Source organism: Impatiens glandulifera, chromosome 1, assembly GCF_907164915.1.
Source record: "Impatiens glandulifera chromosome 1, dImpGla2.1, whole genome shotgun sequence".
NCBI lineage: Eukaryota > Viridiplantae > Streptophyta > Magnoliopsida > Ericales > Balsaminaceae > Impatiens > Impatiens glandulifera.
The window spans coordinates 15,237,202-15,295,528 of record NC_061862.1 but is presented as its reverse complement, the minus strand read 5'-3'; the positions used below and the strand labels follow the sequence as shown (position 1 = coordinate 15,295,528).

At 35.1% G+C, this 58,327-nt stretch overlaps 3 protein-coding genes and 1 pseudogene across 3 annotated transcripts; 2 read left to right on the top strand and 2 right to left on the bottom strand.

Annotated features, from left to right (window-relative positions):
- Positions 1 to 15,786: 15,786 nt before the first annotated feature.
- On the bottom strand, positions 15,787 to 16,802 carry LOC124919005 (annotated as a pseudogene).
- Positions 16,803 to 32,029: 15,227 nt separating this feature from the next.
- Positions 32,030 to 33,676, top strand: LOC124920809 (protein unc-13 homolog). Its single transcript, XM_047461371.1, has 2 exons — positions 32,030 to 32,666; positions 32,731 to 33,676. The coding sequence occupies exons 1-2, from the start codon at positions 32,067 to 32,069 to the stop codon at positions 33,643 to 33,645; spliced, it is 1,515 nt and encodes a 504-aa protein (XP_047317327.1). The 5' UTR covers positions 32,030 to 32,066; the 3' UTR covers positions 33,646 to 33,676.
- LOC124918995 (protein unc-13 homolog) lies at positions 33,675 to 35,285 on the top strand. Its single transcript, XM_047459092.1, has 2 exons — positions 33,675 to 34,290; positions 34,366 to 35,285. Exons 1-2 carry the CDS (start codon positions 33,675 to 33,677, stop codon positions 35,283 to 35,285), a joined length of 1,536 nt encoding a protein of 511 aa, XP_047315048.1.
- A 26-nt stretch (positions 35,286 to 35,311) lies between these two features.
- LOC124920808 (protein NRT1/ PTR FAMILY 5.2-like) lies at positions 35,312 to 38,609 on the bottom strand. The gene is made up of 3 exons (XM_047461370.1): positions 38,343 to 38,609; positions 37,841 to 38,058; positions 35,312 to 36,916 (listed from the first exon to the last, which is right to left on the bottom strand). The coding sequence occupies exons 1-3, from the start codon at positions 38,476 to 38,478 to the stop codon at positions 35,453 to 35,455; spliced, it is 1,818 nt and encodes a 605-aa protein (XP_047317326.1). The 5' UTR covers positions 38,479 to 38,609; the 3' UTR covers positions 35,312 to 35,452.
- Positions 38,610 to 58,327: the final 19,718 nt, after the last annotated feature.

The following is a 58,327-nucleotide window of genomic DNA, read 5'->3' as shown; positions in this document are numbered from 1 at the left end:
AATCAGATGCTGCTCTCCTGATCGAATTCGAGACTTTATCTGCCGAAGAAAGACGTATTCAAGATCACCCCGTTCAAGAGCTTCCCAATGTAGTCGAAGCAATGGTGAATGTTCAAGAGCCTGAACAAGCTCCTGTAACAAATGTTGAAGTAGTAATCTTGGAAGATATAGTTGAGGAGGCTTCGATAGCTCCTACTGAAGAAGACGTGATCATAACCCCTGTTGTGAGAACAAAGGGTGTTCAAGAAATAATGGCTGAGGCCACTCAGCCTGAAACTGCAAGAACTGAGGGGGAACCCTCTAAAGAAAAAGATGTTGAAGAAGAAAGTTCCTCGTTTGAGGAGGAACATGATGAGAAACCCAAATTTATTAAGATCGACTTATTTCCCAAAGGTGCTTTGGGAAGTATTCATGAAAATATAACCAATTCCCGTCACTATTCTGGAAGCCTGCTTGAAAGATTCGAAAGGACACAAAACGAGATTGACGAGAAAGAGGCACAAGAGAAAGCTGCCAAGGAAGCTGAAGTTCATCAGCCAGAGAAATCACTGCAGGTTCATACAAACTTTGAGCCTATTCAAAGTTTGGCTGCAGAATCTGAAGAAGTGTCATCCCATGAGGGTCCATCTGATGGAAGAAATAAAATGCTGAAATCCATGAGGTCTATGCTTTCGACTATGTAGAAGACAATGTGTCAATCAATGATTTCCAGGGAAGAGGAGAGAGAGCAAATTTTGATAAAATGTTCAAAATCCTATCTGAGTTGGATAAGACCCTGAAGCTGAACACCTATGAGACCCATGTCTCTAATGTGAAGTTTGGAAAGTTTGAGCAAGAATGATTCAGCCGTCAATCTGAACTATTCGACATTGAGAGGCACATCAATGACGAACGCCACAAAGAAACCTTAGATGAATTCGCTTTGGTGAAGAATCATCTGGTGGAAATGCAGGGTTGTATGAACCGAAACGATAATGAACGACAAGCCTTTGCAGAGAACCTTGCCAAGAAATTTCAAGCCAAGGAGGATGCCTTACGTAATGATGAAAGTGCTCAACCTCAACTAGTTCAGGCAGAATCTAGCAGGAGGAACGATGGCGTTGCAACCAGAACAAGATACAGGTGGGCTATCAATTCTGACGACAATCATAGGCCAACCAAGAGAGGCGGTGGCCGAAGCGGTTTTGAACGCGGTGGAAGAAATGGTGGCGGCCGGAGTAGGCTGTCTGATATTGATCAAGGTGGACGTGGCATTGTTGTTGAGCGTGGAGGTAGATCGAATGCAGGAGGTCGTGGTGGTCGCGGCTATCCTCACTTTATGAACATGCTTCCCGGGCAAGAGATGAGTCCAACCGATCCTCGAGTAAAAAGGGAAGAACAATGATCTCTCTTCTTTTACTATGTTTAAATTATATTGAACATGGTTTTCATAAGTCCTTTGAATACTGGTTTTTGTGAATGATTGGTGTAAGCGAACAAGGTGTTTGTTTGTTATTTATCGGATGAATGCATGTTGTGTTATATGTATGCAGGTTTGCAATTTCTTCATCAAAAAGGGGGAAATTGTTGGGTCAAATTATTTTGACTAAGTGTTGAAATAATTTACCCACTGATATTTTGATGATGAAATAATTTATGTGTTTTGATACAGGTGTATTAAGACAACATATCTTTAGACGTGGATCTAATGAGGTTCATTAGACCGATTTTGATCTCCATTCGCATTAAGTTAGACGCAAGTCTAATGAAATTAGAAGCTTAGTCTAACTCAACGGAGTTAGACGAAGCAGTCTAATAGACGCATGAATTAGACGTGAGTCTAATAGAATTAGACGGGCAGTCTACCTCATCGGAGTTAGACGTGTAAGTCTAATAGACATGTAAAGAATTATACGGGTAGTCTAATGAATACACGGAATTAGACGTGAGTCTAATAGAATTAGACGAATAGTCTAACTCATCGGAGTTAGACATGTAAGTCTAATAGACGTGTAAAGAATTAGACAGATAGTCTAATGAATACACGGAATTAGACGGACAATCTAACTCATCGGAGTTAGACGTGTAAGTCTAATAGACGTAAAGAATTAGACGGGTTGTCTAATTATTGAAAGTTAGACGTGGTTCTAACTCCTTCAGACAAGTCTGAGGTAGAACCGGAATTAGACTTGGTAGTCTAACTCAGTGGAGTTAGACGTACCGGTCTAATGGTTATTAGAATTAGACGGGTTGTCTAATTATTGAAAGTTAGACGTGGGTCTAACTCCTTCAGACAAGTCTGAGGTAGAACTGGAATTAGACGTGGTAGTCTAACTCAGTGGAGTTAGACGTACCGGTCTAATGGTTATTAGAATTAGACGAGTTGTCTAATTATTAAAAGTTAGACGTGGGTCTAACTCCTTCAGATAAGTCTGAGGTAGAACCAGAATTAGACGTGGTAGTCTAACTCATTGGAGTTAGACGTACCGGTCTAATGGTTTTTAGAATTAGACGGGTTGTCTAATTATTGAAAGTTAGACGTGGGTCTAACTCCTTCAGACAAGTCTGAGGTAGAACCGGAATTAGACGTGGTAGTCTAACTCAGTGGAGTTAGACGTACCGGTTTAATGGTTATTAGAATTAGACGGGTTGTCTAATTATTGAAAGTTAGACGTGGGTCTAACTCCTTCAGATAAGTCTGAGGTAGATCCGGAATTAGACGTGGTAGTCTAACTCAGTGGAGTTAGATGTACCCATCTAATGGTTATTTGTATTAGACGCGAGTCTAAGTACATTAGACTAGGTGGTCTAATAGACGTTTTTCATCAGAAGGAGTTGACTTATTTCATTAGACTGATCCGTCTAACTGAAATACGTCTAATGCTCTGATTCAAGCAGTACGCTTGAATCTAGCATTTCTCCTACCCACGTACTATAGCTGTACCCTATTTCTGCTCCACTTTCTTGTGAAGATTAGTACAACAGCTATATGCATCCAATGAAGGAATGACACGTAAGAGAATTTTCCTCATATTACCCGTTTTGCAGGTACATCCCTGATGGAATATTCGGCGCACTACCAGTTTGGTACGGCCACAATCGTTGTGCTCAGAGTCTGCTGTGTACAATGGAGACTTTCCAATGGAAGAGTGCCACGTTTCATTCTTGAAGATTCGACCGTTAGCTTCTGATCAGTATTTAACCAATCCTTAGAGCAACGGACGAAGCACGTTCTTACACTGGTTTTTCCGAACTAATTGAACAAGCATTCTGATTTTGCAGAGAGAGACTACTCAATCATCTTGCTTACTGAACTCATTCTTGAAGCTTGTTTCTGATTGTACTGTGTGTGAATCGAGAGAGAGAGCTAGAATCAAAACACCATTAGCTGAGTGATATTCTTCATCTTCTTGTAATTGAACAGAAAGTGTTCTGTTCAATAGTGAGCTAAGTGTGTGTGCAAACTGTATTTGATTCTCATCATATAGTGAATCCTTCCGGTGGTTGAATTTCATTTGGATTAATTTCACTTTAATTCACATTTGAATTTCATGTGAATTTCATTTGGATTAATTTCACACTTAATTCACATTTAAATTTGGTGTGAATTTCATTAGCCCAAATATCATTTCCATTTAATTAATAGAACTAGTTTAATTTCAACTATTTATATATATATATATATTAGATTAATTTTGTGATATTATTTATTTATTATAAAATATGTAAAAAATTGGTCTCTAACCTCTCTGAGATCCTAAGTTCGAGCCCGTCAGACGACAAATTCTGCTCGTTTAGTTAGTTTGGTTGACTAAATTTGCGGGTTATGTGCTTGACCCGCGGGAATTAGTCGCACTCTAAAGTAGAAACATAACTAACATTCTAAAAAAGTTTAAAATAATATAGAACATAATAATTTATTGCAATAAAATTATTTTAGTAATATTGTTTTTGAATTTAAAAAAATTTATTATTTTAACTAAATAGATGTTTAAGTGGCATAAACTAGTTTTTAAATTACAAAAATTAACATTATTATTATTTTGTTTAAGCTAGTGGTAATTTATTTTTTAAATATAAGATACTAGTTTGTTCACGATCATGAATCTCATTATACATAATTCAACTGAATACGTTTGAAATGAGAATGGAACATATGATATTTGATTTTTTATAAATTACTCTCATTACTTGAGTTAACTTAGTGTTAATACTTTGAAATTTATATATATTATATAAGAGAAGTGATAATGGAGAGAAATTGAGAGAATAATGTGAAATCACAATAAAAAAAATAAAAAAAGTATAAAAAAAGAGTAAAGGGAAATTTTATTATATTTTCAACAATCAAATTGTGATTCATATGATATGCTTAGTAATTCTCTCTTCTAAATTTCTTACTCTAATCCTTCCTTATTATATTTATATAAATATATAATGAAGATTTATTTATTATTATTATTATTATTATTATTATTTTGTATGTATTTTTTATGAGGTTTATTTTTTATTGTTCCAATTTAAGATTTACTAGTCCTAATATATCAATTTATTTTCATATCAACTAAATGCACTCTACAAATAAATTAGTGCCTATTTTGATTAATGGAGAACTAATAGAAAATAATGTTGTCTTTTTTATATTTTGTATGATAAAATATTTAAATTTTACAACTTTATTTTAATTCATCTAATTTAAACAACCAAACTATCACAATATCATATTATATGTGATTTATTAATGTATCATAAACATGTTACATTTTTTTGTTTTTTTAATATGGGACAAATCCATAACTTGATTTTATTCTTTGAACTCATTTAATTTTATTATTAAATTCTAATTTTCATTATAATCATATACATAGTTCAAATTCCAACAATCCTCATATAAATGAAAATTGAAAAATTAACTCGATGAAATGTTCAATAGTTGAATTCTACCTATGATAGATATGAGTTACCCTTTGAACATTCGTTTATGAAAAAACATATAGTAGTTGATTAGTAGACTCCATGACATTGAACTAGTATGTCTTTTATGTAAATGATTATACACTTTCACATAAAATTCTTTCTGATACATTTCAATCTCTTATGATAGAACACGCGTCTGGTTCTGCGAGAGGGTCTAAAATTGAACCATTCAATTTTTTCGAAACGATCATATTTCTCCCTCACATAAGTGATATTTTTTCTCACAAAGAATCATTAAAAACAATATGCTTATACTTGTCAAAATATATATTTTTTCATTACATGATTAATTCCAAACAATAATTTTTTACATTGGTACAATTAGGTTATCTAATTGAACCTATTTCTTGGGATCCAGTTTGCACATGTTAATGTTGTGTTTTTCTTTATACCAACTTATAGTAAATTAATATCTTAAAAGAGTTTCAAATTAACTTTTTATTCAATAGTTTTATTAGTGAATTCACAATGTTATATTTTAATTATATAACTAAATTTGATCACTTTATTAAAAAGTATAATCTAATAACATTATTATGTTTAAGTTGTGTAGGTCTAGAATTGAGATTATTCTGTTTTAAATTACAATAATTAGAAACATTCGGTACTTACGTACTTAGATAACATAGTGATTTGTATAATCTTATTATTTAAATAAACTTTGTTATATAATTAAACACTAGCATTTAGCCCGTGCATTTGCACGAGTAATAATATAAAAAACCATGAAAAAAATTACGGATAACATTTTTAATTTTATTTTTAACCGTTTTAAGTTTATGGGTGGGTCAACCCACAATCCGACTCAAGTATCCATTTACTCAACATCATTATATATTAGTTAATTAAAAAGTTGAACTTATATTAATATTAAAACGTCCCGCGTTTATCAAATTTGGTGTTGAATTTAAAATAAAAAGTCTTTGTAGCCTAGTTGGTTAAAAAGTTGTACTTATTTTGTTAGGTTGAAGTTCGAAACATATCTCTAGCATTTTTAATTTTATTTTTAACCGTTTTAAATTTAAAAATGGGTCAACCCATAATCCGACCCAAGTATCCAAATTAACCACAGCTCTCGACCCGGCAATACGGACACTTTAAAAATTAAGCATCATTATATATATATATATATATAGATTACTCATCATTTTTAGTTTGTAAAAATATAAATTTAAATAATAAATTATTTTTAAAATTTTGATTAATAATTGGTCTATAATCAAATGTAGTCTCAATAAATGTTTGTAAAATAATTTGAACACTAATTAAACATCCTTTCATGTACTCTAATATATTATATCAGTCAAATATTTATTTAAAATATTAAATAGTTTTATTTTAAATAAATAAATTTATTTTATCATTATATATATATTAATACCATTTAAGTTTTTTTTTATCAAGAAAATATTCATATCTCATAATCACCCTTTTCAACATTTTTAAAATAACTCTAATTTATTTTAATAAACTCAAACTGAATTGGCTAATGTTTTTAAAATAACTCTAATTTATGTTAATAAACTCAAACTGAATTGGCTATATAGTTGTCTTATACATGATAAAAACTGTATGACCTAAAGATTGAAATGAAAGCTTATGAAATTATATGTTTGGGTGTATCAATTTTGAATGTACAAGTTGAATCTAAAATTGGTTGAATCTAAAATTGAATTAAACAATTATCCTAATTAAAAACGTTTAGGGTTGAACGAATAAATATTATTAATTTGTTAATATATACATAATTATAAAATATTTAAGAACATTATTAAACTTAATTAATACTTCAACAACATATTGTAAAAAAAATATAGTTTTAAGTAAATTAAATGTTTTTGTCCAAACTAAACTTGTCAAAACAATTAGGATCAATATGTTATATTATAAGTTTGGGATCAATTTTAACTAATTATAAATTATGTAAGGGCTTGTGTACAGTTCCAACCCTTAGATTTAGGCTGCCCCAGCCTATGATTAGAAAAAAAAGTCAGATGTTGCCCTCAGTCTAATTTAAAAAAATAGCTTTGAGTGAGATTTGAACTCATGATCAACTAACAAATTTAAATAATTGGCTTCCACCACTAAATTACAACACATTTTGTTTAAAATTATAACAAATTTAATAAAACATCTTATTAATTTAATAATTAGGCTGCCCTAAGAAGTGACTTGTCTTAGCCCAAAGGCTTACTAGAGGGCCGATCATACTTGTGTATTTTAATAAAATGGGACAGGAGGCTAAGAGAAACCCTAGTCTCAAATTAGTTTTCTTACCCACCGCCGCCTTTTACCCTATTCTTTCATCCCTCAGTATCTATAAAAACCATTCTCCATATCTACATGTTAAAACAACCTCAGACAAAAATGTTTCTGTACGGAAAGGAAATTCAAGGAGTGGTGGGAGGATTAAAAATCAATGTAAGAACGAGTGTTACAGTTTACGTCTATGATTGCTTATATAAATTCTCCAAAAAGGTACCCATCACTAATCAATATATATATTTTTCGTGAAGAACTTGAACATATTTTTGTAGTATTTTGGGTTTGAATTTTACCCATTAAATTTCATATTGTTTAAATTTTACTAATTTGATAACGTATTTCTTGAATTTTACTTTTGTAGTTGCATTACAATGAGGAGATGGAACAAACGTTTCATGTAGATATCACATTGGTCGATGAAGATGGAATGGAATATACAGCTAAATATCTCCCACCACAAACTTGTGGAGGGAGATATACTGGTATATCAGTTAATCCAACATCGGACTATGAAGGTAATAAACTTTTTCTTTCTATTGTCTATATGATTCTACTTAATTTTGTTTTGAATTTTTACTTTTAGGTGCATATCGTAAGAGTTCATGACGAATCTGATCTTCTGGATTTCACTTGCCAAGGTAAAACTTGTGTTTAAATTTGATTTTGTTTAGCATTGGAATTAAGTTTTGAAACAAAACATTTGTTCTTCAGGTAATAAGAAAAAGCATTGTGAAGGCAGTTACTCGGACTCGGACTCGGACTCGGACTCGGACTCGGACTCGGACTCGGACTCGGACTCGGACTCGGACTCGGACTCGGACTCGGACTCGGACTCGGACTCGGACTCGGACTCGGACTCGGACTCGGACTCGGACTCGGACTCGGACTCGGACTCGGACTCGGACTCGGACTCGGACTCGGACTCGGACTCGGACTCGGACTCGGACTCCATGTAGTAGTGTAGTAGTGTTGATGAGGTTGAAGTGTAAAACTTTTATTTAATTTTGTATGCAAATGATACATCTGTCTTTGGGTGTGTATCCCCAGAATTTAAAGTTGTCCTTGGACTTTTACATAATATTTCAAAGAATGAACCAATAATAGTTTTTTTAATTATTATTTTTAATATGATCCATGATAGAAATAAAAATGAAGATGTTTAAGTTCAACTTTAAAACACTGATTTATCCAAAGAAGAAACGCACAAAATAATAATAGTTAAAATGAAAACAAGACAAAGTTATATCATATAAAATTCACGTTGATCTTATAACAATCTCCACTCACATATAACATTATGTATGAATCAAATAGTTAGATGAGGTAATTATTAAAGTTTTTCAATTTGTTTTTTTGGTATAGAATTTAAACTCGTATAGTTTCTTTTACCTTAGTCACCTCATCTCTAATTTTAGAATATATGAAAAATCAAGTACGAGATGGTTTGGACAACTTGAAAGTTCTTAATCGGGAATGAGGTGTTGTGGGTGAGAAACGTCGAAACTGTTAAAATTACACAGGAAGTTAAGTCACTTATGGAAATCATTTCCACTAAAGCTACAATAAAAAATATGACTAGACAAACACTTAAACTATTAATCTCGTAAGAATGAAAAGACAGATTTCATCCTTAAGAATTTTAACATTAGTATTGATTTTAGCTCTTACGATATGTTTGTATTTTTTTTGTTTCCAACTTGATATTTGTTATATTTTTCTTATAGTTTTATTTTGTTAAACGTATGACAATTCATGTTACAAACTTAATTTGTAGTGATTATTTTTTTTTTGGTTCTTATGATCCTTAGTTAGACCTTATTTTTTTTAAACCATACTTCACCGTTCTCTTATACAAAAATTGTTCACTATTAAATTAACTGGACCTAAATATTACTTCATATATATCATTTCAATTACAATTTAAAATATTAAAATATCTTAATTTTATTAATTTATCAGCAAACAATTTTAATTAGGCCATACAAGTAAAATATTATTGAGACATATTTTGATCAATTTATTTATTTAAACAAAATACTCAATATAACCACAAATAAATTATTATATATGATTGTCATAAACATGTTCAAATCTATATATAAATGAGAATGCAATAAGTTTCACAAGTGATTAATTTTTTCTAATATATAATTAATATATTTAATATGTCATTTTTAAAATATTTCAAAAGGTCATGTAAAGCTTAATTGTTCGATAAAACTCATTTAACACGGTTAAGGATTATACAAATTATTTCAAATTTAATAGGCAAAATTACTATTTCATTAAAAAAAATTAATTGTTTTAATCATTTATGAGATTTTATATATGATGTACAAGATTATGAGATAGACACATGGATAAACATGCAATAAATTTAAGTAGGATTTGAGATTTTGATAATCTTCTTAAAATATGATGAGATATATACACATTAAGATAAATATGACATAATTGAGATTTTGATAATCTTTGCAAAATGAGATTTTAATAATATTATACAAAATATGAGATTTTGATAATCTTCTACAAAATTACACATGTGGTCAAAGTTCAAGATAGAAAATAAAGTTGTCTATAATAAATTTTTAGCTTTTTGGATATGGATATTTTATCATTATCACCAAATTTATATTATTTTTGGCAAATAAAGTTGTCTATAATAAATTTTTAGCTTTTTGGATATGGATATTTTATCATTATCACCAAATTTATATTATTTTTGAAATTTATTAATAAAGTAAAAGTTATTTTATTTTATTTGGTATGATATGAAAATTTTAATTAAAGTAGAATGAAACCAATAATATTTTATCATTATTTTTTCTATTTTTAATAATATTAAAATAATATAAGTTTAATTTTAAATTAATATAATTAATATCAAATATATATACTATTATGTTTTGTTTGTGTTGGTATGTTTAAATTATTTTATTATCTTTCATTTTCAATATATATATATATATATATATATTATAATAAGATATAGAGTTCTTTTATTATTAATAAAAAAATTTAAAAATATATTTTATTTAAAAATAAATTTAAATATTTAAAACTTTATCTCAATTATTAAAAAAATTTAATTAATTACATAATAATAAACATGACATCGAGATAGATGATATAAAACCACTAAATAATCTAATACACCATTCAAATATTTAGATTTTACTTATTTGTTATAAATGATATACAGTCTAATTTGTGTTTTTTTTCATATATTTTATATTATTAAAGAAAAAATGTGATCTTATTCAAGAACTAGCTAGGTTATTCGACACACAAATCGAAGTTAAAATTTCTCGAACCTTTAATTTTTCCGGGACAAGAAATTTTCGAAGGTTACGCATAAATTGACCTAATTTTATGTAAATAATATCGAGAAAAAATGACTTTAAAAATTAATATCTATCAAAAGTGGCCAGTTATTTGAATATTTTTTTATTCGTTATGTTGAATGGATAATCTAATTAAAGGAACCTACTATTTTTAATAAAAAATAATTATAATTGAAGTGGATAGTAGGATGATATTCCTAGTCTCTTACCAAAAACAATATTGATGCAAATAAAACCTGGAAGTACTCCTTTAAATTGTGTAAATGGTAAACCTTATAATTGAAGTGGACAATAAAATTATCAACTATTTTTTTTTATCAGCAATATAAGTATATATATTAACTTTATCTGTTTCCAAATCATCACAATTTGTTAGTGCTATGATTTTTAATTGGCTACTGATTTTCAAAGACATTAGTTAATTTTATTTTATTACAAGCATAAGTTATTGAAGGAGAAAGTACACTTGAGTCGGTAAACACATATATTTTACATCTTAATTTTAAAATTTAATCCTAAGTTAATTTAAATAAAACAAACAAATTAAATGAGTCTTAGATATACATTATCTATTTTAATTAATTATTTGAGAATTAGTTTAAAAAAAGAAAAGAATATGCCATATCAAACAGGACCCAGGCGCAGCAGGATACCCAGATCTCATTTTTTCTCCTTTCCTAATGCATATAGCAAGTTAACTAATTATGTCAATTGAAATAGTGTGTCATTGGTAAGATCCAATAAGAATACACCATATATATATCCAACAAATACCATAAAGAATATTATTACGCAAAATACAACAACTTTTATCGGAAACTAATAATTCAAATCCACTTAAAATTAAGACTGAAATAGATATAATATTCTTAACAAGTTTAGGAACAAAATAACAATTATCCAAATCCAAAACAAGACCACTAGGTAAACACAAAGAGTAAGTTTCCATAGCCAAGGCAACAACTTTTGTTCCATTCCAACTCGTAGGTCGATTTCTTCTTTCATTACTGGCCTCCTTTTTTAAGTTCATGCGTGTTAACACACAAATGTGAGCCACATCCAGCATCTAATACCCATACATTATTAAAAACAGACTTGTTCTCTTCATACGAGATTTATGAAAGAAAAAATCAGCATATGGACATGCCAAATCAAAAATGAAATGACATAGTCCTTAAAGAAAATACTAAGAACTAGAGGAGAGACATATTAGATGATGAAGTTCAGAATCGGTAATGAAAGAGGAATATTATTCTGGCACGATCCATGGCTAGAGAATAATCCCATAATTATTCGGGAGAAATTCTAATCCATCAGAGACATAATTAGAAGAAATTGTCTCTTGTACTTAGTTAGAGATATTCAAGAAAATACAAAGAAAAGTTCGTGGAGGAGATATTAGAAGAAATTGATAAGAGATATTCGGGAGGAAAATACAGCTCTATTCTAAAGAGTATTTTAGAAGGAGTCAGAATTCTAAATCTTATCAATAATATGTAATTCAATGGAAACACTAACACAAAGAGCTGAGATACGGTTATGAATGAAAAGTTCGTGGCAGGAAAAGTATGGGAGATCATTAGAACAAAGGAGGTGGTGGTCGATTGACATAAAGTAGTCTATTCTTTAAAGGTTATACATCGACATCATTCATCCTTTAGCTGACATTTAGGAAAAGATTGGCGACAAGAGACATAATTAAGAAGTATATGAATATTTCAAACGTCAATTTCTCAATCTACACAATAAAAGAGGAAAGCATTGACTACTTGTTTGGGGAGTGTATCCAAGTTGTGGATCAATTATTCTCGGAACATGAATATCATTAAATTTCTAGGTACATGAAACGAAAACATAGAACTTGTAAAGAAAAAGTGTAAGAGCGATAGCTTTTATGCGAATGTTTTCAAATGCTTCTTTGGAGCCATGATCTACAATACATGGAGAGAATGAAATACAAGAATCATAGCACAAATAAGATAACAGAAGGAAAAGTTTGGGATGATATTTTTTTGATGGAAATGCTCTCATACATACATGGAAATAAATTCCGATTAATGAAGACAGTTTGAAGCTCAGTCAAAGGTGGAATATCCCCTATAAAATCATTATAAGGAAAGGAATGTTCAAATATTTCTTGTTTGATGGCTTGTTTATAATTCAATTGTTTGTTGTTCTGTAATTCAGTTGTTTGAAACTCAGTTGGTGTTTTCAACAAAGTTAGGGTATGTATAGCTTTGTTTCTTGAAACTCATTTCCCTCTTTTAGGTTTTTTTAATCAAATAGCAATAAGTCGTTTTCCAAAAAAAAAAAACTGACTTGTTCTCAATACAAATATACCTGAGGAAGTACGAGCATCTAATGCTTTCTTCTTCTTTAGTGACTCCAAATAGACTTTACAGTTTCTCTTCCAGTGGCCATCTTTCCCACAATAGAAACAAGTCCCTTTATCATTCTTGAAGTTTTCCTTTTCCTTTGTCGTTTGAAGATGAGGCCTTCATAGATTTTTTTAACACTTTTGAAAACATTTTTCTTATCTTTATTAGAAGAAATTAAAACAACTTATTTCTTTTCTTTATTTATTGATGAATAACTACTTGGAAGTGTACCATCAATTTTTTTCCAACAAATTAAAATAACTTCTTTTTTTTCTTTATTTAAGATAACTTATCGCAACAAATTGATGAGTTCTGGAACTGTACCATCAATTTTGTTCAAATTGTAGTTAAACAGACTTGTGAATAACTACTTGGAAGTGAAAGTAGAATTATGTCAATACATAATTCTCTTTGCAATTCAAAACCAAGATTTTTCTAGCCTCTCAATGTATCGAAGCATCTTCAATGCATGAATAACCGTATATGATCCCTCTTATAGCTTAGAATTGAATACAACTGCGAGACTTCCAACATTTCCTCTCTCGCTTATTCAGAAAACAATTCATCAAGATGCTCATGTTGTTTTTGTAACTCTGAATTCATTGAAGAAAGCATTAATCCACTTACTACATCACTAGCATCTTTATGCTTGTTGAATTCAGTCAACTCTTCAGCAGTTGAATCATCAGTTAGTTCATCAAGAAATGGCATATCAAGTACATATCCAAGTTTCTAAATCTTTAGGACAAACCTAAGATTTCTGAGCCAATTCAAAAAATTAGTTCCAACTAACTTGTGCTCATTCATCAATGAACGTACGTTAATAGAGATAGACATTTCTGAAAAATCGTAAAATTCCTTTTATGCTAAATATATTAAAATGTAGATATTAGGACTTAAACATTTTAAGTATGGTTCCCACTATTTATTGTAAGTTATGGGCCCTTAAAATCCCTTAATGTAGGATTTAATATTACATATAATCCTAGTGAGATGATGTTCTTTCAAATTTATAATAACCCACAATTCAGGTTAACATGATTATCATAAGCTCAAAAGGCGGCAGAGTCATGATTTCAAATCTATCCGGTTCAAAAAATTATTTTACAAAAACTAATATAACATTATTGAAACATTAAAAGTATAAAAACGATTCACAGACACAAATTGTTATAAATTGTTATAGCACTACAAATACTATAAAATGACAAATAAAAACACAACCCTACAAATTATACAAACACTATGAGAGAATAATTTTGAATTTAGAAGCCGCATTAAAGAACTTTCTACTTTAGCATTAGGAGTTATAGGTATTTTTATATTAGAGGATGAATTTCAAAATTTTAAATTAGGGCACGCTATTAAGGTTATAGTTTGAATATTTTAAAGTTAGAAATAAATTATATAATTAAGAATAAATTATAGACTCTTTTATCGTTATATAATAAATATATAATTTTTATTGGTGGGCCAAGCTTTTTTATTGTATAATAAATTTTATAACCTCTTACTCTGTTTATATACACAAATCTTTAAATAAACCGGCACATCATGGAATGAGATTTCGATTCTTAATCAGGTGACACCCAGATTTGACTCTCTCAATAAAAAAATATTTCTTTATACTCTAACAAATCAAGCTAATCTAAGTTATATATGACAAGGGTTTATATAAGGGACCTCTGGGGTACAGCGAGGGGTACAGCCCAAGTAAAGCTGAATCGTGGCTCCGCCTTTGTCAAAAGATAATTATCGTACTATACTAATTGCACATCCCATGCAACCATCACTAATGCTATCAACTTCTTGATGTATGCACTCTAATGGATATTAATTTCTTTGATTCTATTGAGATCTCAATCTTCAAAATATATCCATTCACTCTCCTCGGGACTGACATACTAGAGTAATCTTAAAATTTAATCATTAATCATGCGATCATATTTCAATGGTTTGAATATGTTCCCTCTTTAAGCTGAGACATGACTCGGGTCATAACAATAACCTTAAGACATGAAAAAGAACTCTCTATTCTCGCCACATTAACACATTAACGGAAGACAATTAATTGCTTCAATATTTTCTTTGAGAATTTCTTTTTATATCATAATATAACTATCAGCATTATATTAATATATCATTATTACTTTTATATTATCATTTTGTAATTATATCAAAATATAATAATTACTATTATTTTAATATAACAATTAACTAAATCACAAATACTATGTCAGTTACATATATTAAATGTTCATCTAAACATTTAAATAACATAACATATAATTATTGTAATTCTAATAATGAGTTAATTAATTATAAATACAATTAGTGTAATTTTATATTAATATATATATATATATATATATTTATAATGATATATACATTCGTACATCAAATATTATTGTAAAATTATATTAAATATTTTAAGTCATAAATAATAAACATGTTGTAAGTTATACCCTTCATTATTCAATTCTATTAAATAAAGATTATTAACTTCGCTCTGATACGATTTTATTGGTTTTCTTAAGCTTATATCATATATATATATATATATATATATATATATATATAAATGATAAAATTGCAGAAATCGATAAAAAACCGTTTGCAAGAATACCTGATGATAATATAGAGTTTGTTGTAGATATAACACGTATATAAGTTTTTGAATTGAATCGCTGTTGACTATGATGATATAGGATAATGTGAGAATTTTGAAGTATATGATAGAACCTTGCATGTTATGGATTTATATTAGATTTGATATAAGATAATATGCGGTGACTGATCGTGCCCTTTTGTAAATCCTGGGTTCGGGGCATGACACTAGGCATCTACAGTTTCAATGCCGCCAGCATCAATTCCGGATGTATTTCTCCGACGACATTCAATTCATAGTCCAATGCGTTCGGAAGTCCCAGTGCCCTCAAAGCCAGATGAGCTGCTTTTTGCCCTGATATCATCATCGCCCCAAATGTAGGCCCCTGCAAATTCAACAACAAATTCATATCAAAAATCACAATCAAGACACCTCCATACCAGTCACATTTAAGTATAAAGTACCATTCTCGGAGCACCATCGATCTCAGCCACCTCCATACCAGACAATCATCCCAGGAACGATCTCCCTCGTCAGCTTAACAATAGCATCCTCAGCCGCATTCATATCCAACGCCTTCATTCCAGGTACACTATCAATCATTCCAATACTCTTCAACCTCTTCACACCAGTGGCACCAAATGGTCCATCATGCCCACAAGAACTCACCACCACTTTCGCCTCCATCACATTCGGATCCATACACGACTGTGTATCATGGTTAATTGAAACTAAATCCCAGTTCGTCACCACACCTCCAACTCTTCCTTGTTTCACGATCAAATCCTCCGCAGCCACCGCGTTGAATAGCTTCACATTCGGCCTCGCCAATAGCTTACTCATTATCGTGGAAGTAAACAAAGCCGCGTGCTTTATCACGACGTATTTGTCCTGCTCATCGTACTCAATTTCCAATTCATCCAGAAAATAATGCGCCGGCTTCCGAACGATCATGGCCGAGAACAGCTGTCCTCCCAGCTACGCACCTCCTCCAGGGCTGACGGATTGCTCCACTATGGCCACCTAACGATGACATCAATTTCAGAAACAATGATTGATTTTTAGGGAAGTTTGATGTATACCTGAATATTAGGGTTCTTGCTGAGTTCGTAGGCGCAAGAGACCGGCGGAGCCGGCGCCGACAATGACGACGTCGGTATGGGCGTGAATGATCATATCGGTCATGTATCGACGGGTCATCTCTCGGGAAACGATTGGTTCCTTGATGGGATTGAAGGTGAATGAAATCAATCATTACTCCTATCATCAATTTCTTCATCAACAATTCTTTCATTAAATAGCTCATATGTCGTATCTTCATCTTCACCATCTTGACAGTGACAATTGACTTGGTATAATTGATTCCAAATATAACATGTCAGTTTTTTGTCACAATCCAAAGGATCCAAAGGTTTCTAGTTGAAGAATCATATAGAGATGAATTTGTTTGTACTCATTCAACACTGAACATATTGATAATATGTACGTGTCCTCGTTGATTTCCATAAGTCACGCCAATAAACTAAGACTCGGTTCACAATAAAATAACTCAACATCCTCCATATTGTAGCCAAGCTTGGAATCAATGTCAGTTATTTTGAAATAGCTAAATGTATCCAAATATGTTACGTATGTAACAAATTTAGACACATTAATAACATATTTTGTTTTGTTGCTTCAAGACTCTTATGGAGTGTTCCACCATGATTTATAACTAATTTATAGTCATTCAAATTGAAAAAAACAATTAATATCTATTATTTTTCGTCTAAGTAATTATAGAAAATAGAAGATAAATTAAAGGATCGTATAAAATAAATGCACAAACCTTTAATTTTCATCCTCTATGAAGGCAAATTTAGAGTTATGCTGAGGCTGATAATAAATATAGAGTTGGTTATTTGCACCTGAAGTTTAACGTGTATGGTGAAGTTTTCAGCGGGCAAGCAGAATACAACTCTTCAAGTTTAGAAAGTTTCCAAAACTCCAAATGCAAAACCAAACAATTAGGATCATTATCAACAAATATCTACTCACTTTAGGGATAAATAATTATAATATTCTAGGACTGAATTTTAAATAAATTAAACATGATATATCATAAATACCATAAATTGCTTACCACTCTTCAATTTGTCAAACTGAATAAAGAGAGTGTGTTGCCTATCCTTCGTCTTCCTCCCATCTCTCAAACCAAATATTAGTGCACAAAAGATATAGTTTGGTAGATATATCATATAGAAAATAGAATATTGTTCATAAGTACCTAGAGATTATATTGTATTTAGTGAATGACCACCTGAAGAGAATATTCGATCCATTAATGTTGTTAACGCTGCATCCTGATATTATGAGAACTATACGTATACAATATGTAATCTAGGGTTGACAATACCTTAGTAACTGCCGATAAGATGAGAGATTAGAGGAGTTGAGAATGAGAATAATTGCAGATCTGCAATTGATAGGAAGAAGATTTTGAATTAGAATAAGAGACTGAATTAGAAGAAGAGATGCAAAATGAGAATAGGAAGAGTTAATCAGGGTTACCTGAAGAGTCAATTCATCAGTCATGGTTCAGCAAGTATTTAAGGCAGAATCATTCACCCCTTAACAGGACTCTCTAACTGCCTTTGCCAATTGGCAAGGCCAGCTGTTACTGTCCTCTGTTATAACTAATGCAGTTACTCAACTGCTACAAAACCTTTCATATGCTGTGTAACAGCTTATTCCAGACTAAAAAACCTGCTGTATGAATACAGCTTATTAACAACGAAATTACCGAACCTGCCGACTTCGTTAACAATCCGTCGACTTATTAAGGGTTAGAAAACCTAACCCTAAAATCCTCTCGTAACATTAGCCTTCCCATCAACACTTGTTCGCCCACGAACAAGTTGATTGAAAGAAGTTGTGTCTCCCACCGTCAACACAAATTGAGGATACTTTGTCATCAACCATGACTCTTCCTCCCAGCTAGCACCATCATCTGAAGCATTAGACCACCTGATCAGGAATTGTCCCATACTGACTCCATCCTTCCAAATAATTCTCTCATCTAGAATTGCCACTGGTTCCACAAGGTTGTCCTCTTGTAGGATAGGAATATGAGGATTGACTACTGCATTTCCCACCTTTTTCTTTAGCTGAGAAATGTGAATAACATTGTGCATTTTTGCTGTGGACGGAATGTCAATCTTGTAAGCCACCTTCCCCACATTTCCATTATTTGAAAGGGTCCATAGAACTTAGGGCTGAGTTTGTGCATTTTTCCTCTCACCGAAGATTGTCTGTATGGTTGTAGCTTAAAAAACACCCAATCCTTCACTTGGTAAACACAGTCGACTCTTCTCTTGTCTGATTGCTGCTTCATCCGATGTTGTGCCCGTTGGAGATGAAATTTCAAAAGTTTCAATGCCTCTTCCCTTGCCGACAAACTGCGGTCCACTGCCTCAATCCTTGAGTCCCCTGCTAAGTATGGATGATGAACTGGTGGAGGTTGACCATACACGATTTCATATGGTGAAGATAACGTTGCCGAGTGAATGTTTGTATTGTACCACCATTCAGCTAAAGGAAGCTACCTTACCCATGACTTAGGTTTTTGACCTGCCATACAACGCAAATAAGTTTCCAGGCTTCGATTAACTACTTCCGTCTGCCCATCGGTTTGTGGGTGATATGCTGATGACATGGCCTGCTCAATACCTTGCAATTTACACAATTCCTTCCAAAAAGTACTGACAAAGATTTTATCACTGTCACTTACAATGGTCAGCGACATTTCATGTAATCGAAATATATTATCCATGAACACTTGAGCAATATCACTAGCAGAAAAATGGTGTTTCAACCCAACAAAATGAGCCATCTTGGAGAGTCTGTCCACCACTACAAAAATAACAAAATACCCATTGGCTTTAGGCAGACCTTCAATGAAATCAATGGAAATATCACTCCAAATTGATGTAGGAATAGCCAAAGATTGCAACAACCCTTTATACCCTTGATTCTCCCATTTCTGTTGCTGACAAATAACACAGTTTCTCACAAATTCTCTAACATCTCGTTTCATTCCCCTCCAAAAATACGCTTGACGCAGTTTCTGATATGTGACCATTACTCCTGAATGCCCGCCCACTGCTGAATTATGCATTGCTGAAATAATATAAGTTCTCAGATCTCTATCACAACCCACCACCAAACGCCCTTCTTTACGCAGCTGACCTTTGATGAAGGAAAACCCTTTTACCCCTGACGGATCTGTCTCTAATGTTGAAATGATCTTCTTTAAGTTCAAATCTTGACTCCACGATTTCTCAATTTTTTTCAATAAAACTGATGAAAATTCTGATATTGCTGAGCAAAATCCCTCTTCTGAAATTCTCGATAATGCATCTGCTGCCACATTTTTTTCCCTTCTTATATTGAACTGAAAAATCGAATCCCACCAATTTGTATAACCACTTCTCCTGACTCGGGTGTTTAATTTTCTGTTCCAATAGATGTTTAAGCGATTCGTGATCCGTTTTAATCACGAATGGTTTAAACTGTAAGTAACTCCTCCATTTCTTAATCGCATGTAACACTGCCAACATTTCTCGTTCATATGTTGATGAGGCTTGAAGTCTTGGCCCTAACCCTTTGCTGATGAATGCAATAGGATGTCCTTGTTGTAATAAAACGGCCCCCACCCATGGTTTACTTGCATCCGTCTCAATAACGAATTATTCTTCGAAATTTGGCAACTTGAGCACCGATGGCCTCATCATTACCCCTTCATTACCCCTTTCAGCTCGTTAAAGGCCTTTGTTGCTGCCTCGTTCCACTCAAATTTTCCCTTTTTTAACAGAACTGTCAAGGGAACCACAATGGATCCATAATTTTTTATAAACCTTCGATAATAACCTGTGAGTCCCAAAAAACCCCTCAATTGTTTCAGATTACTCGGTTGTGGCCACGATTCAATTGCTGCGATTTTAGAAATGTCCACAGCCACCCCTTCTTGTGAAATCACATGGCCCAAATAGTCAATCTCTCGGCAAGCAAAAGCACATTTTGAATATTTCAAAACTAACCGTTGTTGTCTTAACAACTCAAAAACCAGCCTCAAATGCTTCACATGTTCATTCAAATTCATGTTGTATATTAAAATGTCATCAAAGAAGACCAAAACAAACTTCCTTAAGTGAGGTTTTAAAACTTCATTCATCATCCTTTGAAATGTCGAAGGGGCATTGGTTAACCCAAATGGCATTACTACAAATTCATAATGCCCCTCATGAGTTTTAAAAGCAGTTTTACAAATATCACCTTCATGCATCCTCACTTGATGATAACCCGAACGCAAATCCAGTTTTGAAAAAATACAGCTACCATGTAATTCATCCATCAACTCCTCAATTAAAGGAATTGGAAATTTATCTTTAATGGTTACCTCATTTAATCGTCGATAATCAATGCACAATCTCCAACTTTGATCCTTCTTCTTGACAAGTACCACCGGGGAAGAAAACGGGCTATAACTTTTTCTAATCACCCCTACCTCTAACATTTCATTGATCATGCATTCTATTTCGTCTTTTTGAAGAGTAGGATATCTATAAGGTCTCAAGCTAACAGTCTGCGCTCCCTCTTTCAAACAAATTCAGTGATCATAGCTTCTATTAGGAGGTAAACTGGTTGGCTCTTGGAACAAATCGTTAAACTCATAAAGAAGATCTCTTATCTGATTTTCTATATCCGTCTCGAGTAATGAAGCCAGGAATGAAAACAGTTCTGTATTATTATCTTCTTGATGTTTGATACTCAGCATAGCCACCTTTGCTCCCTTTCTGATTGTAGTCCCCAATGTTCGGCCTTCTAACATTTTCACTTCCTTGGTAGTATGACCGTGTAAATTCACCATTCTTCCTGATTGTTGAAAGGACATTATCAATCCATTAAAATCCCAGTTTAAATTACCCAAGGTTGACAGCCATTCGATCCCCAAAATGATATCATATTTTGGTATGGACATCAGTCTTGCATTAACAACAAAATCCTCACCATGGGAAGACCATTTCAGACCCCTGCATTCACTGTTGGTTATAAACTAGATGCCCGTTCGCCACTGTTACAGTTAACGGTCTTGTAGGAGATGTGACAAACTCAGTACCTCAAATTACCCTGGGATTCACAAAATTATGTGTGCTGCCTGAATCCACCAACACATATACAGTGTTCTTACCCACATTGCCTTTGATCTTCATTGTCTCAAATGTGGTAGCTCCTTCGAGGCTCACTGCCAATGCCTCTACTATTATTTCTTCTGTTTTTGTTCCGTCAATATCATCCACTTGACTTTCAGCTTCCATCACTTAAATACTCATAATTACAGGCTCAGACTTACATCTATGCCCATATTCCCACCTTTCTTCACAATAGAAACATTGATTCTTCTTTCTTCGTTCATCCAAAGTTTTCTGGTCGATATTAAACCTTCGAGAACTCTGATTAGTGACTGCTGGTTTCGACACTGCTCCATCATTAACAGCAATAATAGAAGTACTCGTACCTGATCGATTATAGCCTCCCAAGTAGTTGCTTCTGCTGCCAAATGCAGGTTGCTTAGGATTGGGCAGTAGAGGACTCCCTTTATTTGCTAGATAGCCCTGGCGTACCAATGAATCACACACTACCTCTTGCAATTTAATATTTGTTCTCTCTTGCAGTTTAGCCATTCCCATAGCCTCCGATAATGATCCTGGTTTTGAATTCTGATTGGATTTGCAATCTCCTCTTTCAATCCGTTTAAATAACCTTTAATTGAGTACTCTTCCGTAAGGTGTGGTAACTTGTAGATGACATCCAAGTAATTCTTACCAAATTCCTTAACCGAAGCTGACTATTTAAGATCTTTCCATTCGTCTAACGGTAGGGGTGAGCATAATATGGGTTTACCCAAACCCAACCCTAACCCAAACCCAAAATATTAATTTGGGTTGGTTAATATGGGTTGGGTTGAGTATGGGTTGGGTTGAGTATGGGTTGAGTTTAATTTGGGTTGGGTTAGGGTTACCCAAATTACCCAAATTATATAAATTTAGTTTAATTCTCTATTATTAATCCAATATAAACTAATCATCTTCCAACTTTAAGTCGAACACATTTTTAACATGTTTAACATATTTTTCATACGTTTAACACGTTTTGCACACATCTAACACGTTTTTAATATTTTTAACACGTTTCACTTATAACATGTTTTTCACACGTTTAACACGTTTTTCACATGTTTAACACATTTTTCACACGTTTAACACGTTTTTCATACGTTTAACATGTTTTTCACACGTTTTCACATTTTGACACGTTTTTACGTTTTTCACACGTTTAACAAGTTTTTACGTTTTTGACACGTTTAACACGTTTTTGACATGTTTAACACATTTTCACACTAAAAACACGTTTTTCACGTTTTTGTCACATTGAACACGTTTTTGACATGTTTAATACGTTTAACGCGTTTTTGACAAGTTTAACACGTTTTTTACGTTTTTGGCACGTTTAACACGTTTTTAACATAATTAACACGTTAACACGTTTTTTGATAAGTTTAACACAATTTTCACATTTTTGGCACGTTTAACACGTTTTAAACATATTTAACACATTTTTGATAAGTTTAACACGATTTTCACGTTTTTGGCACGTTTAACACGTTTTTGACATTTTAACACGTTTTTAATATGTTTAACACGTTTTTCACACGTTTAACACGTTTTTAATATTTTTATCATGTTTTCACACGTTTAACACGTTTTTACGTTTTTGGCACGTTTAACAAGTTTTTGACATGTTTAACACGTTTTCATACTAATAACACGTTTTTGTCACGTTTAACACGTTTTTGACATGTTTAATACGTTTAACGCGTTTTTGACAAATGAAACACGTTTTTTACATTTTTGGCACGTTTAACACGTTTTTAACATAACTAACACGTTAACACGTTTTTGATAAGTTTAACACGGTTTTCACGTTTTTGGCACGTTTAACACGTTTTTGGCACGTTTAACACATTTTTAACATTTTAACACGTTTTTGATATGTTTAACGCGTTTTCACACGTTTAACACTTGTTTCACACATTTAATATGTTTTTCACGTTTTTGGCATGTTAAACACGTTTTTGACATATTTGACACGTTTTTCACACATTAACACATTTTCCATATTTTGGTACGTTTAATACATTTTTGACATGTTTAACATGTTTTTCATGTTTTTCACATTCTTAACACATTTAACATGTTTGTACCATGTTTAATACGTTTGTAACATGTTTAACACATTTTTCACGTTTTTGGCACGTTTAACACGTTTTTGACATTTTAACACGTTTTACACATTTAACATATTTTTGACATGTTTAACATATTTTTTTGCACGTTAACACGTTTTGATAAGTTTTAACACGTTCTTGTCACGTTTAACACGTTTTTGGCATTTTTGACACGTTTAATATATTTTTCACACGTTTGACATTTAACGTGTGAAAACTTATTAAACGTGTCAAAACTGTGAAAAACATGTTAAACGTGTCAAAAACGTGTTAAACATATCAAAATGTGCCAATAACGAGGAAAACGTGTTAAACGTTCAAAAAACGTGGAATATTTGTCAAAACGTGTTAAACGTGCCAAAAACGTGAAAACGTGTGAAAACATGTTAAACATGTTACAAACGTGTTAAACATGCCAAAAACGTGAAAAATGTGTCAAAATGTGTTTAATCTGTCGTAATCGTGAAAAATGTGTCAAACGAGTCAAAACCTATCAAAAACGTGTTAAATGTGTCAAAACGTGCCAAAAACGTGTGAATCGTGTCAAAAATGTGAAAAAAATGTTAAACGTGTCAAAACGTGTTAAACGTGTTAAAACGTGTTAAACGTGCCAAAAATGTGTCAAAATGTGTTAAATGTGTCGAAAACGTGAAAAAATGTGTCAAAAACGTGTCAAACGTGTCAAACGTGTCAAACGTGTCAAACGTGTCAAACGTGTTAAATATGTCAAAAACATGAAAAACGTGTTCAACGTGTCAAAATGTGTTAACCGTACCAAAAACGTGTCTAAACGTGTGAAAAACGTATTAAAAATGTCAAAAACGTGAAAAACGTGTTAAACGAATAAAGATGTGTTAAATTAGTCAAATACATGTTAAATAAAAATAAAATAATTTGGGTTACCCAACCCATACCCAACCCATATTAGTAAATAATATGGGTTGAATTATGGGTTGGGTAAATTTAATTTGGGTTGAATATGGGTTGGGTAATACGGGTTGGGTTTACCCGTTTGCTCACCCCTATCTAACGGATCATCAAATTCACTCCGACCAAACTCTTTTAGTACCAGCGCCTTTAACTCCTGTCAAGTCATAGCTCTTCCCGGTAACCTGTGTTGTAGATGAGAACTGAACCAACATCGGACTCTTCCTTTTAAGTGTGCACAAGCATATTCTAATTTTGATTCTTCTAATGTGTGATCCACCTGAAAGAACATTTCCACTTCATATATCCAGTCATCTACCTCCTCGCCATTAAATTTCGGGAAATCCATTTTTGATAGTCTCGTCGGTGGTTGATACATATAATCATGTGGTTCTCTTTCTTCAGGATGTTCACCTCGATATCTTCTTTCCTCACCACGTCTGCGATCAGGTTGGCGTCCACCTCCGTATTCACCTCCACCTTCACCTCTCGGTTCTGGATTATTGCTACTGGATGCTGGAGTTAGCCGTATAAGTGCATCGTTCATTGAAGTCATCATTGCCTCCATCCGATCGAAACGATTTTATTGCGCTTGTAAGCGTTCTTCCTACGCCTGGCTACGGCTACGTATCTCATTCAGTATTCCTTCCATTCGCGTTTCCACCATAATGCCAAGAAAGTTGCTCTGATACCAATGATATTATGAGAACTATACGTATACAATATGTAATATGGGGTTGACAATACCTTAGTAACTGCCGATAAGATGAGAGATTAGAGGAGTAGAGAATGAGAATAATTGCAGATCTGCAATTGATAGGAAGAAGAGATTGAATTAGAAGAAGAGATGCAGAATGAGAATAAGAAGAGTTAATCAGGGTTACCTGAAGAGTCAGTTCATCAGTCGTGGTTTCTATTCCATTTCAGCAAGTATTTAAGGCAAAATCATTCACCCCTTAACAGGACTCTCTAACTGCCTTTGCCAACTGGCAAGGCCAGCTGTTACTATCCTCTGTTATAACTAATGCAGTTACTCAACTGCTACAAGACCTTTCATATGTTGTGTAACAGCTTATTCCAGACTAAAAAACCTGCTGTGTGAATACAGCTTATTAACAACGAAATTACCGAAATTACCGAACCTGCCGACTTCGTTAACAATCCGTCGACTTATTAAGGGTTAGAAAACCTAACCCTAAAATCCTCTCGTAACACATCCCTAACTGGAAGAATCCCAATCATCCACTTATCTTCTACCATAATTCTTGTTCCACCATAATTCTTGCTCCACAAACTTCACGCTGAAATACAATGACATATTTCATGGATTTGAATTCAAAGAACTAAAAGATACTCTGCACATAATTCAAGCTAATGAATCCGTGAATAACTTGTCTGCAAATTGCCTAAAAAACTCTCGTTGGATCATGATCAATCAAATATGATTAGTTAATTAAATTTGAAAAATTATGCAGTTATTTTATGTCAATGCACATTACCGATAAAAATCTGTATAATATGTCAATGGTTGATAAGTTGAAATCTGAGTAGTAGTAAAAGTCCTTCCTTGAGAAGTAAAGATTTATTGGACCTACCTTCTTCAAGTTAGTTCAGAACAACTATATATATTAAATGAATTTTTGAATTTTAGTTGTTATTTTCTAAGTCTCAAAGTTCAATTATCTCATGAGTAAATATGTGGTTTAGATATAATAAGGTGAAAATCCTTTCCCCACATCTTAAAGGGGAATAATGTAAGAGGACGACTTGTAAAAGCCGACAAAATAGAACTTCACTTTGTAAAATAACTTTCTTACCTGTAAGAATCTATAGATACTTAAGGATGACACATATAAAAAATATATAGGCAGATCTGATTGGTCGCGAAAGAATAACAGTCGATGAAGAAAAACAATTGACAAAGAAAAACAGTCGATAAAGAATAATCGTCGATAAAAAATAATATTTGATGAAGAACAGTGGTCACCCTGTTGGTTTGAGATCGCGCAGACGCTGAATGAAATATCAATGGAAAGAAGAAAGCAAAGAAATAATTATATTAAAAATATAATAAAAAAATAATAATTAAAATTAAATAAATAACGGAGTTTAAGAGGAGTTTCAAATATAACTAAAATAAGGTAGAAATATTTCTTAAAATGAAAAAATATTATAAGAGTCCTAAATTTGACACAATTCTCAACAACAACGTACTCAATTTGTCATTTATCCCCTATTAAATATGATAAAATTAAACCGCACTAAAAACTAACTAAATAAAGTCTCTATTATAAACTTAATCTTAAACTATCATTAACAAACTATTATATGTTTATAAAATGATTGGATTGAAACCTATTAAAATAGTTTTTGTTGAGAATTTTGAAAGAAGAATATTTTTATATTGTAATCAATCGATGTGATATGGGTAAGTGCACATGTTATCCAAATCTAAAATAGGATATCAAGCACAATAAAACAACACCAGATTTACGTAGAAAATCCTCTCAACTTAGAGGGTAAAAAACTACGGGGCCAGCCAAAAATTTTTACTATAAACAAGAAACAGATATAAATATTCTTCTCAATTTTAAACTCAAAGTTGAGGTATACAAACAGAGAAAACTAATTTCATTCAGACCCAAGCTAGTATAGATATAAGACAACAAGAAATTGGAACCTGACGTGATAAATGTCAGGAGATAGCTACAGCCTCCTTCTCTTCTTCTTTCTCTATTTCTTCTTCTCTGTTTCTTCTATTCTTAGTAGAATATTATTTTTCTCTCTAGCAGATAACATCTTAGGGTTTGTTTGTTTAATTAAGTGTCTAATTAGGCTAGACCCACAAGGCCCAACAATCTCCCCCTCCAGCCCATGGAGATAGGCACACTGATCTTCAACTCATCACTTGATATTCATGCCGACAAGCCGACAACAAAGCTCGAGCTTGTCTTTTGGAACTATCTTTGTAAACATGTCTGACAGGTTCTTATCCATGTGAATTTTTTTCAGTTTCATCTGCAAGTTTCTATTACATCTCGTAACCAATGAAATTTCACATCAATATTCTTAATTTTGGAATAATATGTAGCATTTTTGCTCAAATCTATGGCAATTTGACTATCATAGAAAACAATTGTATCTTTTTGTTGCATATCAACCTCTATGAGAAATCTAATCACCCACAATAATTTTTTACCAGCTTTAGTTGCTGCAATGTATTCTACCTCTATTATTGAAAAAGCCACACATTTCTTCAAATTGGATTCCCATGACACGACTCCCCCTACAAAAGTAAACACATAACCGAAGTGTATTTTCTATGATCTAGATCTCCAGTCATATCAGCATTTGTGTAACCTTCTAACACAGTTTCACCATTTCTAAAACTCAAACACAAATTGGAAGTGCCTCTTAGATATCTAATAATCCACTTTACTACTTCCTAATGTTGTTTTCCTAGATTAGAGAGGAATCTAATTACCATACTAACTGGATGCGCTATATCAGACTTAGTGTAAACCATTGCATACATCAAACTCCTTACAACTGAGGAGTATGACACACTTGACATTTCATCATTTTCTTTCTCTATTGTTGGACACATCTTCATGCTCAATTTCAAATGGCTAGGAAGTGGACAACTTACTTCCTTTACTTCTTGCACGTTGAATCTCTCAAGCACCATTTCAATGTACTTCTCTTGTGACAACGAAAGTCTTTTGGCCTTTCTGTCACGAGTAATTTGCATTTGCATGCCCAATATCTAACATGCTTGCCCCATGTCCCTCATGTCAAATGTCTTGGACATCTCCTTCTTCAACATAAATATTATATAAGAATCATATCCTACAATCAAAATAACATCAACATAAAGTAAAGGATTAGAAACTTTCAATTAGAAAATCTTTTGAAGTAAACACATGGATTTGTCTTCATTCTCTAGTACCCATGACTCATCATAAAAGAGTCAAATTTCTTATACCACTGTCTCGAAACTTGTTTCAAACCGTATAGACTCTTCTTTAATTTTCAAATCATGTTCTCTTTTTCTTTCACTTCAAATCCCTCTGGTTGCACCATGTAGATCTCAACTTCCAAGTTACCATGAAAAATACAGTTTTTACATCAAGTTGCTCAAGATCTAAGTTAGCTACTAGACCTAACACTATACGAATAGAAGTCATCTTTACCACTAGTGAGAAAATATCCTCAAAGTCGATGCCCTATTTCTATCCAAAACCCTTTACAACCAGTCGAACATTGTACTTCATAATTTATCCATTTTCATCTCTCTTTAGCTTGAACACTCATTTGTTTCTCAATTCCTTTTGGCCCTTAAGAAGCTTCACCAACTCCTATGTGCTCATTTCATGCAATGACTTCATCTCATTTTTATTGCATTTTGCCACTTAACTTTGTCTTTATGAATTTGTGCCTCCCGAAAACTTTTAGGATCTTCTTCTTCTGTCAATATGGTATATACTCTGAAGATGGGTATCTTTTAGACGGTTGGTTCTCTCTTTCATACCTTCTACTTTCTTATTGGGAGCTCTTCTAGCTCCTCTTGATGATGTTGCTCCCCTTTCTTAGGAGCATAATAAACAATTTCATCATTATTGTTACCATTCATGTTAGAGGTTTCCTTAGTGCCTTCTTCATTTGTTACTGTTGACTATACATGTGAATGAATTGGTATGAGTTATATGGACTCATCAAGTCTCTCTGACTTCTCGTTGATTTCTGGATTTATCTTCTGACCCTCGAAAAACAGAACATCTCTACACCTGACAATTATCTTCTTTTCTAGGTCCCATAATCTGTACCCAAATTCATCATTTCCATATCCAAGGATAATACATGGAATTTCTTTATCATCCAACTAGGATCTTTGTTCCTTTGGAATATGCACATATGTTTTGCATCCAAATACCCTTAGATGCGAGTATGAAATATTTTTATTAGACCATATTTTTCTGGTATTTCAAACTTCAAAGGAATAGAAGGTGGCATGTTTATGAGATAGCAAGCTCTGCGAGCTACTTCTTCCCCAAACTAGTTTGGCAGCTTTGTCATTTTCAACATGCATCTCACCTTTTCTACATTTGTGTGATTCATTCTCTCATCCACACCATTGTACTTTGGAGTTTCAGGCATTGTCTTCTCATGTCGAGTTCCATATATAACACAATATGCTTTAAACTCCTTGGAGGTATATTATTCCCCGTTATTAAAGCGAAGACATCTCAGCTTATTGTTTGTCTCTCTTTCTACCATGACATGAAACTATGGAAAGTAATTAAATACTTGATCTTTCATTCTCATAAAATAAACCCACATCTTTCTAGATGCATTAACCAAATGGACAATAGTCGTATAGATCTAGAACCTCGTCTTTGGTTGAGGGGATGTGAAGCTTCCTCACCAGAATTCACAGTTCTTTCTCACTCATGTGGCCGAGACGTTGATGCCACATATTTAGAGAGCTTTCAGCTTTTCCTGCATTTAGTCCATTTTTGAGTATCTTCACATGGGTTCAGTATAAGGAGTTCCACGACTTCCCTTTTGCTATAATCATTGATCCCTTTCCGAGCTTCCATTCTCCACCACCAAGGTAATGCTTGAATCCATCTTTGTCCAATGCATCACCTGATATCAAGTTTAGACGCAAATCAGGAATATGTCGCACATCTTTCAGTGTTAACTAATGACCTAGTTTTGTCTGCAAACAAATATCACCAACACCCACTATGCTCGAGTGACTAGTATTACCAATCTTCATTGTACCAAGATCTTCAGTCTTGTAAGTCGTAAAGAACTCTATATTCGGTGTAGCATGATAGCAATCACCTGTATCAACTATTCACTCAACTCCTCGGTGACCTTCTACATGTAGATATTGTTCTTTTTCACAAGAAAGAATCACTACATCATTTGTAGTTACTGTGGCTGTGGTGTTTCTATTCTCATCATCTTTCTTCTGATTTTTGCCATCATTTTGTAGTCTTTTTAAGGCTCTACAATTTTTCTTCATGTGACATTTTTTACCACAATGATAACATTGTCTTCTTTTAAATTTTGATCTGGCTTTGGACTTGCTATAACCTCTTGATTGTTGTCGGTATTAAGCTCTTCCATTGTTCTCTGTGACTAGGGTCTGTGCACTATTTGTATTAGTTGAATTTTTTCTTGTCTCCTCATTGAACAAGTTGTTAGTAACTATACTCATTGTAAGCACATCATTTAGAGCTGCATTATTGACTGTCACAACCGAAGTCTCTAAACTGTCGGGCAATGATCCTAAGAGCAATAAGGCTTGTAGCTCATCTTTTAAGGTCATCTCCATCACTGAAATTGATTAATACACTATCATCAAGTCAATGTCTAATTGTACCGACAACTTTCCGGTTCAATTTTGTCTAATCAACGTCAGACATATCTTTTGGCTTCGCACTATCTCCTTCAACCGGCTCATACAAGTTTTTACAATAAAGGATATCCTCCATTTTGGATTTCCAAATGTGCCAGTTATTATTTGTCAATCTAATCATTGTATATTTCTTTCCATCTCAACCTACAAAAACACTCTTCAAAAAGTAAACCTAACAGCTCTAATACCACTTGTTGGGAATTTTGAAACGAATAATATTTTTATACTGTAATCAATCGATGTGAGATGGATAAATGCACAAGTTATCCAAATCTAAAATAGGAGATCAAACACAATAAAACAACACCAGATTTACGTTAAAAACCTCTCAACTTGGAGGTTAAAAAATCACGGGGTCAATCGGAAAATTTTAGTATAAACCAGAAATAGATACAAATGTTCTTCTCAATTTTAAACTCAAAGTTGATGTATATAATTACAAACAGAGAAAATCAATTTCATTTAGACCTAAGCTAGTCTAGATGTAAGACAACAATAAAATTGGAAACTAAAGATTATAAATATTGATAAAATGAGTAGCATCTTAGAAAATGTTTTTTTTTAATTAAAGGTCTACTTAGGCTGAACCCATAAAGACCCAACATAAGTGTCTAATAAATTAAAAAACATAAATTTGATTTTATTGAAAATGCAATAATTGAATTGGGAAATAACTACTTTCTTCTTAAATTATCTTGCTTGACAATTGGGAATTTCTTTTTTGAAATTGATTTTTGGGAGAATAATCCTCTACACCATTTGTTTCTTCAAAAATCATTCATTGTCTTAATATAGTTATTTTTATTTTTCAATCATTTTTCAGCTTACTTGGATGGTGATCATGGGCCCTCTCGCCCGCCGGGAGACTGGGTCCCTGATCCATCACCATCCCACAACCACAACCGCCGCCACAATCTCCGATCAACTCTCATGCCCCTTTGGGATTCTCCATGGAATTGATGCCGACGACCTTCGTCAGACCGCCTATGAAATCTTCTTCGCATCTTGTAGATCCTCCCATGGCTTCGGTGCCCGGAAACACTCTGCCTCCAGCTTTGATGCTGCCGATGTCCATGTTACCAGAGGAGGAGGATGGGTTAGTCCTGGTTCACCGATGAAACCCAACATTAATAATCATGTGACGAACAGTAAGGTGAAGAGGAGTCTAGGGTTGAGAATGCTTAAACAATGTAAGTCGCGACGATCAAACTCTCTAGGCGGCGATTCATTGTCGCCATGTTCGTCCCCTAAAACACCCAGAGGAGGAAAGGCCGCGTTTAACACATCATCATCATCATCATTATCGCAGCCGTTATCCATAGGTCGAAGGAAGATGACATTGGCTGAGATTATGCGACAGCAAATGAAGGTCACGGAGCAAGATGATAGCCGTCTGCGTAAAACACTCGTCAGGACACTCGTCAGCGGCCAAGTATACTTTTTTTCTTTCTCGTTCTCTGTTTTCATTCTAACTTATTGCGAATTCATATGAACAGACGGCCAAAAGACCTGAAACAATCATACTTCCATTGGAGCTCCTCCGCCATTTGAAACCATCTGAATTTGCTGAACCCAATGATTACCACAAATGGCAGCAACGACAGTTTCGTTTCCTTGAATCTGGTCTTCTCCGCCATCCTTCTATCCCTCTGGACAGCAACTCAACCGCTGCTGTTCGTCTTCGTGACCTCGTTCGCTCTATCGACCACCGCCCTCTTGATACTTCCGCTCGAAACTCCGAATCCATGCGTACCCTCTGCAACTCTGTCATATCTCTTTCCTGGCGTTCAACCGCTGATAATAGCTCTCCAGCCTCAGACTCCTGTCATTGGGCAGATGGGTACCCGTTGAATATTCATATTTACGTGACATTGCTCCGTTCCATTTTCGATCTCCAAGAAGAAACCGCAGTCATTGATGAGGTCGACGAGATTTTCGAATTGATGAAGAAGACATGGACAACTTTAGCGATAAATCGATCAATCCATAACCTCTGTTTCACGTGGGTTCTTTTTGAACGGTTTGTGGAGGCAGGTGGTGGCGCTGGGTCGGAGGCGGAGCTTCTTAGGGCGACATTGGTGATGTTGAACGAGGTGATGGGAGATTCAAAGAGGGCCGCGACTTCGACGACACCGATAGACTCGGTTTATTTGAGGATGTTGGGTCCAGTCATGGTGGAAATGAAGAACTGGTCGGAGAAGAAGTTAGAGGATTATCACAAATACTATCATACGGGGACAGGAGTAATGGAGAATCTGTTGCTTATTGTTTTCGCAGTGACAAAGACATCAGAGAATGATGATGTTCCAGTCTCGAATATAGTTGATAAGTTCATTCGATCTTCGTTGAGGAACGCCTTTTCCCAGGTTTGCATTTTCCACATAATGTATTCATTATCTTTCTTGATCTGAACTTCTTCTCCTTCGACGAACCTTAGTTAATGGTGAACGATAACATAACAAGCGACGTCGTTGTTAAACTAGCCAACGAAACAGAAGAGATAGCATTGAAAGAGAAGGCAATCTTCAGCCCTGTAATGAAGAAATGGCATCCAATCGCTTCTGGGTCTGCAGCCGTGAGCCTACATTCCTGCTACGGGAAGGTGTTGAAGCAGTATGTAACCGGGATACCCTTTCTGACTCCCGACACCCTTATGGGTCTGCAGAGAGCCGGCAGGCTCGAGAAGCTTTTGATACAGATGGTGGTTGAGGATTCAGTAGACAGCCAAGATGAAGAAAATGGAAAGGCTGTAGTTAGAGAAATGGTACCGTATGAAATTGATGCCATCATAACAGACCTGCTAAATGAGTGGATACAAGATCGGATGAACAAAGGAAAGAACTGTATTCATATAGCCAAGGAGACTGAATCATGGAACCCAATATCGAAGAATGAGGCTTATGCAGAATCGGCTATGGAGCTAATGAAGGTGGCGAAGGAAGCCATTGAAGACTTCTTTGAGCTCCCCTTAGCCATCTCTGAGGATTTGCTCCTTAACTTCGCCAAAGAACTGAACATCCTCTTCGCTGATTACGTCTCCTTTCTCGCTTCTTGTGGTAATTAGTTAATTATTCAATTTGATCCAAAATGGAACGAACGTCAACAAGTTCTTGTTTTTTATCATCACCCAGGTTCAAAACAGAGCTACCTCCCCAATCTACCACCTTTAACAAGATGCGGCAGCGATTCCAAGATCGCTAGTTTTTTCAAGAAGGCCTCTTCATTTCCATCTCCATCAAATGATATGGTCATTCCATGCGAGCTTTCCGTCTACACCACCGAAGACGGCCACCAGATACAAACATCATCCAGCCGCGGCACCCAACGTCTGTACATTCGTCTCAACACACTCCATTATCTCCTAAACCAGATCCAATCGCTGGACAAATCCCTCTCACTTTCTTCTTCCTACTTCGAACCGGTAGAGTCTTCAATCAAGTCCGCCATCCATCAAGTCTCCGAGGTGGCAGCTTACAGACTCGTCTTCCTAGACTCTGGTTCTGTTTTGCACGATACGTTATACACGGGCAATGTCGCTACTTCTCGAATCAAGCCGGCACTCAAGACATTGAAGATGAACTTATCGCTATTGCGCTTGATTGTAACTGATCAAGCACAAAAGACTGCGGTTAAACATATGATGAAGGCCTCTTTCGAGGCCTTTCTCATGGTCTTAGTCGCAGGAGGAAGCTCCAGGGTTTTTAAGAGGCAGGATCACGTAATGATTAAAGAGGATCTCGATGCATTGAAGAAGATATTTGGTGAGGACAACGTTGAAAGAGAATCATCGGAGGCAGTTGAAGGTGTGGTGGAGTTGATGGGAGAAACGACCGAGCAGTTGGTGGAGGATTTCAGTATCATAGCATGCGAATCGGGCAGTGTGAACGGTGCGGTTGGAGCACGATATGGCCAGAAATTGTCAATGCCGGCGACGACAGGGAAATGGAACAGATCGGATTCGAATACAATCGTTAGAATTCTGTGCCATAGAAAAGATAGCGCTGCAAATAGTTTCTTGAAGAGAACATTTCAGTTAGCGAGGAGGGTCTGATAATCTGATCCTTTTCAAGAACATCATAAACATAAACTTTTGTTTTGTACATATATATAAATTCTTTCGTAGACAAAGGGAAAATGTTGACATCCAAATGGATATCTTCTCGTTCCTTTCTTCAGTTTAGTACATATTGACATAATCCAATACATATATATTATAGTTCAATTTATGGACTCTACATGGTTTCCTGTGGTAGATGAAGGTAGAGGCCTCAGGCCTTGCAATTCCTCTTGGAGGATTTCCATGGAGTCCGATACCTCGGCCTTGTACACGTAGAATTTGGTGACAAACATGAAGAAGACGAAATTCAAGAGGTTGAGAATGGCGAAGAACGCGTAGTAATAGTCGAGATGGGATGCGTTTAGGTTGTTCAGGATCCATCCCTTGCGCCCGTGTTTCTCCGTGATATGGGCGACGGTTGATAGAAGGAAGCTACTCAAGAAGTTTCCTACCCCGAGTGTGGTCATCGAATAGGAAGTTCCTAAGCTCTTCATGCTCTCCGGTGCTTGATCGTAGAAGAACTCAATCTTTGCCACCTCGAGGAACGCGTCAGCAGTCCCCATTAGAATGAATTGTGGGAGTAGGATGAATATCGATCGTGGGACTTGTCCCCCTGTTTTGACCAACCCGTGGTCCTTGGCTACCTGAAGCCTATACATCTCTGTTAAGGAAGCTATCGTCATGATAATGATATGGATAAGGAGGCCTATCCCCATTCTCTGAAGGAGTGTTATGCCTCTAGGATTTTTCGTGATTTTCCTCGCGAGCTTGACAAAGAATTGATCGTATAGAACCACACATATGAGCATTGATAGTGTCACAAAACCGGCTAAGCTGGCTGGTGGAACGTTGAAATTACCTATCTTTCTGTCAAGGGTAGTCCCCTGTTTGACAAAAAGCGTATTGATTTGAGCTATCATGATGCTCGGTACGAATGTCGCCACTAGAATCGGTATCATTCTTATCATTTGCTTTGTTTCCTCGACGTGAGTAACCGGGCACAACATCCACGGGCTAATGGAACCTTCCGTCTTCACGCAAGCTTTATTTAGGAACTTCAATGAGGGTGTCGAATCGATCCTGAATTTTCCTTTTTTCGAATAATACTCTTCCAAATCAAGCTCGTATAGTTGTTTAGGATCAATCGGGACGGGTACATCCCATTTCCTTATGGCGGCCACAATGACTCTAGCCATCTTGGTGAATGGGCTCCCGGCTGGAGCCTTGTGACGATAGAAAGGGGTCCCAGTACAAAAGATCACAATGGAAATGGCCAGACCCAATGTGGGGAGCCCATAACCCAAGGTCCAACCGATATTGTCTTGTATATATACTAGGACAGTGTTTGCAAAGAGTGTGCCGAGGAAAATGCTGAACATCCACCAGTTGAAGAACGATAACTTGTGCGCCTTCTCCTTGGGCTCGAAATCATCGAATTGGTCAGCCCCGATTGTGGAGATGTTAGGCTTCGTACCGCCAGTCCCTATGGCAAGGGTGTAGAGGGCACCGAAGTAGAAGGCCAACTGCAAAGTGGAGGCCTTTTTGCAGTCGGCTGCATTCGGGTCCGCGCAATGGGGAGGTCTAAGACCCGGTAGCGAAACCGTTAACGTGAGTACACCCATTCCCTGCCGGGTAGAAATAAATATATGTCAAATTAAATCATCGTAAACATAAACTAATTCTTAGTTATACAAAAATGATTCTAATTGTACAAATTAAAGTTAAAATAGTACTAAGTTAAAAATATAATTATTTTATATTTTATAGCGAACCACTTGCGGATTCACGTGAATAATATAATTAAATATAATATCCCTTAATTTGAAAAATGATCTATTGAATGGTCACGCCCAAATACCAAATCCCAATCATGCATTTGACTAGTTTGTTTCTTTATGCACGTCATTATTATTATATCAACCTATAACCGCGTTTGTATTATAAAATTGTATGCAATAATTTGTCACATTTAACTAAAAATGAACCTTATCTATCTAGTACTGATTAATTAGTTGGTGGGTAATATTAATATATAGATAAATAAAATATACCATTGCTTATTTAAGAAAAAATATAGTTTTTTTTTTCTTTCTTTTATCAAAATTTTGTTTCTGGTGCCGCTATTTACTATAAGTATGAATATATGTTGACGTCTTACTTAAAAATATTCTTAGGGGACCATGTATATATATTGTCTTCATTATAAATATAAATATATATATATATATATATATATATATTAATTTATTGATTGGTAAGATGATAATGAAAATAGTTTTTTAATTTGTGTATTATAATTATAAAAAAATAATTACATTTGGTCCATGTATAGTTTCACACAATTATAATTATAATGTACGTAAACATGTGCATGGGCAATGAAAGTAATCATTAGTAATATGTGTTATTTTATTAATTTATTTTAATTTATTATAATAAGCTTGTACAACATCACCTTCTTCTTTTATCCTTATTTTGTTTTAAACAATTTTAAATAAGAATTGAATACGTAATTAATTTTAGATACGTAAAGTGAAGTAGTTACTTACGGTGAGATAAATGGCGGAGGCGATGATGAAAGTCCAATATCGACCTAGATGGGCGTCGGCGATATAAGCACCTAAGATCGGGGTCATCCAAACGGTGCCTACCCAATTGGTTACGTTATTGGCGGAGGTGACCGTTCCTTGATGAAGCTTCTTCGTTAAGTATAAAATCAGATTTGATGATATCCCATAGTATGCCATTCTTTCAAAAATCTCATACACTGTATTAAAATTTCATTTCATTAATCAAATTAATCAATTCAACCACCATATAATATATAATATATATTGGTAAAAGAAAAATGAAAATTAGTTGAGCTTGTGACTTTGGGAGCCACCTAACTCCAATTAATGTAACAAATATCTTGCATCGATTATCTCCATGAATAAAATAAAAGAAAATTGAAAAATGAGAGAACTTAGAAACCGGAATGAGTTGAGTTTCATATAAACCCTAAATAAATAAATAATATAAATAATAATAAAAAAAGCTAATCGTGCTTACCAACAACAAAAGAACAGGCTCGCCAGCCACCTCTTTTGGATCTACGGACGGGGTTTCCTTTGAGATCAACGGTTCCATCTTGGGTGTAATCATCATAATCATGTTTTTGTCCTTCTAATGTTTCGACATGAGCCATGATTCGATAATCGATCGATTATCGATCTTGGTTGGGGTAATGTAATTTCTCAAGAACAAGTAGTAGTAGTAAAAGTAGAAGACTTAGCACCTCTCTTAACGTCTATTTATAGAAAGAACAGAACCCAGAACTACTTATTGCTTATTATTCATCGTCATTCACTCATTCCTTTTATTTAGGATTTTTCTTCTTGTTATTTTTGTAAATTGGTCCTTCTTCTTTTTCATTTTATAATAATTTGCTTGCCAAAACAATGACAGCTGTATTTATACTGATTATTATATTAAGTAGCTAGTTCTTTTTTGGGTCAACTTTTCACATGCTCATAACTCATCCTCAAACCATGTCGACTTGACTAGGTAACTCACTTATTTAAATTGGCCCATGTATTCCCCCCTCCCCCTTTTCCTTTCTAACCTTGCATATAAACTTAAATTACAAATTTATTGTGTTTTTTTAGGCCGGCCAGTGAAATAATTATTCCGTACCTAATTTTCATTTTATTATTCAACTTTGAATTTGATGGGCATGGCTATTAACATTCTTATCCTCGACGAGTAACCAATTATCCGATTACATAGATATAAAATTTTAGACGATGAAAAAGAAGAAATAAAACTTTTTAAATCATAAATAGTTTTAAAATTAATGAAATCAAAATAAAAAAATAAAAACATTGAAGAATAATGTTGAAAATAATGAAGAAAAATAATAAAAAAATAATATTTTATTAAAAGTATATTAAAATGAATAGTTACGAGAAATAAATATTTTGGTAAAGGATAAAAATATAACAAATTTATTGTAATATTAGTAATTTGAAAAGTCATATATATATATATATATATATATATATATATTTTGGGTTTGACACACCCAGGGGCGGAGCCACGCATGGGCTAGGGTGGGCTCCAGTCCCATCCAAATTAAAATCTTAAAATTAAATATTTTATAAGCTTATATCAAGTTGGGGTCATATCAACCTATTAAGGATAAGTACTCGCCGACCAAATTTGGAAATCAAAATCGACGGTTCCAAAGTCATTGGTTTAAGAAATTTATTTAGTTAGAATACTCTCCTTTGAAAAATGCTGCTTTTTGTTTCCCATGTTTCTTGTTTGAACATAAGCAACTCCAAAAACCTACATTTACAATAGATGGATTCAAATATGAAAGCGAGTTAATGATGGGGATAAATGCTCTTTTGTTATGCATAAAGATGTAATATTTCACCACATAATAGGGCAGTTAAATATCTTGATAATCTAATAAATATCCTTGTCATATTGACAAAGTACTGAATGCATAGTCTTCAGATGAAAAACAAAATAACAGATTACGGCTTATAACAACTATTGAAAGCACTCGGTGGCTCACTTTGCAAGCGTGTGCATTGAGAGGGCATGACGAGTCTCCATCTTCTAATAATCGTGGAAATTTTATTGAAAAAAAGCGGAGCATAGAAAGTTAAATCTGAGATGCAAGTTGGACTCAGCCCTAGGTAATTTTTCATCCTGGCTCCGCCCATGGACACACCCCAATTTCCGATTCCAAAATCGATAGGATATCCTTCTCCACAACCCAATTTAAAATATATGACTCAACCATTGAATATCTACGAATATCAAGTATAGGAGTACCCATTGTCATCTATAAACACAACACAATACTATTAATTGTTGATATTATCATTTTAAATAATTTTTTGGATAAGTCTTAATTATAATGTAACAAATAAAATGTAATTATACATTAATTTTTAAATTATTTTATTTAATAATGTATATCAATTAATTCATTGAATTATTTTGTATAAAATTTTTAAATTATATATTAAATGTAAAATATTATTCTCTATTATGATATTTTAATATATTTTAATTCAATTTACATATTTTATAATTACAATAATAACTATAATGATATTTTTACATGGACCTTTTTCAAAAATATCTATAAAGTATGATTAATGTAGATATTTATACAAATAAATTCTATGACTTGTTATCTTTAGAGGGGTGAATGAAGAGTACTTTATTTTTTTTCGGGAAAATGTCAATTTTATAAACAAAGTTGTAAGTATGTGTCAAATTTACTTATTAAGTATCAAAATTTTATTTATATTTATTAACTTGTTAAAAAGTGTCAATTTTGCTTAAAATAACGGAAAATATTAAATACCGTCAAATTTTTTGCCATATTTAATATCCACCTATTTTTAATTTTATTTTTATATTGACATTACTTTATTTATTTTTTTATTCAAACAAACCATTAAAATCTCTCATTATTCATCATTTCTCTCTCTTTATCCCACGACTATTTATTTTTCTTTTCCCTCTTACATTTACTCCAAGTTCTTTTCAGCTTTTACTTCTTTTTTCTTCCAATTAACCCCAAGTAAAAGTGAAAGCTCCCTAATCTAAATAATTTTAGCATTGTCATTGTCATTGGTGGGAGTTTTTGTTTTCATAATAGTTACACTAGTTAAGGTTTTGACTGAAATGTTTTGACCAATAAACGACGATAGTTTAAGGTTATGTGAGAAAGACTTGGATTTGGTGGTTACAATTGCGAGCTGATAAAGTTTAACAGTGTAACTATTATGAAAAAAACTCTCACCAACGACAATGACAATGACAATGACAATGAAAGTTTAAAATTCAGTTAGAAATATTTAGATTAATGAACTTTCACTTGGGGTTAATAGGAGGAAGGAGGAAGGAGGAAGGAGAAAGGAGGAAAGAGGACGAAGGTAAATCTGAAAAAACTTGAGAGTTAATCGTAAGAAAAGGGAAAAGAAAAATGGATAGTTGTGGGATAAAGAGAAAGAAAAAATAGATAAATAAAGATTTTAATGTATTGTTTTAATGGAAAAATAATTAAAGTAATGTCAATTTAAAAAATAAATAAATAATAGTTAGATATTACATGTGACAAAAATTTTGACGGTGTTTAACATTTTCGTTACTTTAAACAAAATTGACATTTTTTGACAAGTTAGTATATACAAATAGAATTTTGATACTTAATAAGTAATTTGACACCTCCATATAACTTGATAGGTAAAATTGATATTCTTTCTATTTTTTTTCTATTACAAACTTGCACCATAGTTAGGAAGATAATATGTTTAGAAAAATCTCTAAAATTTGGGCATAGTTGGAGACAATATTTATAAGAAAAATGTTAAGTTAAACAGCAATCAAATCGAGGTACAATAATTACTAGATGTATGTGCTCAATTAAATTATGCTTACACTTGTCAATTTAATATTCATAAAATTTGTTTTAAAATCATTAAATTAATTTTAAAAGATTTATAACATTTATTTTCATTGGAGAAACTAAACACACCCAAATAAGCTACTATGTAGAAGACTAATTACTATTATATCTTTCAGTCTAGTTTGACTTAGAGATGGCCCCAGCCAGCAAGCAAACATTGGATATATATATATATATATATATATATATATATATGCAAATTTCAACATTTTTTTCTTTTATATGATGAAATTAATTGACTAAATTAAATAAATCCCAAATTCATTATAGAAGCCAACTTGGTTAAATCAGAGTTTTTTACTCTGATTACTAAAACGACTACTTGCAAATTTTATACTTTCTATTCTATTCTCAAGTCTCTATTTTATATCTAATTAATCTGTTATAGCCCAAAATTAAATGTAACCTTTTAGTCTTCAATAGTAGTTGTTAATTACTAATTAATTAACACGGAGGTTGTTTACCTGTTTCTTATTATTATTTATACTAATAAAATAATAATCATTAGCGGTACCTCCGGATAGTTGACTATTTTAAACAAATTTGTAATAGTATTATAGTTAGGATTTAAATTATAAAAATTTAATAAATTTATTAGAAAGTTTGTTAGACCCTATAGTTATTAAGATTTTTCTAATAATTTTTAGAACGGTTGCTGGTCTCATTCAGCATAATTAATCATATTATGCATTTTTTATACACTTTATTTAGTTTTATAAAGTTTGTATTTTGAGTAATATATATATATATATATATATATATATATATATATATATATATTTTAATGTGGTAAACTACTATCAACATAATCTCCGATCTTTTCCACATCTACTTTCTTAATTACAAACTTTTTACATTCACACTAAATTAAATAAAAAATTACATATAAAACATTAATTTACAAATAATAAAAAATAATATCTAAAAATAAAAAAGATAAAATTATAGATATTAGATGGTACAAATTTACAATTATTAAAATTTTTAAAAAAATTCAACCATTACATATAATTTATTCAGTGTGAATTCAAATGTGAACATAATAACGAGTATGGATGAAAATGAGGCGGATCAGATTGAACGTCGAAAGAATCTCTATTCAAAATTCTGAGCGACGTAAAATTTATCTTTGCTCGAGAATTGGTAAACAACATAAAAAAAATTCTGACAAATGATAATAAACCATCTACAAATATTGTTAAAGTAGCGAGAAACTCATAAATATTATGAGATGATACCTTGAAAAACGTCTTTATAGGAAAAGACTAACTCCAAAAACTCTTAATTAAAAAAATAAAAATAAAAAATTTTAGATCTGACATTATCATCTACTTTGCTGCAAAGAAGATGACATGCACAGAATAAAGAAATTATCACCAACACGATTGGAGGGTGATAGAAAAATTAAGTAAGTTAATTTTGTGGAACCGGCCAGATAAACTAAACAATTGTCAACTTTCATGTGCAGGTACAAAACAAAACCGTATGAACCGATTGGGGTATCAAAACCGGTTGCTGTTATACTTCAAAGGAATCAGTTCCAAGTGATCAAGTTAAAGATAAGAGGAACCGGTTTTCACTCTCTCAAGCAGCCGGTTAGCCAAGACAAAAAGCTTACATACCAGCCGATCACACTGCACAAGATACAAAAACCGGAAGATTCAAACTTCAAGAATGACGTACCATGACGAAAGAAACGTGTCTTGAAAGAATAAAAGAAGATCGGATCCGATCGGAAGCATGTGAGGAAAGCAATGATGCTTTATTGATCTGAAATTGACAACCGGAGGTGCATGTTCAACACGTGTCCAAATCTGAAAACCGGCTACGTCATCTTCTGCTCAGAGCTGCCTGCATGACTGCCAGGTGTTGAGGAAGGTGAAGCGTGCAAGCAACCTCTCTGCACCAGGCGTGATAACGATCAACCAATCTAGAAGAGAGAGAATAAAAACGACAGTTGGGTCCTCTCAGCTATAAAAGGAAGACGAAACGTCTTCATTTAATGCATCATCAGTTCTGAAAGTTGTACATTACAAATTACGAAAAGCGTTAAATTCTAGAGAGATAAACTGTCTTATTCCAAAACCGGTGTGTCTAAAACCGGAAGCTTTTTGTGTGTTGTTGTGTTGAGTTGTTGTATTACATCAAAGTGTGAGTTTGGTGTAACCGGCGAGTAGCGAAGTTGGGCTCGACCGGCAGTATTGTTGTAACTCTAAGAGTTAGTGGAGATCCTTCTCATAACCTGAGAAGAAGGGGTGACGTAGGAGGGTTTGCTCCGAACATCCATAAACAAATCTTTTGTCTCGTGTTCTTTCGTTGCTTTCATCATACTCCTAAAACTGGTCACTCATATCCATAAAACCGACTCCTTCTAAAACATCATCTAAAGTCGCAAACGTTGCTTCAACTTGAAACAGACATTTCCGCCCTTGAACCCGGTTCAAGAGTCTATGACAGCTTGTGCAGTGCTGAGAACGGTTTTAGTCTCTAATCGGACTATCACCAAAGTGTTGTGTGTGTTGTAAGCGACCACCCTTCCCGAAACCGGAAAACACCCCGGTCCTCCAAGGGCGTCCCCGATCCTAACAAGTGGTATTAGAGCGAGGTTCTCAGCACTCAAGCAACCAAAGAAGATGGGAAGCATGACCCACAACGACAAGCCGCCAATGCTAAACAGTGAAGCGTTTAGCAGTTGGAAGAAACAGATGTATCTACATCTGATTACGTTAGATGATGAGATGAGCCGAGTCCTGAAAGAGGGACCGATCAAGATCAACAAGGAGGCAGAACTATGGACGAGTGAAAATCGAAGACGGAGTAACCTGGACAACCATTGCATGAGGCACATCTACAAGGCTATAGATAATAACACCTTGAACAAAATATCAGAGTGTGAAAATGCAAAGGAAGCCTGGGAAACGATCATTCAGATCCACGAGGGAAACGAAAGAACTAAGGAGAACAAAATCTTGGTGGCTACACAGAAGTACGAAAATATAAGGATGAAACCGGGGGAAAACATGAAAGAATTTAGCAACTGGTTCACCAGTGTAGTCAACGAGCTTCAAACACTCGGAAAGAAGTATGACAACCGAGAAGTGATCATTAAAGCCTTAAGATCTCTGCCAAGCACGTGGGACATCAAGACCATGGTGATGAGGGAATCAAACACCCTTGGGCAGATGAAGTTGCATGATGTGTTCAAGGATCTGAAAGCCTACGAATTCGAGATCAAGTCTCGGATCGAAGACGAAGCATCCACATCAACCGCAACCAGAGCTTTGGTTACATCGGTGGAACCGGCGGGCCACGTATCGACCGTTCCGGCTCCAGTCAAAAACACCGATCAAATTACTGAAGATGTGATGGCGATGCTAGCTTAGAAATTCGGGAAATTCATGAAGAAGAGCCAGCCACCATCTAATAATGATTTTAATTATAACTATGTAGATAAATCAAACAAGAGATGCTATAACTGTGATGGTTTTGGACATTTCAGGTCAGAGTGTAGAAAACCAAGAAGAGACGATAGAAAACCGGAAGGAAACTATCAAGGAAACAACTATCAGGGGAATAACTACCAAAGCAACCGGTATAGGGAAACAACTACCAAGGGAACAACTACCGGGGAAACAACAACCAACGAAACAACTACCGGAGAAACGATGATCAACATGCCGACGAAGGAAAGGAGATTCAAAAGGCGCTCATTGCATCCGACGGTGGAAGCGAGTGGGCATACTCCGATAATGAAGATGGTGAAGAGAGAGTAACCTGCTTCATGGCAAATGACGAAGAGGTATTCGATTTTTCTTCTGATGAGTTTACCAAAGAAGATCTAGTTTCTGCACTCAACCAAATGGTTGCTGAGTTCAGAAACATATCTGCTTACATACCAACTCCAATAGAACCTAAAACCGAACGAATAAATAATGTATATGATAAAACATGTGAAATCGAAATGTATGAACCGGATGAACTATTCTCCGATAATGAGAAGACAGTTCAACCGGTAACCGAAACCGATGAACGAGCAATGTACGTCACTGCTGCGTGGGAGAGATCACGTCAAGCAGTGAAACAAATGTGTAACTACAAAAGACACCCGAAGTGTAGGTATGGTATCGGTTATGAACCAAATAAACAAAATAAAACAAAACAACCTAACGGGATAAAACTCACGAAAAATAATCTTCCGTTTATAAAATTTGTCAAGAGTTCACAAACCGAAAATGACCTAAAACCGGAAGAAACGCTTAAATATGTAAGTCCTAATGAATCTGAAAAATGGCTTCATCCTGAGAGAAGGAAAGTCAACCGGAAACCAAGTAAACCTAATAAAACCCGACATCAAAGAAACTCATCACAACATAAGGCATTCTTGAGCAACAGCCAAGAAGTTAAGCCAAATGTTATAAAGACAGATACCGGGAAAGTGATCCTACTCATTCAAGTCTGGATCCCAAAGAGACTAATCAACCGAGGACCCAACTGAATGTGGGTACCAAAAGGGTGTAAATAATTGTTTGTTACAGGTCAGGAGAAGCAACCGGCTAAAGAATTCAGAATGGTACTTGGACAGTGGATGCTCAAGGCATATGACCGGAAACAAGGAGCTACTAACCGACATCAAGTACGAAACCGGAGCAGTTATCACATTCGGGGATAACTCAAAAGGTAAAATCGTGGGCAAGGGTAAGATTGTCCATGGTAATCTGTCTATAAATAATGTACTCTTAGTAGAAGAATTGCGTTTTAACATGTTAAGCATAAGCCAAATGTGTGATGTGGGCTACAAAGTTGAATTTCATAAAAACTCATGTTTAGTTAAAAACCAAGATAATGACATTCTTCTAACCGGTAACCGGATAGGAAACATTTACAAAGTTGATTGGAAAACTGACTTTGAAAAACCTGTGTGTATGATAGCCGGAAATGATCCAAACTGGTTTTGGCATAAACGATTAAATCACTTGAATTTCAAAACAATTAACTTTATTTGTTCCAAGGAACTAGTTCACGGTTTTCCAAACGTTAAGTTTTCAAAAGATAAAGTATGTGCCGCATGTCAAATGGGGAAACAAGTAAAATCATCTTTCAAAAGTAAATGAAATTATCAATCTGAACGATGCTTAGAACTCTTGCATATGGATCTGTTTGGTCCGGTTAAAGTAACTAGTTTAGGAGGCATGCATTATACTATGGTAGTTATTGATGATTACTCCAAATTTACTTGGGTAACTTTTCTAGCTTCTAAAAATCAAGCAACTCCAAACCTGATTAAACTGATTTTGAGAATACAAAATGAAAAATCCATTCGAGTGAATAAAATCAGAAGTGATAGAGGAACTGAGTTTATAAACAGTAACTTAACTACTTTTCTTGATGATTCCGGTATTAGGCACGAGTTGTCTAGTGCTAGAACTCCTCAACAAAATGGCCTGGCTGAGAGAAGAAACCGAACTCTCAAGGAAGCCGCAAGGTCAATGATAGCCGATTCGGGTATCGCTCAGAAATTCTGGGCTGAAGCTATCAACACCGCTTGCTATACACAAAATCGATCCTTGGTAACTAAACGGTTTTCTAAAACTCCGTTTGAAATTTATTTTGATCAAGTTCCAAGTGTACGGTATTTTCGAATTTTTGGTAGCAAATGTTTTGTTCACAATAATGGCAAGAATTACTTGACCGCTTTTGATGCTAAATCCGATGAGGAAATAATGTTGGGATATTCAGCTGTGAGTAAAGCCTACAGAATATACAATACTAGGACTTTAACAGTTGAAGAAACCGCACACGTTGTTTTCGATGAATCGGTTGAACGAAACACTGCATTACCCTTCGACCTTCACAACAGAATGGAAAATTTTAATATCTATTCTGATGATGAAAACGAGGTTCCGGTTTTTAGACGCTTTGTCAAGGACCAAGTGGTTGATGCTGAAATTCAGCTTGATCAAGCTGCCTTACCGCAGAAAGTTGACGCTTCAGTTTCTACTGAAGAAATCGGTCGGTCTGACTCTGTTCAGCCTACCGATCAGTCTAACCTTGATCAGCCAACCGAAAGCTTGGTAGACACGTCTCGGATTAACCTCAGAAGGAACAAAAATCATCCTCTTGAACTAGTAATAGGTAACATATCCTCACCCGTCCGAACTAGGCAACAAAATTTGGATCACTATGAAAACTCTGCTTTCATATCACAAATTGAGCCGAAAAAGGTGGATGAAGCACTGTCAGATTCAGATTGGATCTTAGCAATGCAAGAGGAATTAAACGAGTTTGAGAGAAATAAAGTCTGGTACCTAGTCCCTAGACCGAAAAACAAACCGGTTATAGGAACACGATAGGTATTCAGAAATAAACTCAATGAAGACGGTTTAGTTACGAGGAACAAAGCCCGGTTAGTGGCTCAAGGATATAAACAGGAAGAAGGCGTTGATTTTGAAGAATCATTTGCCCCTGTAGCTAGACTTGAGGCCATTAGAATATTTTTAGCATATGCAGCTTTCAAAAATTTCAAAGTTTTTCAAATGGATGTTAAGAGTGCTTTTCTAAATGGTAAAGTAAATGAAGAGGTATATGTTAACCAACCTCTAGGTTTTAAAAATCCAGAACATGAAAATCACGTTTACCGGCTGAATAAAGCCCTTTACGGTTTGAAACAAGCTCCAAGAGCTTGGTATGATACATTAACACAATTTCTATTTGATCACAAATTTACAATAGGTTCGGTAGACAAAACACTTTTCAAATTTGAAAGAAAGGAACAAATCTTACTTGTTCAGATTTATGTTGATGATATCATATTCGGATCAACCGATCCAAAATTATGTGACAAGTTTTCGAAAATGATGACTGATAGATTTCAAATGAGTATGATGGGAGAATTGAGTTTCTTTCTAGGACTTCAGGTTAAGCAGATTGAAGCCGGAACTTTCATAAGCCAACCGAAATACACAGCCGAACTGTTGAAGAAATTTGGGATGGATACATGTGCCGAAGCGGCTACGCCAATGAGTCCTTCAGTAAAGCTGGACAAAGATGATGATGGTCAAGTCGTTGACATCACAGCCTATCGAGGAATAATCGGATCATTGCTATATCTAACAGCCAGCCGACCTGACATTCTGTTTGCGGTTGGAGTGTGCGGGAGGTTCCAAGCAAATCCAAAGCAATCTCATTATACTGCGGCCAAAAGAATTCTAAAATATCTAAAGGGAACTCAAGAAGTGGGACTTTGGTACCCAAAAGACTCAAGTTTCAACCTTATAAGCTACTCAGACGCCGACTACGCAGGATGCAAAATCGACAGAAAGAGCACAAGTGGAATCTGTCAGTTCCTGGGTGACCGGTTAGTCACTTGGAGCAGCAAGAAACAAACATCCGTTGCAACATCAACTGCAGAGGCAGAGTACATAGCGGCTGGAAGCTGCTGTGCACAACTTCTCTGGATCCAACAGCAACTAAGGAACTTCGGAATAGAAGCCAAGAAATCTCCAATTTTCTATCACAACACCAGCGCCATAGCGATTACATACAATCCGGTGTTGCACTCAAGAACAAAGCATATCGACATCCGACACCATTTCATCCGGGAGCATGTTCAGGAGAAACACATCCGGCTGGAATATGTCTCGACCGAGCAACAAGTAGCGGATATATTTACAAAACCGCTACAGGAAGCTAAGTTCTCTCACTTTCGAAATATCTTGGGACTTACTAATCTTAATCAATTGATATAATAATGATGTATGCATGTAAGAAACCGGGATATGTGTTCAGGGAGAAGCTAAAGCTTCTCAAACCATATTCAAATAGGCCATTAATAAATCAAAATGCTAACCGGGAGGAAGTCTCCGGTTATGCCCGATCACTTCATAATTTCAAATCAAATGTATGTTTACTATACGGTTGAAATAACCGGGTTGAAGTGGATAAGACAAATCCAAAGTTGAACAAATGTTGACATAAATCAGCGTTTCTTCACAATCGGAATAAAATATCCTACTAAAACCGGTCATGGAAAACCGCTTAGTACAAATGCATTCTGGTCTGATAAAATGAACTTCTCCGGTTAACCTGGGATGACTGACTGTTCTTTTATGCATATTTTGAAAAATGAAGCCTGTAATCAATAAAAATAGTCTACCACAATCAAGATGACGACATGTGTCCATCATCAAGAGAGGGAGACTCACATCTTGTCAATAGATATTTGTCATCATTGTTATATTGGTAATAATTAGATTTTATCTTGGAAATAAACTTTAGCTACTTCAACAAGTTAAGGTCTATTATGTAGCTGATGACATCATCAAGCATGCTTAAACTCATTAATACCAGCCGAACCCCGGGCTATATAAACCAACTATAATCCTTCACAAAACCTCACAAGATCACTATTCACAAAATATCATTCTTGAGATAAATCCTCTCTCTCAAGAACATGAACAACAACTCCTTAGCAAAGAAAATTCTATTGGCAGATTTTGACTCAATCTACCAATATGAAGATCATGAAGTCAAAGAAATGTTCTTAGCTATAGAAAGAAGCGGGCTAAGAAATTTCCTTGAGAACAGATTCATTCTTGACTACCTAGTAGTCGAAGAACTCTTCCAAACCGGAAAGGAAGTGCACCGAGATATCATCGTTGCACAAGTTTACGGTCAAAAATTTTTATTCAGCGAGACGGATTTCGCTGTATACCGCGGTTTGCCCAATGAAGGGGTAACCGACCTAACATACTCCCCGTTGACAATGGAAGAGATGTGTCGCCGGTTCTCAGGATCTGACATCCCGGTTAAACCCTGGGGTGCTAAAAGCCAACTTTCTCATAAGTACCAACTTCTCTGCGAGATCCTGGGAAAATCTGTCTTGTGCAGAGAGAAGAGTTACTACTACACCCAAAGGCTCTTCGAGATGATGATCGCTGTAACGGTTGGGACACCGGTTAACTGGTCCTGGATCATCTTCAGTAACCTGAAGAAGATGCTCCTCTCCAACAAAACCGGCTACGCTCCTCAGCTGAGCGGTTTCTGTGCAAGTCTGGACATCCACTCCGGACCATTCGTAACTCTTCATCCAAGGCATGTGCTCACCAAGGAAAGAGTGCAAGAGATGATCGACCGGTGGGAAGCGGTGAAATCTAGGAGAAATCAAGCGGCTGAGTCATCCAACGTCTAACTTGTCCCTTCTCTTTTCTTTTATCTCTTTTCACAAAACCGGTAATTTTGTTGTACTACCGGTTTTTCACATCAATTAATGAATCAGATTTCCTTCCTCTTTTAAGTCAAAATCTAAAATGATCAAATATTCAATGTGCCATATCAAAAATCAAAAATCATATCACTCTTGGAAACACAAATCATCATTCTCAATAAGCATGCCTAACTTGACTAGACAAGACATGCCTTTATTGTCTTGGAAAATCACAAAGACATTAATGACTAGACATAAACGGCTAGATTTTTCAAATATTCTCATTAAATGCTCTCATCCATTCCAAGCTATAAAAGGAGGCTCAATCTCTCATTTTCAAAACACGCTTCAAGCATCCCTTCTCTGTACTTCCAAAACCTTCCTCACTCCTTCTTCATCATCATGTCTGCCGAACTCAGAAATACACTTATCATCGACTTTGAAGATATCAAAGATAGCGCATACTATGATTGCATCTTTCAGCATATCATAGATTCTGGGCTGCAAGGCTTCCTTAAGGGTTCAGACACCATCCTCGTAGAGGAGGTGTGTGAATTCTTCAACAATGGTCATATCTTAGATGATGGAAGCATCCGCACCATCGTCGACGGCCAATTCTTCCAGTTTACCGAGGAGTAATTTGCCAACTTCTTTCACCTTCCGACCGAAGGTTTTTCTGATTTTCCAACGCCATACCTACCGGCTAAGGAAGACTTCTTCAAAATCTTCTCTTCTTCCTATACTCCTATCAAGGACTTTGGGAAGAAAGAAAATCTCGCTCCTCACTACCAACTCTTTCACGATTTGGTCCAAAGGTCTATCATAGGCCGAATGCCAAACCAGAACTACAGCCAGGAGGCATTCGAAATTATGATAGCCATCATTCGCAACTCCTCCATCAACTGGGCCACCTACCTCTACAACAAACTGAAGCAGCTCATGACCGCTGCAAGAGGAAGGATCAGTTACGCTCCTCAAATCACCCGGTTCCTAATGTCCAAGCGTCGCAACCTTGGAACCGGTGTTCCGGTTGGACCATCTAACACCATCACCATACTCATGATACATAGGTGGTTATCAAGAATTGAGGAACGGTTTCCTCAAAACACCATTGAAAAGTGGTATGAAAGGAGGATGGAAGGAGGATGGTTCACAGAAGACTAAACTATCCTTTCTTGTTTTTCCTTTCCGGTTATTGGTCATTTTGCTGTACGACCAAAACCGCTTAATGTTCAATGTTCTTATTAATGAAATAGTTAATCTTCAAAGTCTCCGGTTTTTATTCATATCCTTCCTTCCGGTTTTCCAAACTTATAAAGTTAACTTAAAAACTTTCGGTTAACAAGACTTCAAGTGAAACCGGAACTTCGAGCAAAAGTGAAAAATTTGAAAATCTTAACCGCCCACGGTTTTACCTCCCAAAATTCACCGCCCACTGAATCTCTGCTTTTACCGCCGAAAGTTACGGCAGTAACTTTTGGAGGGAAAGTTGGCGCCAAAAACATCAATCGACGGATCATCTTCAAACCGCTCGGAACCGCCATGTATATAAGTTCACAACTTCTCATTCAACTCTTTTGCTTTCTCTCTCTACAAATTTCCAGATCTTCAAAGCTTTCGTCTCTCCGATCTTCATCGTTCTTCATATCTTCTTCTCAAAATCATCATGGATCTAAGCAAAGCTCCATTCCAATGGATGTTACAAGTGGATTTCGCAGATATTGATGAACATGCCGATGATAAAAACAAGGCTGTTCTTCAACTTCTAAGAGATTATGGGCTGGAAAAGTTTCTGTCTGGCCCGTTCATTATTTATCCGGCGGCGGTGACGGAGTTCCTGGCGACGGCGACGCTCGCGAAGAGGAAGGTCTCAGCCACAGTCAATGGGAAAGCTATTCTAATAACCGAAGAGCTTTTTGCTGAGGCTCTCGGTCTGCCCAACACAGGTCTGGACCTGAAGATTGATCTAACCGATGCAGAATCAAATGCTGCCCGGTTGGTGGTCTCGTTCTCAAGACAAGATCTGGTGATCCATTCTAGCTGGAGGAACAAGCTAAAACCGGAATACAGATGGTTGTTGATTGTCATTGCCCGCTCACTTCAGGGAAGAGGAGGAAATTTTGACAACTTGACGAAACTCAAACTCAGAATGTTGTTGGCCATTGTCCGCGGTGACAAAGTAGATTGGGGATACGTCATCTACGAAGAATTTTGCCAGATGGTGATAAAGAAAGATGGCCGGGTGCAGGCCTTTGCAATGCAGATCGTCAAAATCCTTGAGTTCCTTAATGTGGAACTGGGTGAAGGTAAACCGCTTCCAATCTCCACTATTCTTGATTCAGAGTCAATGATCGAAAAACCGGAGAAGACGATCAAACCCAAGTCCTCAAGAACAAAGTCGTCCAAGGGAGCCAGTTCCTCGGTTCCGGCTGAAGAAGAAACCAGACAGAAGAAACCGGCAAGAAAAGCTGTTGAAACCGAAGCCTCTCCAGAACCGAAGAGGAGGAAGAAGGTAGTTGCGAGGAAGAGTTCAAAGAAACCGGCGGACTCCGAGAAAACGCTTTCCTCGGATAATCCACCAGAAAGAACCGCAGACGTCTTTCAACCCATTCCCATCAACACCGTCGTTCCTAACCCCGTTCCATCTCATTCTCCAAGGCAAACCGAATCCTCCGGGAGCCAAGAAAACCAGTCCGTTTCCAAGGAGGAAGCAGAGGTAAGCATTCACTCTGAAACCTCCAAGTCACCAAGTAAACGAGTTGAAGAGGTATTAGTCAATGTGGGATTGAATACCTCAGAAGCAATTGATAATGTGGTCCAAGAGATCACAAAGGAAACCGAAGAAGACGATGTTTCAAGTCGTCGGATGCCAGTTGATCAGGTTGAGATACCTGATCAGACAGAAGCTCAACCGGTCGAAGAGGCGGCCAATACAACAGATCTTACCCCTCCGGCTCAAGAGGAAAATTTTGAAGAACAGGAACCTTCCGGTTCCGCAGAAGGCAAGACAGCTCAAGAAAACCGATCGGCTCGAGATGGGCCATCTGATTCAGCAATAATACCTGAAGGTTCTGTTCAGGTCAACAAAGGCAAAGGGGTTCTTATAGAAGATACATCGGTAACAGGACAGGGTACGCTGTAAACCGGTCCTCAACCAGAAGCCTTAACCGGGGATGAGGTTACTTTTACCGTAGAAGAAGAAGATGAAGTCTTCGAGGAACTAATCAGGGATATGAATAAGGGTGTCAGTGAAACGATAGCTCCATATATCCTGTGGGTAAAGCTCCGATGTGAAACAAAAATATCCGACATGGCTCCAGGTTTGAATGGCAACAAATATTGGGACAAGCTCATCAGGATGGAAGAGAGGGCCCTTCAGTTAGCTAACACCAACCTTATTCAACCTGCCTTTAGCAAAACAGCAGTAATCCTTGAAAACGCCCGGTTGCAAGCGGTGGAGAATGCCTTTCAAGAAACTCAAGGAAAGTCGCTATCTCCGATTGAAATGAGAATGACTGAACGGTTTCTCGCGGTGCGAGAACAGCTCGTCCAAAATCTCGCTGGCTTTGATATGCAGTGGAGGAAAAATTGCCAACGCCAACTCAATAATGCCGACCTATATCAAAGTAAGCCATTCTATATGGGCGGTGAGACATCCGGAACAACTGAAAACCTGGAACAAGAATTTTCTCAAACGGCTAAGGCTCCTGAATTCGATCAAGTGAAGCAAGCGGTAATTGAGAAAATTGATTCATGCCTTGGAAGCTATAAAACCGCAACCGATGAGAGGATTGCAACGGCTGAAGCTAATTTGTCCAACACTATAAAGTCCATGATAGATACGGCCATGCAGACATCAGTAAAAGCCTTGATCGCCGAGTCCGTCCAAACCGCAACCGCTCCATTGTTAGACATGCTGCAGGCAATGGCCATCCAAATCAGGGAAATGTCCAAGGTTCAAGTCAGCACAACTCAAACGCAAATCGAAACGGATGCTGAAACCGCAAAGAAGTTGCAAGAGGAAGAGATAGAAAGGGAACAGTTACAGAAGGAGATTGAAGACAAAGACTACGCGCTTGCCCAACAATGCAACGAGAAAGAACAGGCCAACATCCAGAAACTCCAACCGGTTCAATCGTCCCACTCAATGGATACAAGGAACAAGAAGAAGCGAAGCGCAGTTAAGAACGTGATGAAGCGGGCAGAACAAAGAGCAACTGTATCAGTCGTGCTGAATGCTCAACCGCTTGATGAAGAAGAAGAAGAAGATGCTGAGGAACTTAACCAACGGAAGAGAAGGACAACCGAAGGCTCAACCGCATCTCCAAGCTTCAGACAAATTATCGCTCCGCCACCTCCTCCACCAAAACCGGTCTGTACCAATTTTGGGTTCAAGAAAAAGGGTACCGGTCATTCAAGTGTATGGGCCGGAATGCTGATTGACGCTGCAAGACATGACAGGGAATGGAATGCAAGAGAAGAAGAAAGAAGACAGCGTGAAAAAGAACTGGAAAAAGAGCTTCACAAGGGGGGACCATCCAAGTCCTAATCTCTCTTTATTTCTGTCAAAACAACTTATGTTTAATTATGACTCGGAACTTGGTTATGTTATTTTTTTATGGCAGTTTCAACATATATCTTTTGGAAAAATCAAACATATGCTTTTGAAACACTGTTTCTTCAAACACAAGTTTTTAAAACCGGCCACTCATTACATGTTTTGAATATTTATTCTAAATAATCAAAAAGGGAGAAATTGATAGAAAAATTAAGTAAGTTAATTTTGTGGAACCGGCCACACATTACAAGTTTTGAATATTTATTCTAAATAATCAAAAAGGGAGAAATTGATAGAAAAATTAAGTAAGTTAATTTTGTGGAACCGGCCACTCATTACATGTTTTGAATATTTATTCTAAATAATCAAAAAGGGAGAAATTGATAGAAAAATTAAGTAAGTTAATTTTGTGGAACCGTCCACACATTACAAGTTTTGAATATTTATTCTAAATAATCAAAAAGGGAGAAATTGATAGAAAAATTAAGTAAGTTAATTTTGTGGAACCGGCCAGATAAACTAAACAATTGTCAACTTTCATGTGCAGGTACAAAACAAAACCGTATGAACCGGTTGGGGTATCAAAACCGGTTGCTGCTATACTTCAAAGGAATCAGTTCCAAGTGATCAAGTTAAAGATCAGAGGAACCGGTTTTCACTCTCTCAAGCAGCCGGTTAGCCAAGACAAAAAGCTTACATACCAGCCGGATCACACTGCACAAGATACAAAAACCGGAAGATTCAAACTTCAAGAATGACGTACCATGACGAAAGAAACGTGTCTTGAAAGAATAAAAGAAGATCGGATCCGATCGGAAGCATGCGAGGAAAGCAATGATGCTTTATTGATCTGAAATTGACAACCGGAGGTGCATGTTCAACACGTGTCCAAATCTGAAAACCGGCTACGTCATCTTCTGCTCAGAGCTGCCTGCATGACTGCCAGGTGTTGAGGAAGGTAAAGCGTGCAAGCAACCTCTCTGCACCAGGCGTGATAACGATCAACCAATCCAGAAGAGAGAGAAGAAAAACGACCGTTGGGTCCTCTCAGCTATAAAAGGAAGACGAAACGTCTTCATTTAATGCATCATCAGTTCTGAAAGTTGTACATTACAAATTACGAAAAGCGTTAAATTCTAGAGAGATAAACTGTCTTATTCCAAAACCGGTGTGTCTAAAACCAGAAGTTTTTTGTGTGCTGTTGTGTTGAGTTGTTGTATTACATCAAAGTGTGAGTTTGGTGTAACCGGCGAGTAGCGAAGTTGGGCTCGACCGGCAGTATTGTTGTAACTCTAAGAGTTAGTGGAGATCCTTCTCATAACCTGAGAAGAAGGGATGACGTAGGAGGGTTTGTTCCGAACATCCATAAACAAATCTTTTGTCTCGTGTTCTTTCGTTGCTTTCATCATACTCCTAAAACCGGTCACTCATATCCATAAAACCGACTCCTTCTAAAACATCATCTAAAGTCGCAAACGTTGCTTCAACCTGAAACAGACATTTCCGCCCTTGAACCTGGTTCAAGAGTCTGTGACAGTTTGTGCAGTGCTGAGAACGGTTTTAGTCTCTAACTGAACTATCACCAAAGTGTTGTGTGTGTTGTAAGCGGCCACCCTTCCCGAAACCGGAAAACACCCCGGTCCTCCAAGGGCGTCCCCGATCCTAACAGAGGGTATAAATAAACACACACCTATCAAAAATTGAAAATAATATTCGAATTATAAAAATTTGACACGACAAATCCAATCCAACTAAAATATTGTATCGAACACAACATAACATCAACTCAAATCTGATTGATGGAAGAAAAATGAGAGACCATGAACCCTAAAGAGGAGAAAATACAACAATTTTTGTACTATTTTTACTTAGTTAGACTAGTATTTATGGGAGTTTAAGATGCATACCAAGATCTCATTTTTTTGGTTAGAGTGTTATTCACGGTGAAATTCTGACAGACGATAGATATATATGAAAAAATGCATAATTATCGTGAGTTGTATGTGTTACAAATAGGTTGAGACGACTTCTCATATACTTTTACATTGTCACGTTGTTGCAAATATATAAAATCTTTTTTGAAATTTGACTGGAATACAATGAGTTATGCCGGAAACCGTTAGTGGTTATTGGGAGACATGAATTGAGACTTATAAGATGAGTTTTTATCCCTATAATTTTTTAGTAGACTATATAGTTCGAAAGAAATCGAAAAATTTTAACAACAAAAACAGACCGTTAAAGATTATTCACATTGTCATTATCATGACGATGGATATTAGATCCAAAAAATTTATGGATTTGTGTGAAGATGTTTGAATCAAATAATTATTCTAATATATTCAATTTGTACATAATTTTTTTTTCCATGTTATGTATTTTTTGGTTGGGGTGCTTAAATGAAAATTTATTAAATTGATCGTTAAAAAAAATTTAATATATATATATATATATATAATAATATTCTGATTATAAAATAAATAAATAAAGTTAGTATATATATATATATAATAAAAATAATTAAAGAAAAAATAGAGTCAACAATGGGTAGCTAGCTTCTGACTTTCTAGAACTGGTTCCCGATATTGGTTTCAAGATTCCTTTCACATTTATTTAACATTTTTTTGTGTACTTATCCTTTCACCAATATTATCATTTTAATGTATCTAGATTTTATGATTTCCACAATATTGGGATTTTTTTAATACAAAACAAATTTAAAAATTAAATTGATATTGAATTTTATTATTTGTTAGATTCTTACAAAAACTAATTTTGAAACTTAAATAAATAATACTGTC

Bases quoted from the DNA above. Each gene is read 5' to 3' on its own strand.
- LOC124920808 (XM_047461370.1), bottom strand. From the start codon at position 38,478: ATGGCTCATGTCGAAACATTAGAAGGACAAAAACATGATTATGATGAT. The intron at 38,059-38,342 runs GTAAGCACGATT...ATTTTAATACAG, and splicing joins AGCCTGTTCTTTTGTTGTTG to TGTATGAGATTTTTGAAAGA. The intron at 36,917-37,840 runs GTAAGTAACTAC...TCTACCCGGCAG, and splicing joins CCTCCGCCATTTATCTCACC to GGAATGGGTGTACTCACGTT.
- LOC124920809 (XM_047461371.1), top strand. From the start codon at position 32,067: ATGGTGATCATGGGCCCTCTCGCCCGCCGGGAGACTGGGTCCCTGATC. The intron at 32,667-32,730 runs GTATACTTTTTT...TCATATGAACAG, and splicing joins GGACACTCGTCAGCGGCCAA to ACGGCCAAAAGACCTGAAAC.
- LOC124918995 (XM_047459092.1), top strand. From the start codon at position 33,675: ATGGTGAACGATAACATAACAAGCGACGTCGTTGTTAAACTAGCCAAC. The intron at 34,291-34,365 runs GTAATTAGTTAA...ATCATCACCCAG, and splicing joins CTCCTTTCTCGCTTCTTGTG to GTTCAAAACAGAGCTACCTC.